General features: G+C 43.4%; 1 protein-coding gene and 1 long non-coding RNA gene across 2 annotated transcripts; both read left to right on the top strand.

Moving 5' to 3' along the window:
* Positions 1–2,862: 2,862 nt before the first annotated feature.
* Positions 2,863–23,239, top strand: LOC8024065 (ribosomal RNA small subunit methyltransferase NEP1). Its single transcript, XM_002404126.6, has 6 exons — positions 2,863–3,032; positions 3,285–3,386; positions 9,350–9,491; positions 12,474–12,532; positions 14,590–14,742; positions 23,056–23,239. The coding sequence occupies exons 1-6, from the start codon at positions 2,898–2,900 to the stop codon at positions 23,167–23,169; spliced, it is 705 nt and encodes a 234-aa protein (XP_002404170.3). The 5' UTR covers positions 2,863–2,897; the 3' UTR covers positions 23,170–23,239.
* A 12,199-nt stretch (positions 23,240–35,438) lies between these two features.
* On the top strand, positions 35,439–43,988 carry LOC115325295. The gene is made up of 5 exons (XR_003919449.4): positions 35,439–35,489; positions 36,214–36,249; positions 38,725–38,811; positions 42,591–42,650; positions 43,458–43,988. It is a non-coding gene; the product is annotated as an uncharacterized LOC115325295 (long non-coding RNA).
* The last annotated feature ends 16,960 nt before the right edge of the window (positions 43,989–60,948 follow it).

Genomic DNA, 60,948 nt, shown 5'->3' with positions numbered 1-60,948 from the left:
CTCGAGCGCCCTTTATCGAAATCGTTTAGTGCGCCACGCGCGACGACAGTATACTCGAAATATGCGTGTGTCGACCTCGCGTGCCGCTGCAGGAGCTATTGTTGTAAACTTTGCTTGCGTAATACGCGTCGAACACGAGGTCCCGGCCTATAGCGTCAACACCAGCTGTCACGCGGAGTCGTGCGGTGACGTTGTTGTGCAGTAAGGGCAGCTGCCCCCGGACCTTTGTCCAAATAAAAAAACGAAAAAGAACATCGCGCAATGCCTCCCCGCTGACTGTTTCTATAGAATCCGCCGTCTAAAAGAGCGGGGATGACGGCGCGAATCAAGGAAGCCGTTTTTGAGTGTCCAGCAACATTGCTTGAACGCTGCACAGAGGCAATTTATTCGGTGCAGTACGACTGCGAAATTCAAACCTGGGAGATTATCAAAGCAGTAACGACCGCGCGTCGGTACGATACTCAACCACATCGAAACGGGCATGGGCGGGAATCGAATTCAGAAATGATCCTAAGTTCCGTAGCGCTAACTTATCCCCTTTGCTCCGAGCTGTGGTGCGCCAAGAGGCTTGGCCGTCTGAATCGCAACTTTTGGCGAAATAAGAAGAAAAGAACGAACTGCCCTGCCGCGTCATTATTAGATGCACATTAATAACTCACAAACGAATGGGTTTGGCTTTTCCAAGCACGCTGATCGGTTTACAAGAGAATGTGCCATTGAGAAGAAACGGCTACGAGGGGGTTCTTAGGGACCCGGGCCTTTCCTGAAATTTTCCAAAAAAGAAAGAGGCCCTCCCTCTCTTGGTCAGATTGACGTCAGAGATTGCAAAAGACGTCCGAATTAGCTAAACATTTACCTAAAATTTAATCATTTACTATTTAGTCGGTAAGAATTAACATATCGTTTGAATTAGAAACCTGCTGGGTGTCATCAGTCAGTCCATTTTAGGTCAGCCAGTCACTTTTAGTGCGACTTAAAGCACCTGGGAAGCGCGGGGGCGGCGGCGAGCGTTGTGCAGCAGGCGCACAACACCGCGCAAGGCCGGCAATGTAAAAGCGCTAAAGAATATCATCCGCGTTTTCGCAGCGTTTTTTTCACCGCCCATACAAAACTAGGCATCGCTGAACACATGTTTCCGCCCAAAGTATGGCGGTCAGAGCAGTATACCAAGGTTTCAGCGCAAACAGATCGTATTCAAAGTTTATGTTGCTTTCTGAAACTTTCAATGGGTAAATGGGGCCCCTTGCTGGAAGTTTCCGCCATTCAATCCCATGCATTCCTGGGCTCCGTCGGTCACCATTTTCCCATTGAAAATTTTCAAAAATCTTATAAAATTTGAATCAGACAACGGTTTATCTTAGATTCTTAGAACTTTGGCATCTGTTCCGGACTGATAGCGGTACATTTCAGCGGAGACAGCGATCAGAAATGCGTAATTAAACTTATCAATTAAATAACAAAATTTGGCGGGGAGGGGGGGGGGGGCTTTCTGTATGTTGGAAAGGGGGGGGGGGGGGGCGCTCGCCCCCTCCAAAGCCACTTTGCTCATATTGAATGGGTTAAAACAGCGCAGAAAGACGAAGGACCAGTAAAAGAAACCACACAGACACAGCGCTGTGTCTGTGTGGTTTCTTTTACTGGTCCTTCGTCTTTCTGCGCTGTTTTAACCCATTCAATATGACCATCAACCAACTCGCCCAACTTTCCACCTTGTTCCACTTTGCTCGTTTTTTTTTCTCTTCTCCCCCTCGATCAAACCAATATCTGAAATTCGTCCCCCCCCCCCCCCCTAGAACCAATTATATTCATTAACATTTGTTTGAAACTTTGCATAATGAAATAAACAAACATAGTGCTGCGCTTCTTCAGTGCGCCAATCTTTCTGCTCGGCGATTTTAACTTTCCCGCTATATCATGGGCCAGTGACATTAAGTGAAAAAATGTGAACTCTGCGGAAAGTAATGCATTTGTTAACTTGTGTTTATATTTCAACTTTTCGCAAGTTCGGCGGGACCTAGCCCCCCCCCCCCCCCCCCCCCCCCCCTTTTTTTTTGGGGGGGGGGGGGGGGGAATTGAAAACTTTCCATCTATGCTCTGAACCGCAAAACACCCGAAACTCCCGAGCTCAAAATGACATGTTTGTTTATTCAAGCAGGAGTTCAACAGGTATATCCTGCAAAAGAGCGTGCGTAGTCTGTCATAGAGAGCTAAACATCCGGCCACGCACCAAATAAAGAAATAAAGGGTCAGGGATTTGGGTGGACATCCTTTCAGGTTAAGAATGAGATGACAAGCACCCCAAGAACAGGCTACGCCTGCGGAAAAGGGATTAAGAAAGGTCACAAGGGAAAAATACGAGGAATGAACGGAAGGACCACTAGAAAGTCACGAAACCAGGAAAAAAAAAAAGTTCTTCGACAGTTTATGGGGGTGAGTTTGGGGGTTTGAGAGTTCAAAGATAGCAACGGCGAATCTACGCTAAGAGTGTTTATAACCGGGACGTATATGACTAACCTTGAGAAAGTTAACGCATTGTGAACTGCATGTCACAGCTGGAACGAAACCATTAAACTCTGCATGAAACACATGGTTTTAAAATGAATGACCTTCCCGCCGGCCACAACGCCCGCAACTTGACGCTACAGACTTGAGCGGAGCACTTGAATTTGTTAGCAAATGAAGAGGAACGGAAAATAAATAAACTGCAGTTGAAGAGTTTGAAAATTTATGAAAAACCCTGGGTACAGTTCAAAGCGAGAATTATGGAAAACATAGGGACACAAATTTGTTCATGCTAGATGGCGCTACTTTCCGCCTAATACTTACACGAAACACCCTTCTTTTCTTGCTACATTTGGTGGGTTCTCAAGCGGCATTCGGCCACCTTGATTGTTGTCATGGCGGCCAAGAGAAAGCGTGATACAGTTGACGACGAAGGAGAAATTGCCAAATTTAATGTTCCTGCTCATATAAAAAGTCAAGAAAAACGTCTCATCGTAGTCCTAGAAAACGCAAACCTGGAATCGATCAAGGTAAGCCTGGTGGACGCCTTTAGAGAACTTTACGATCGGTATCGATCCGTGCGGCGTGTTTTGTCAGCGGCATGCGTGGTTTTCACGCCGGCTTCTATCCATGTGCGGATTTGATTCTTGTTTACTTTGACGCGAGAACACATAAAGTAGGTAGCATCATAAAAGTAGGTCCCGATTGTATCTATGAGTGCTTGCTGTCGGTTGTCTAACGGATGAACGACAAACGGTATGCGTTACCTCGTGTGTTTTCAGGTCGGCAAAGCGTTCGAACTTCTCAACTGCGATGATCACATTCAACAAATGCGGAAATTCAAGAAGGATCCAGCCTTCTGCAGACCAGACATAACACATCAGGTCAGCACCGCGACTGCACGTGTTGAAACCTTTCTAAGCTGCTAACGTTTGGGTTTTAATTTAAAAAAAAAATGCAAATAACCAGTTGCCGTAGGAAAAAAAAAAAACGCTTTGTTTTTTTATTTTAAAACTCAATTAAGGAAAAAGAAAATAACTGCACGTTTTATTTTAAATTTACGTGCTTGAGACGTTTTTCTTTTCCCATCTGTATATTGGATAACTAACTCGTAAATTGGATAACTAACGCAGACAGCATAGAAACTGCAAGTTTTAGCAATGTTCATCTGCTCCTTTCAATTAACAAATTATCCCACTTCTCTAATCCGCCAGTCTATAACTTCATGTCCCCCCCCCCCCCCCCCCCCCAAAAAAAAAAAAAAAAAGAAAGAAACTGGTGGGACTTTTATGTAGTTTGAGTCAACCTTTATTTCTGTGGTAAACATGAGGGTGAGTGAAGAGTTTTTCGGCATCACCTCGTACAGCCCACAAAAAGCAAACCAGCACAGAAACTTGTTACAAACACTTGTGAGTGCCCGGTTTTTTTTTTCCCCGGATGCTGAACGAAATGTTTGGTCTCGGTAGCACCGTAGCATGCTTTGTGAAGAGTATTTATTTACAAATGATACATGGTTCTATAGGCAGAAATTAGGACAATTTTTCCAGTATCATACTTATCGAAGCATAGCATTGTGCTGTGGCACCTTGAACTCACACTCCGAGGTCACTCTTTTGAGTGACCTTACTCGGCCCTTTTTTTAATGCGAAACCATTAACTGTCCCATAGAGTGGAGCTGGCGTTGTCCGTAACCGCGAAAAACGGCAGAGAAATTCCCTGCACGAAACAGCTCTTAAAATGGCTGCGACGTGGCTCGCGTGCCAGATAGTTCCAAGGAACGCCACCCCACAAAGAAGCCCTCTCCTGGCGCTTCTCCTGCATGCCGCAGGAGCAGCGCACACCCGCCGCTCCGCAAAGACTGCCCAGCTGGCGTCTACAGAGGATAGCGGGGCGTGCAGCTTTTAGGAATACGCTACGTATATGAATGCTTTTGCATTCCTACACGTAAGCAGTCTGAACTGTCCTCTGTAATTTTGTTTTATTTGAAACTGTAACTATCTTGTTTTCACAGTTGTCGAATACAGATTTCATTAGTAATTTCTAGATCCAAGTGTTCGCCATCAGGTGCGAGGTTGAACTACATAAATTCACCATTCTGTAACAATGAAAGAGCATAGTGAAGCAAGAGTTGCCTAAACAAACATTTTCCTATGCCATCGAAAATTGACATCACAAGATAAAACATTTTTTTTTGTCACTTAAAAAATTGACAATTCAGCTGGGAGCAGCGAGGAGCAAACCGAAACACCACGGAAGCACACTCGTGTATGCTCAAGCATGGTATTTAAGGGGTTACCTGCGAAACATGTTGTGAAACAGCCTCAGATAAACAGGGACGAAGAATGGGTAAAAAATACGACAGGACAACGGCTGTTGTCCTGTCGTATTCTATTCACCACCTTACTTGGGTTACCTGGGACCCATATCTGCGTTTTCGGAGTTTATTTTTTTTTTTTCTAGAAATTGGGGGTATTTGTTTTTCTGGGTTTAATTTTTTCGTACAGATTCTGTGTTTTTTGTGTAAATTGGTTATGGGACAAAACCAATTTACACAAAAAACACAGAATCTATAGGAGAAAATTAAACCCCCCCCCCCCCCCCCCCCAAAAAAAAATACCCCCAATTTCGAGAGAAAAAAAAATGAACTCCGAAAACACAGAACCCTAGCCATATCCAATTGAACGGCAGTATCGTTCCTGCAGTTACCCGTATGAAAGTGCTCTTAGATGCTGCCAGACAGGAGTGCGATACTCTGTTCATATTGTGGCACTCTAACATGGCTACCTAGACTATGCTCGAGAGCCGTTTCCAAGCTTAATACCGCAAGTGATTGTCACACCAGGTCGACGTACTTCTCATGTCGCATGCTGACATGCACACCAGGAAGAATGGCTACCTCATAGTTATTTGGATACAGCAGCAGTGTTTATGTTTATTAGTAGAGAAGTTCCAACGCCACCTCAGCCAGTTCTCATAAAAGATGCGTGCTTTCTGCCTCCTACCCTAGAGTGAGGTTTCATACAACAGTCAAGGCACATGACACTCCTTATGTTTTCAGCTGAAAGTCTGGTCTTGCTCGACATCGAGTGCCAGCTACGAGCCTCTGCTGAGTGAGGGACAGAAAGAACCTGGTACCTTCTCAGGAGGAATCCCCCTAAAGAAGAAGCGAGCGAGCCAAAATAGATCCGTACTTGTTCTTTCATCCTCACAAGGAGAATGCCATATACTAGCAACCGGGAAAACCGGGAATTGTCAATTGTCAGGGAAATTTAGTTACTGAGAAAAATCGGGGAATTGTCAGGGAAATCGTCAAAAAGTGAGCCCAGTCAGGGAAAATGGGCCGGAAAGGCCATCGAGTGCTCTGAGCAAAGACTGCAAGACATCGAGTGCTCTGAGCAAAGAGCAGAGGCAAGAAAAGTAAAATGAAAGAATGCAAGAAATTATACAGTAATACAAGCTACTTCCACCACAAAAGCAACAAAAAGCACCAAAAAAAGAATTGACAACAGTGACATTTGCCCACACTAAGACAGTGATTGGATGGCTGAACACAAAGCAAAACAAACAAATTTACAAAAATTATTTTAGCATATCTCAGCAGCACAAAAAAATAGCTTTCCCTGCTTTCGTACATTGCGCAAAGTTCAGTGTACCTGCATGTGTACATATCAAAATTGACAAGGTGACAGCTATTGAATAAAGATGGCGCTAAATGACAGTGGCATTCTTTTCCAGAGTTTCGTCGAGTTGTAGGTGCTGTCCAGTTTTCTTTATATCTTGTAGAATAGCTGAAGATTTTTATTTGCAATTGGGCCAGATGACGTACACTATTGCAATTATTTCATGTTTCTGATTTATAGCGGACACTCAAACAATATCTGTATAGGTTGTAGGCTTTGACCCTGCGGGAACGATGAAAGAAAATTGCACTTGGTGTTTCATACGGTGCGTTATAGATGTGCTGTATATATTTATTTTGCATTAAGTGACCATGCTGTAGGTTTGAAAATGTAGTTGTCCCCTACACCAGTGAGCAATAGTTAGATGTGAGTAAAAGAGTGAATTATGAGGAAGCAACTTAAATTGCGTGGAAAGAAGGTGTCTAATCCAACACCAACTATGCTTGTAATTTCCATGTCATGTCGGAGGAAATACAACACCGAGACACTTTAAATGTAATACGGCATAAAATATCAACATTTCGGAAAATCAAATCGTGGATAATCCGCACAGCACCAAATATCAACCTTTAGAAAAAACTCAGCACAATGCAAAATGTTAACTTTTAAATATGTATAGTCTGTGAACTATAGGGGGGAAAGACGGTAGTACCCACATTAAATCTTTCTCCTCGCTCTGGAAAAATGCTCACACATACTTCAACTCGCACGTGCATTAGAATTCTCATTAGAACCGCTGGTGTTTGTTTACTTCATCATTCACGGTTCTGCTCCTATGACCAGTGACAGGTTGAGAATTTGGTGGTAAATTCTCCTCTAAGGCGTTCATATCGCCCTTCTAGTCGCTTGCTACTTATCGTTTTCATGATATCATGGCCTTAAAAATGTTTTCTTTAAAATGGCAGCGTATCTAACACACAGGTCGTTGACGGCGCTGACAGATGCTGATTTCTCACATCAGTTTTTTTGCTGTTTACCTACTCTGGCTTGTGCCGCAGAAATGTTGGTATAAGTTTTTGTTTGCAGTAGTTCCTGTGAGGTGATGTGACGTTTGGGCGGTTGGGTCGCCATCCAAGTGTTCAGTATATGCACCGACTCCATCGAGCTGGGTTAGCTACCTCCGAGAGGCTTCGCCTGACACCGTCCTCTTTTCTTTGTTCGTTTTGCAGAAGTCCCTGCCTCAAGTTGTGTCACAGAGTTATGGCAGTCTCACCTTTCATTCCTGGTGGTTTCTGCAGGGCGATGTGAACATGGTGTGGCCATCACCATTCAAGTGGTTACATCACGTGAAGTGTGCTCGAGTGACTTGCTAATGCCGAACTGCTTCACCGTACGCTGTCTACTGTACTTCTATAACAGCAGGCTTTGTATATAACAAATGAAGGCTGCCTGTCACAGTGAAGCCTTCAAAGGGGTATTTATTTATCTGTGAAACATGGCATTTTTCTCAAGTTTTGGTGTTGCTGTTGGGCGCATAATAAGCCGTGATTGGAAGACCTCATTCCACCACACATGAAGGTGTCGAGGGACGAAGTTTTAACCTCGTCCACTTCCACCTACGAAACTGTGTGTCAACTTATCACTCTAGTGTTGTAGAGATAGAAAACATTTTGGCCGTCTTCTTTGTACTGTACAGCATTCACGCAAGTATCTTTGCTGCCACACAATGATGTCATCCTGCTTGGTCAGCAGTGAAACTCGCTGCTGATTGAGTGGAGCTGATGATGCACATCAGTGTTTCTATAGAACTGTTTTTTCAAGAGCAGAGGGATCTGAAGCGGCATGCATAACGCTTGGGGGCAGAGCTTCTGAATCTTTTACTTGTCACTTACTATAAGGTGGTCCACTTCATCACTATGGTTACTCAAGAGGCGAGTGCTTTTCTTTAACCAGGGACTGGAGCACGCATGATGCTCCCCGCCATGGGAGTTATGCACTCGTTTCAAATCTCTACTATCGAGAACATAGTGCATTGTTCGCTCCGCAACGTTGGCAACTCCAGTTTTAGGTGTGAGTAGAGGAAAGAAAGCGCGCTGTTGATCGAGCGGGATGACAGCATCGCAAGGCAACAAAGGTGCCTGTGTTACTTTGCATGAAACGGAGAAGAGGTCCCAATCATTTCCTACCCTGTGTGGTCGAAAGTGACGGCAAAACTTAGTTGTAATTTTGTCCCACGACACCTACGCGTGCGATAGTGGTAAGACTAGTCATTCATTGCTTACCTGACTTACCATCTGAATTATCGCAACGGCGACATGTGTCAAGGGTGCCAATTTTTACAACTGAGTACCTACCGTTTTGAAGGAGTAATTTCAGTAGGCATCCTTTATAAAATAATGCCAGCCGAGTAGCAGACTGAGTCTGGTGAGGCAGCACGGCAGTGGCATTGCTTGAGCACCTTGCCCAGTGTACCACATCGGTAGTGGTGACTGCAGCATTTTCACGTCACCCCACAGAACCACCGCGAAGAAAAGCTCCTACCGACTCGATTTCGTTATGCAAGTTATGTTGGGGGCAAGCAGAAAATGAACAGGGAGAAGCCATTGGCACCATTGAACTATGCCAACCATTATCTTTATGGTTGTAAGGGTTTGACCCAACGGGCACAGAAATTCAACGGCGACGCGACTGTTAAATTTTCACATGGTCACACAGTAACTACTGTAGACAAAAGCGAATACTGGTGCAACTTTGTGGCATGAACCAGTGTAGGCAAAAAAAAAAGCAGAAAGATGACTGCGAGAAGCCGGTGTCCCTTGGCGCCGCCACCAACGCACACTGCCACGTCGAAAAAGTTTCTTCATAAGGCTGTGATGTTAATGACTTCAAGGAAACAAGCGGAAGCAATTCACTGCTGAAGTGATGTGAATCTTTTTTGGAGACATTTGCTGGCTGCATTTTTATCTCGTCGCCAACCATGTCAACGCATAGATTTTGTCACAAACACAGTCTTTACAAATGTACCTCGTTGCCAGATTTCTGCTTTCCACTATCAGTGAGACTCATTTGAAGTGGGCTGAAAATGTGTTGCATCCAGATTAGACAACTCACTCAAGTGCACTAATCTTCTTAAAAATGAGTGGCAATAATATCCACAGATTTGTCCTTTAATTTTTGCTTGTTTTGTAACATTTCTAATGTTTGTCATGGTTGACCACCTGTTTCAGTGTCTCCTGATGCTGTTCGACAGCCCTCTAAACAGGGCAGGCCTCCTCCAAGTCTACATTCACACGGAAAAAAATGTGCTAATCGAGATCAACCCCCAGACGCGGATTCCAAGGACGTTCAAGAGGTTTTCAGGCCTAATGGGTGAGTGAACATTGGTAGAACATCTTGCACAAGCACTCCAATTGTGCAAACTATTATTTATGAGAAATTATTTTACTGGCATCATTGCACCATAACACCTGAAGCTCTGTAATTGTTTACCAACAAGTTTCTTCGTCTTTTTCTTTTCGTACGAGACACTTCTGTCTCACACTTGTGGAAAATGCGTATAGCAGCCGCCTTCAGCTAGCACCCTTGATTGCCAGAGAGGGTCTGATGCCGCATTTTTCATTCAAATCTTTGTTGGAGAGCAAATTTTACCAACGATGGAGGTGCTTGTTGTTGCCTCACACTGGTGTGCTTGCGTCTGCTGCCAGCCTCATCAAATGCTGCCTACAATCAATGCACTTGCTTCTCCGCAGAGTGATATTTTTGATCTCATGGATGGCCTCTGCAAATGAAGGGGCATAGATGAGTATGGTTCTGAGTGAACCATAAACTATTCTTCAGTTTCACACAATCTGTGTTTTGCCGTTCAGCAAAGGTAATAGGGCATAAAAATTCAAGTGTGTCTCGAGTTCTCATGCCTGTTCAGTCTGTGATGAGATGCTGTCAGAAGTGTTACTTCAGAAACTTTGAATGAGCACCCAACAGCGATGGCTGCATCGACGCCATCCCGATTTCCCGATTGCATTTGCTCTCCTTGTACTTGGGTAACACAATGCCAGTACTGTTACGAACAATAGGTATTACTTTGCCCAGTTCTTTTCTTTTGGTGAAAGGAAATTTCTTTAGTACGTCTAAATGATGAATATGCACAAGTGCCATAGCTTAAGAGTGTAGATTACTATGTGCCAAAAGGCAAAGCAACAGCCATATAGATTACTCATTGGGAGGACCGGTGGCTGAGTGGGCTAGCACACACCAGCTCGGAGCACATGGAGCGAAAGCTCGTGCTGCAGAACCCAGGGATCCTGGGCTCAATCCCCACCCCTGCCCGTTTCGATCTGGATGAGCATCATACCGGCGTGCGCTCGTGTAGCACTACTGCGTGGTGCTCGTTATAGACTCCAGCCTAGCGCTTGTACTGCACTGGCTAAATTTCTCATCTGCAGCGAGTGACTCGTCGCAACTTTGAAATGGCTGACCATTTACATGCTGTCTAAATATCCACACGACCCCAATTATTTAGATTACCCATCCTAGCTAATAGCTTAGAGTAAAAACGAGATTCTTATCAGACCTCCGAGCAAAATGGTCACTAAAACTTGAGCCGGTAAAGCGGTGTGTTAAAAGGCCCAACATTGTAAGTTGCACTCAGGCGATGCTATTACAGATATTTTCGCAGCTGTCAAGTTAAAACTCGACGTGGAAAAGGAATTGTACAAAGTAAAACCAAAGAGCCAGAAAATAACTTTTTTTAGCGTTTCCTCGCGTTGCAGTTCAGTTATCTCACAGGGGTTACAAGTAGGGTGTGTATTTTCCGGTTTTAACCGAAAAACGCCGATAAACACCCGTCGGTGACGAAAATACAAAATCGGTTAAAACCGAAAAACACCGGTGGTTGGATATTTTTACCCTGGTTAAAACCGAAAAACACCGGTCGCTGCACGTTTCCGACCTAGCGAAACCCTTTCCCCGTAGGGGTTCGTCAAACGTGTTATCCGTGGATCCTGCATTCTTCCAGTGTCTATACATGGCTTGCACGTCGCGTCAGTCCGGCCTCCTTTCTGGGGGTCAAAAGCGTCTAGTTAATGCAGTGGAAGCTAAGCTCTCACATGCCTTTCCCCCATTGTGTCGCCCATGGCCCCCTTTTGTGGGAAAATCAACGCAGTGGAAGTTACGCTCTCACGTGCCATTTCCCCATTGTGTCTGGCCAAGTAATGTCGGTGCAAGCCATGTATTTAGAGGTTGCTGTGGTTCCTGGAAGACACTGCCAACATCCGTGTCGTACAGGGCTACTGACCTTTCAGAAATGAGATGCGCTCCTTGTTATCTGTTTAGTTTCCATGGCTTCTGGGGAAATGGAAAAAGGGTTTTGTTGGCGGGGGAGTTTTACACTGTATATAAAAGGACCGTTCTATAAAAAAAATTGCAGACGTGTTTGAGAAGGCGCGTCCGTCCCGCGTCTGCGGGTTTTCTCAACGCGAGACTTGCTTCCCTTCGTCGTCACGCGGAGTAGAAGGCCACCAGGATAGGAAATAAGCGGAAAGCTCAGGATGACTACGCTACAGATTTCATGGATGAATCGTCGTTCTGGTTCCGCGTGCCCATTGTTAATCCGTGCATAAACGTGGAGCTGCCAGAGGGATTTGTGCTATATGAAAGTATCTATCGGCTGGTCCTCCGAGACGAGAGCTAGCTGAGTGACCTAGAATCAGATTTTCTTTGTTACCGCCAGTATGCTGTGACTAGCACCGTTGATCCAGTGTTATTTTGGAAACTTCATTTACCTGACTGGCCACTACTGTCCCAAGTTTCGCTGGACATTTTGGGATTTCCTGTGTCCAGCGCAAATGTGGAGCGTGTGTTTTCAAAATTACGGGTTGTGAACCGCAAGGAACGTGCTGCCATGACAGATGCAAGCCTCTCAAAGTATGCTTGCATCTACTATAATAACCAAGTATGAGAAATATATGCTTCCTCGAGAAGTGTATGAAATATGGGAATAAAATTGGAACTCTCTGTCTGTGATGAATCACTTTTTGTTTCCACCGATAATCACTGATTTTAGCCTCGTCGTGAGACGTTCCACCGAAATACACCGGAGTTTCGAAAATAAATAAACACCGAAAAACATCCGCAGATTTTTCTCACAAATAAACACCGGTAAGTACACACCCTAGTTATAAGCTCCAGACTGCAGTTGCATACTGTTATTCGCCGTATCATTCCATTAAAGAGTGGGTGAAACGTCGGGTGCACAAACTTCTGCTCTAAGCCTAAGGGCAGTCGCCTGTCATTCGGTGTTTACAGCGTTTTTGCTGGAAAATAATATGTTTTGTAATTCTATTTGTGTTGCAGTCCAGTTACTCCACAAGCTCTGCATCAGGGCTGGCTCTGGTTCAGTAAAACTTCTCAAGGTATTTGGACGTTCTGCTCTTTTAAAGGGTGCTGAGGTCGATTCAGAGATTGTCCTTTTGTGGTGACAACTCAATCTAGATGCTCTAAGCATCCCAACAAACCCGAAATCGAAAGCGTGGGTAGCTTATTTCCTCGTTAAAGCATTGAAAGATCGCAACATGCCCTTTTTGGGAAGAATTTTTTTTCCGAGTGAAGTGGTCGACGAAGGGCGCTTGTCGGTGAGTTGCGAGTGATGGCTTCGTCTGTGGAAAAAAGAGGAGTCTTATCCAAATGTGTACCTATCAGACTCTCTTAAAAACGAGTTATAATGAAATCATTCGAAGTCTGCGAATTGTAGGGGGGCTCCACACAATGTAGTCTGCAAGTAAAAAGAGTCCACACGTTTTTCTATTGCCCTGAGATGGAAGAGGCGGTTTTGTAGTTTAGGACTTTGTATATGTGGGAACTAACACATTTCAAACAATATAAGACCAAAACCACCTTTTTTTAAAATTGACTTTAGTGCCCCTTTAAGGCTGGCTGACACATTTGATTTTGACTGTGATTGACTGCGCCACAACTACATCTGGCAGCTAATGATGAGAGAACACGCTGGCTTCATCTATCGGGTGGCCCTGGATCCCTTTCGATTTACAGATACAGTAGTCCTTCATTATAACAAAATCTCTTATGTTCCCTCCCCCTCCTTCACCGGGGCGAACAGCAAACTGGGAAAAGGGAAAACAAGAAAACGGTGATGGAGGGCGGAGTGCACTGAGTGCTGCTTCCGACTCCGTTGCGCCGGTGCGGCCAGGGACCAGTTTCCACGTTCCGCAACTACCCACGGCCGACGTGCCCCAACTCCGATCGGAAATGGGTCAAGGAAGTGAAGGAGCCTGGAGTAAATCATCTCCTTGAGAGCCCCTGACGCATGCCTGCGTGGGCGCGTCTGTGGCGTACACGTGCGTCGAGTGGGACTAGGGAGTGTGGGAATGTTTACCGAAAGTTGCTTCGATTCGCGAGGTTAAGAAAAGTGGCCGGCCCAAGTCTGAAATCACCGAGGAATTCGACACTGTGCACCATTTCGCGGAACAAGCGAAACATACTGGACGGGTTCCAGAAAAGCTTCTCATGCAAGAATAAGTGCACCCTCTACTCGAAGATGAAAGATTGCCAGGTGCCTTGTGCGTGTTAAATTTTCTCTCGTACACACGCTTGCCAAGCTAGTGCACGATCCCAGAGCTGTAACAATCTCTGCAAGAGTGTGTGCAAACAAGTTGGTGAAGTCACCAAGGGTAACTTCGATTTGTTCGCGCTTGTCGACGCGGACATTCCCGTTGTTGTTCCTGCCACGGATGCTGCGATCGTAGACCTTGTGTGTGACAAAGGTAAACACAAAGCTGCGTCGGAGCTTCGTGTTTACCTCTGTGTTTCCGGAGGGTTTTCCTGTCCGGAAACACAGACGGCTACAGAGTTGCAAAAGTGGACTGCAGCAGCGGTGACAGTGGTCTTGCGATGCCTTAAGCGATTCGAAAACTGCTGCCCGGATGAAATTCCACTAATTATTTTCTTACTTCTCGGTTAAGCTGCCATGACTTGTTCATAGCCGAGGTTTGTTTGGTTAAATATACGATTGGAGTGTTCCACAGTCTCCCTATCCACCTTCAAGGCTGCTGTTTTTTTTTTTTGGCTCTCTCGCTTTTATCAAATTGCCACCTATATCGAAATCTTTTTTGCCGTTCCGTCGACTTTGATTTAAAGAGAAACAACTGTAAATGGATCGAAGGTTTTGCAGTATTTGCAACATCAAATCTATATACTATCTATCAGAGACGGTCTCTCATGACAGTGCCAAAACCATCTGAAGCTCACGGTGCAAGAAAGCTGCTTAAAATATGTGCAGATGTCAGGCGTCCCAGGGCTGCCCGGTAGGTGATGGAAATGTTTTTGTGCCACTTAAAAGAGGGTTTGGAGATCCTTGTCACCAGGTGTCTTTTGGACGGTTTCCTGATGTGAAGAGATTACTGGCGGAGGCAAAAACAAAAGCTCTTTTCCGTTTCCTGGGCGTGTCCCATAGGTGATCAAGAATCCCGTGACGGACTGGCTTCCTGTTGGCTGCAAGAAGGTCATGACGTCCCTGCGCGCGGAGAAGCTCGTCCGGCCGAGGGACCTGGTGCCCGAGACCAACGAACCCATCACCGTCGTCATCGGAGCCATGGCGCACGGATCGGTGGGTGGCTCCTTGTCAAGGAAATACTGTTACATGCAGATCGCCTGTGCGGCCGCCACGGTGCGGTGGCACTGATATTGAGGAAAGCCTCTGCATACGCAAAAGCTGCGGAACCACTTTTGCAGTGTGGACTCTCAATAGACCATTCCAGAAACGTGTGGTGCCAGTAGTAAACCTCTGGATACGCCCTGCGGCCCGAGGGATTCACTAATCCTTTTTTTTTTCCCCTTGTGGATCGTCTTTGGGAAGCTTGTGTCCATAATAATGTGACGAAAATGCGCATATATGCCCAATTCGTTCCAAAACTAGTTGTCCATTGTCCGGACGGAAGGTGTTAAAAATTAAGTTTTACTCATTTGTTTTAGAAAAAGCTGCGAAAGCTACACTAGTATGTTCTGTGCAGGTGAGTTATACGGTGTCACTGCTGTAGATGGCAAATGTAAGGAGTGAAGTACCACCACTAGCAGTGGCGAATGTGGTGTAGGCCGATGGGGCTTCTCTCTCTAGCTGGCCACATGAACCACCTGTCTTCCGTGTGGACAGTGAGTTTGATACGCCAATTTTGTTTGTTGTGATTGTGTTTGTGCTGTCGGTGCCAGGACAAAGGCATGCGTCTATCTTTTGACGCTGTGCCCCTTAGGCCTTAGTTCACGTAACCTTAGACTAGACAGCGGTCCGAATCAATAAAGAGATCACGGCGCCAGCTGTCATCAAAACAAGTGGGACAGACACGCAGTGCGCCGTTTAAAAGAGAAAGTTGTTCTTCATAGTAAACCACGTGTGTTCTTTTTTTGTCGAGGCGGTTAGTTTTACGGACAGGGCACAGTCCTGTTTTCTTCGCCTGCAAGCTGTGGGTACCATTCTAACCCCTCCGAAATTTGCCTCCTCCCAAATTCTGCCACCCAAGGCTTCAGGCTGTAAGTACTCCACTGAAGCTTCAATTGCAAACTGTGACTGCGAAGTGTGCAGGTGGCTGGAGTATTTCCACATGGAAGTTCTAGATTCTTGTGTCTACATATCTGTACAATTTCAAGAAGCATGCATATTGGAAGATATCGACAGCCTTGGCCATAATATGGCAACGAAAAGGACACTGCTAGACGTACGGTTGAAAGATCTTAAGGAGTGGCGTTTGAGAAGGGAGAGCCACTGGAAATCTCGGGAGTGCAGCAGTAGAGAATCTTGAGCAAGGAATTACCAAAAATCTGAGATATCTGGTAGGAGCTTATTTGTATAGTCTAAGCTCGTTATAACAGACCTTGATTTTGACCAAGATTTTGGTCTGTTGTAAAAGGAGTATGTATGTTGTATGCAGATATAAAGTTGAGTCAATGGTATGTAGAGGAAAACCAACTAAACTTCACAAATCAGTATGTTATATCCAAATGTCTCTTGTAACCAGGTCTGTTGTAATAAGCTTAGACTGTATATCGTGAAAGTGCCATCCCCACTTTTACTGAAAACTGGGTTAATCAAGACATGGACACTTGTTCCACAACATCGGGCGGTTAAAGTATAAGTTGCAGAATTCTCAAGTTTGGGAAACGTTAAAGTGGGCGCTTGGGGGGGGAACAAAGTGGACACTTCTGCCGTATTTAGTGGTATATATTTTGTGCCTGTTGGGAGGGTGGCGGCGGGGCAAGGGGGAGGGGGATGTTCGAGGGGGAGGGGGCATTCAAAATGGTTTAATATGTTTGTCTATGTGTACCAGTTCACATCACCTTGTTTACGTTTGGTAATGAGGGTTAAGAAATTCTGGAACAGTATCACGCCTTTTTTTTTTTGACAAATCGTTTTAAAGATTTGCCAACAGCGGATGTCTCGTTCTTGGCTTGTCTTTGTGACTTTTGTTCTCTTTCATCTCGTGTAAATAGAAAATCTTATCTCTTACAGTTTCTTCCGATTTAAGAGTATTTTATTATTTGAAACTATCAAATTTGACACTAATTTATATCGTGCATTACAGCACTTTCATCTCCTATTGAACCTTCAATTCCCTGTTATACAAAAATAACTGCTGCTGCTTCAGCTACTTTTGTCAATTTGCCTGAAGAGCAGTCGAACGGTCTGCTGCTTTTTGGCACTTTTGCATCCCGAAGTTTAATTTGTTTTTAAAGAGTGCTTTGGGGGGGGGGGGACAAAACCAGCGTGAAAAGGATAAATTATCATTAGAAAATTTTAACAAGAAAAAAATATTGGGTGCGGGGGGTGCCCAATATTTCGCCACCCCCGAAAGGAAGTCCTGCGTACGCTGCTGGCTGTTAGCCTGGGGTTTATAACGTGCATTACCTACTAGGCATGGTTACTCTCGAGCAAGGAGACAAAAAGGTACGGACAGAGACGAAACTCCGAACGCAGCTCAAGATTTATTTTTCAGACCACATCTTTAACTCTTTCCTGACCGCACCCATAGTCCATCGATCACCGGTGATTGATGGTTTCCAAGCGCCGTCAAGAAAATAAGTTTAGTGCGGAAAATTATGTTCCACATTCCCATGGATAGCCGAAGAACTGCAGTTTGAATTTCAGCATAGGTTTGAGCTTTACCGCAAGCTGGGGGGCTGTCAAAAATAGTCTTTGGGAACGGTGGTTGCACTTGTCTCGTGGCTAACTGCTTGGATCAGTCTTTGTAAGAACGATGGAATTACATTTACATAATTCAACTGTATTGTGGCATATGCTTAAGACCGCAAGAGCTCTGGGGACACTTTAACTGATGATATAGGTATTGCTTAAAGGGATACTTCAACGAAATTTGAAATATACCTGTCGTGTTCAAATATAGGTTGACTATGATCCACAATATCCGTAAATGACAATCGCACGTTTGTATTTTGAGTCTAATGGCTGTATTTTTCGTTATAAACGGCCCACTCTGGCAAGCGCTCGGAGAACAGCCAGGGGAGAGCACGTGACATCCAACGCAGTCGTGACGTAGTTCGTCTCGGGACGGGCAAAGCTACAGCGAGGCTGGCGTCGAGAGGATGGCCTAGTCGTTCCAGCCACCGAAGCGGCTGCTTTTGTACGAATTTTGAGTGACGGGTTAATCTTCTATAATCTTCTAGGGGGACAATAGCGACTTCTGCGACACACAAAAGGGATTCTCGGGAAGAGGGGAGTTCCTCCTTCCCCTCTTCTCTCGTCGTGGCCGGAGGCGAGGCAGTTACCGTCACTACCTCTCAAGGTTCCTAGACGGGCATTACAAACGAGACGTTAGCGACATCTACCAGGTGCTCTCTACTAATCGTTTAATTTGTTTTAAAATTCCTTTTCGTGACTTTTTAAACAAGATATTGGTGTGTTCAATGTGATGCTGCTCCTTTGAACACATATAGACCAAAAAATAAGCGCCGAAATTTCGTTGTAGTATCCCTTTAACAGATGGTTGTCGGTAAGCATCACTATAATTTCCAATGCTGCCCCGAGCCGGCGTGCACATTTTATGATTCCAACAAGTGGGACAAAATGCTTAATATGAAGGAACTGCAATCAAGGCTATGACAAAACCAAGTTAGAACACAAAGAGCATACTGCTGGCGATGTGAGGTGTACTATCTGTAGTAAGAAACATTGAGACCAGGAACAGAAAGGACAAGGACAACATCATCTCATAACCAGCACAGAAATGGCTTAATTAAGGACAAGCTTCTTTGTTGTTCTCTAAAACACATCTCCACACCACCTACAGCTCTACATCGTGAAAGTCTTAAAGGACACATGCAAAGGAAAAAAAACTTTTTTTTAAACAGGCTACATGGAAAAAGAATATTATAAAATGAATTTACAACGAAGAAAAAATATTTAGAGCTATATTTACGGCGCAAAACAAATTTGTAGTTGGCGCCCGCGGGAGCCGCCGCAAGTCACGTGGTAGGCCCGCGCGCCGCCGCGCTGCGTTGCCGCCGTTGCAAAGTCTCCACCGCCGCACGCTGAGCGTTGTGCGACGCTGCTTCAATGCGTTTCTCCACGCCGCCGTCGCTGCCACCGCCGTCATCTGACCGGCGCACAGGTGTATAACGTCTGCTTGCATTTTTTCAGGGGTTTCCTTTGGGCTCTAAAAGTTTCTTATTAATCTTAGTTTTTTGTTATACTTCAAACAAAGAAGAATAGGTTACTTTTAGGCGCCATAGGAAGCTTCCGAAAGAGCGCAACACTACGTGATAAATAAGGGCCAGTCACGTGATAAACAAGCGCCACTTATTCGCGGCACCCACGGGCGCCAACTACAAATTCGTATAGCGCCGTAAATATGGGTCTAACATTTTTTTTCTTCGTTGTAAAATCATTTTATGACATCCTTTTTCCACCTAACCTGTTTTAAAAAAATGTTTTTTTCCTTTGCATGTGTCCTTTAAAGGGGCACTGACACCCCAAAGTTCATATTTTCTTGTTGTTGTCTAAAACAGTGCAAGTTGTAGTCATAGACACAAAAAAAATACAATAAAAAAAAAAAATTTCTCCTACGCGCACGCATGTGCCTTTTTATTTTTGGTGCTTTTCTCTTCCTCGTCTCACCTCCTTGCTTCTTTTTATTTGTGACGTCAAAACTTATGAACTTTAGAACCTTTGTAAGTGACATTTTTATAATATTTAATAACGGCATTCGTGAAACGTGTTTTTTAATGCAATTGCAAATGCATTAAAAAGCACTTTTTGAAATACCGAAAGTCGGAGTCTGGAGTGATGGCGCCTCCTAGCTTTTCATCCTCCCTCGGAAAACATAGTGGCACTGGCGGCGCTCGGCACACATAGCACTGAGGAGAATCAGTGAATCGGGGAATCGGACGAAGTTCTCTTTTTTAGGTACTTGACGACCTCTGACTTCGAAAAGGAAATCGTCAAACGGTCAAAACAACTGGGTTTGGTGTCTGTGTACCGTAGTTTCAGTTGTGACTCGGCTGGGACAGCCTTTCACGCGGAAGCAGCGCGACGTGGCCCCTCACGTTGCTCATAAAAGTCCACTGCGTGTCCTCTTCGACTTCACTCCGTTTAAAATAATTTGAGATCGCTGAAAGGGCCCTAAAAGAACTTCAAACTCAAAAGGGAAGCGTCTTCAGCTCACAGCGATAGGCGGCAGGCACGTAGAAGAGTTTGTTTGCGGGACGCGTGCAAACACAACACTTCAGGTCTGGATGGCTCAGAGGCATGAGAGAAACTTGAGTTGCAGGACGCCTCAATCTTTGATGTCAGTGCACTGGCACGGATCGCAAAGGAACTTCGAATTCGGCTCTAGGAAATCGTTTTTATTAGTTCACAGATATTGAGTTTCCAAGTTCCGAATTTTGAGGGTAATGTCCAGGCATTGTTTTCAATCGTTTTGGATAATAAAAAAAATATGATTTTGACCTGCAATGTCAGTTGAATCTGTGGCATTCTACCACAGATTCAAATGCAGCCTGAAGTTTTTGGTGCGCACCAACAGTTATAAATGGTAAAACCATGACCCCAGAAGCAAAATTCCATGCTAGAAGCGACGGTGTGGGAAACTTCATTACAAAAAGAAGGCAAATGCCACACTGCCACAGGACACAGGGGGACTAGAAAGACAAAAACACCGGTGTCTTGGACAGACAAAAAGAAGAGGAAGATGTCGAGCACACACAAATACCAGATGACACAAAGTCAATGAGAATAAAAATGCACTCACTACCGCACGACGCAAAGAAACTAAACATACGAAAACACCCGAGTCTCATCGTGCGAAGTCAGTTACGTCATATTTATACAATTTGAAGCTTGCATAATCCTAATAGTTCCCTTCATTATCCTCTTACCATAGAATACCGTGCATCCTCTCATTCCACGTTAGGCGGCCACACCCAAATTTGTGAGATCTGAGGAAATACACGTTGTACTTTTATATGTAAAATTGATGACGAGACACGCGCCCATCCCCTATTTTTTCGCGATCATCTTTAAATTTTGAGTGTGCGCTTGCCCGGTATTTTACGGTATAAGGATCTTTTTCTTTGCTAAGGACAGTCGTTTGCTCCCAATCTGGGAAACCATCATTACAAATAAATGATTTGGTATTCAATATTCGGTTCGATATTCAACTTTTTGGCAACTACCTACTTGCGCTGTTTGATTCAAACTTTATTCGTTTGACACCAATCGATTCACTCTACTCCACCTGACATTTTACCAGTCTTGTACACGTTACTAAAAAAAAGTAATCGATTACAATTACTATTACTCTTGGTTAAAAAGTATTTGATTAGATTACTTGATTACTCGACGACAAAAGTAATTGGACATTACTTAAAGAAGTAATCGTTAGTTTCCCGATTACTTTATTGTGTGAAGACACGTCTTTAGCGCTCATAACCAATGAACTACTTCCAACCTATATTTCACATTTGCACAAGTATTGAAGAAGAAAAACGGGCTCCCTCTTCACAATGCGGACACAAGCATAGAATTTGTTTGAAGACGTTTAATGATTTGGGCGTTCGCCAGTGTGTGTGTGTGTGGTGTGTGTGTGTGGGGGGGGGGGGGGGGGGGGCCGAGGGGGTTCTAGATCTTGTTAAGCTTCAGCAAGGGTTGTCGCTCAAAGTTTGCGTCGCTCTTTTTATTATTCACATGCGGATGAGCTCGCATGTTATACAAAAGAGCAGCAGCTCCACAATTTGAAACGGATCATGTGTAGTATCCATTAGCGGAAGAGATCGCCCCGACCACTTCTCAACTAGAAACATTGCTTGTCACAAAGACCACGTAGGGGAAATGGGGAAATATTTCAACTGCCTTTGTTATATTTTGCATCCGCTTTAGGCATTCTTCGGTTCTGGTTCTCCTACGGGCTGCGAGTAGTTACCCTAAGCAGGATTTTTTTTGTTTTTTTTATTTCTGTGTGTGTGTGTGCGTGAGGGGGCTAGTTTGAACGAAGGACTCACAAAAGTGCATTCTGCTTCCTCAAACTTCGCCCTGAATGGCCTTTGTCACGCACTGTGACTTCTCTGGGGCTTCCCACTCCCAGTCCCAGCTCGAAAAAAAAAAAAAAAAAAAAAAAAAAACAAAGAAAAACGGACATTCCACAGAAACTGTACATAGAAAGAGATTGACCTCGTTTCCTACAGCTCCGCAAAACTCTTTATTTTTTCCGTTCGAAAAAAAAAATTATTTTTGACATTTCATAAAAAAAAAGGCGTGTGCCGGCGGGGGGGGGGGAGGTCCCGTGGACAAATTGTAACGGTTACAAGTAATTTTATTACTTCAAAAAGTAATCAGATTATTCTTGTGATTACTGCCTAATAAAAGTAATCAACTGATTACAAAATTACTCCAAAAAGTAATCGATTACAAGTAATTTGATTACTTGTAATGCGTACGGTACAAGTCTGCATTTTACCCTTCGTATACACCTAGTCTTCACACCTGCCTTGCTGTAGAATGTGAGAGGCACATTTGTATGGCATGTCTGCTAGGGAGTGCAGGTTTCAGTTTGTAAATAAAGGTAGAGTTCCCTTGATTTTCCTTCTGTGCAAATAGCTATTAGTAGTCATAAAATATTATATTTGTTGTGTTCTATTTATTGGGGTTAACCCGATTATCCGCCACCCTTTAATTGAATAATTAATCAATTAGTTGGTCTCATTTATTTTTATGCTTAATGTTAAAATTTCGAAATAATTTTTTCGTTTATGTTTTGCTGGATATGTGATAAGCAGTGCAATATAAGACTTGGATTATGAATCAGTCTCGATCTGTAGTTAAGAACAATTCGAAGAGACTTGCACTCGCAGATTTTTACTCAGTGCATGAGGCAAAGAGGTTCGTTAATATTCTCCGGCAAGGTCGACCTTATTTGTTTGCTCACAATAGTCTCTGCTGAACTAAAAGGACACTCGCACGACATTGAAGCGGCCGGGACACGTGTAACCTTCTGCACTTTTCTGGAGTTACAAACCTCGTCCACACACTTTAGTTTATTCTAAAATTGCACCCAAAGTTTGCCCTTCACATACAGGTGTGCTCATCCAAGTCTGTGTGGTGAAAGCATTGAATTTTCATTTTTTTTTTAGTTCGAAATTTTACTGATCAACCTTTTAAAATATTTAATTGCAATTCAAGCATTACTTGTTAATCGGTAGGTTATTCAATCAATTGCTCAGCCCTACCTTTTATGTAAGGTGCAAATTAGATATTTTATTTGCAAACAGATTTTGCAAGAAGGCAGATTCTGTGTTTATTTAATGATTGCCTATCATCGCTTTTAGCCATCTTCAAAAAAAAAAAAAAAAACAGAAATCTACTTTTCTTTTTTATTGGGGTTGGGAAATTGAGTTTTCAATCTGCAATGCTCCCTTTCAGGTGACCCCCGACTATGTGGAAGACTCGTTTTCCATCAGCCAATACCCACTCTCGGCTGCTCTCACATGCTCCAAGCTTTGTTCAGCCTTCGAGGAAGCCTGGGGCGTCCATTGATTCTCATTGTTTGTATAGGTGCTCCCATGGCTGCATTTTCAACGTGATTCATTAAAGACCTATCCCGGCAGCTTTTGTGTGATCGAGTTGTTCTTTGCGGAAAAGTTTTGCTCAATGTTCTGTTGCTTGATGGCTTTTTATTGAGTTCTCCCGGTTTCGACATTCACAGCCATTGTAATGTTGTTTAGGTTGTCTTTATTGGGATTTCTAATGTGGAAGAGCTGATCTGGTGCCTGGCTTCTCAATCAGAGTTAAGTGCTTTCTTTTGTAAAGGTTAACTGAGTATTGCGTGCTTCCGGTCCTTTGTGAATTACTCAAGGGCAGTTGCACTCAATTTGTAAGAATCTGGGATTACGACTTCACGCCTAATGCCCGTCGGGGTAATTCTGCAGAATTTGATTCACAAAACCAAGAGTAGTTTTTTTTTGCGTGTCAAATGTTGGTATTCGTACTAACATTTGATCAAAGCAAACTTTTGTTGAATTACTTTTAATCTCCTGCAAATAGCAAATTTTGTGGGTGAACATGTAGATTTAAGCCTAAATTAGAACAACTCTTCAGAATACGCCTATAGTACTTTGTCTCACCTTTACATGTGCTAACTGCCAAGGCTACTACAAGTGTGAGCTTTTCTTTGATCACATTTTTTCTGTACGACTGCTCTTGCAGCAGAGGCACCAGCCAAGGCTTTTAGTAGCACTTCTAGCCTTTGTAGTTCATGTTAATTAAGGTAAAATGAAGTGTACTAAATGAATGACATTATTCAAGAAGCAGTATGTATGTAAATTTTAATAAAAATGACAGTCATAAAAAAGTAACCCGTTTAGAAACCTGCTGTTGTGCGACAGCGACCGCTGCTCTTGTTTTCTTTTGGAATTCAGGGCTATCATTAAAATAGTGTCGTGATGTAGGCGAGTTGGTTCATGGTAAACGGAAATACGTTGACGATAATCTGGTGGTTACAAGAAGGTCTGAAGGTGCCTCTGAAAACAGGGCTGTAAGAGCAGTGTTGGATGGGGTCACTCAGCATTCTGGGGGGCTGAGGTTTACCCATGAACTACAGGATGGGGCACACCTCCAATTTTTAGACCTTAGACTAGATTTGGAAGAAAGTCACGTGTGTTGGCTTTCCAAACCACGTTCTAAGAAGGGTCTTCTCCCTTACGATTCCGCCCACTCAACTCGTAAAAAGGAGCATTGCGTCCTCTTGCCTCCAGACAGCCTTGGAAAAGTCCTGCTACCATTTAATGTAAGACGGGTACAGCGGCTGACAGATGAAGGCTTCCCAGCATCAGTTATTCTGGCAGTGGCGCAAGCATTGTTAAAAAAGATTAAGGGAGGGTTAAGTCAGAAAAAAGAGAGACCCACAACCAGACCCCAGGTACTCCATTATTGCACAAACTCTCGCACAATTTGAAAAAGGTAGCTGGGCGGTTTGACGTCCCTGTTGTTTTTTCGGAACCTCGAATGTTGGCGCAACTTTGCCCTAGAATTGCGGAAAAGGCTGGGGGCAAGAGCCAATGTGCCGTAAAGTACAGGAACAAGTATGTTGATTGTGTGGTTGGTGTGGTATACAAGATCCCACTAAGCTGCGAAAGAGTGTACATCGGCCAAACTGGCCGATGCATTAATGACAGGGCACGTGAACATGACTGGACACTCCGGTCGACCGCTGGGGGTCACTTGCCTCTGCATTGTGCTGCTTGTAAATGCCAGCCCAAATTCAACATCACCATCATCGGAAGGGGCACAGATAAAACTACCAGAGAATTATTGGAAGCATATGCAATAACAAAAGAGGGGCTAGATGTATGCGTCAGCCAAACATCGGTTTTAGAGCGCAGCCCTTAGGGGCCCGTTTCCGGCTTGAGCGGCGTCGGCGTAACCGCGAGCTCACGTGACCCCCACAGGTCACGTGACCCCCTGAGGTCACGTGACCCCCTCAGGTCACGTGACCCCCTGAGGTCACGTGACTCCCTCAGGTCACGTGTCCCCCCCTCAGGTCACTTGACCCGCCTCAGATCACGTAACCCCCTGAGACCACGTGACCCCACTGAGGCCACGTGACCCCCCTCAGGTCACGTGTCCCCCCTCAGGTCACTTGACCCGCCTCAGATCACGTAACCCCCTGATGCCACGTGACTCCCTCAGGCCACGTGACCCCCCCTGAGGTCACGTGACCCCCGAGTTCACGTGACCCCCTGAAGTCACGCGACCCCCGAGGTCACGCGAGCCCCCTTCGGTCACGTGACCTCAAGGAGTCACCTATCCCTCAGTACGCTTCCATCTTCCTCCTCAAGAGCTGCGCTCTAACCGGCGTTACAGGGAATTGTAAACGGCTTCCATTTTTTCTTCACAAAAAAGAGATTGCCTATCTTGAGACGTGCTGAAGCGATAGTGCGGTTTACTTCCTTGGTGTTTTTTCAATAAGTGTTGTGTGTTCAGCGTTTGTATCGTTCGCACCTTCCTTTCGTCCTTGTCTATCATTGCGCGCTGTTTATTTCCGTTTGCTATCATTAAAACTGCTAATCCGTAGGAATGTGCTCATTGGAGGCACTGAATCCCGGAGAAAAGCTCACCGCAGAAAAGCTCACCGGAGATAAGCTCACCGGAGAAAAGCTCACCGCAAAACCGGCGGATGCGGAGAAAAGCTCACCGATTTTTTTCTTATTTTTTACATGGAGGCTGTTGAACCATGCGTAACATATAACAATTTATTATCATCAAAATTCGTCAGCTTTGTAAAAAAGAAAATGTAGTTTTTTTGTATTATTTGTTCATCTTATTGGGCATATGGCCTCCAAATTAATAATTGTGGGCGAGTGTTTTCTGTGGCTTACTCTCTAGAGAGTAAGTCACAGAGAGTAAGCCAACGAAAGCCGAACTGAAAACTTTATGAACTTTAAGAACAGGAAAAAGTTCGAAAACTTAATAATGTCTGCCTAAAACCTAAAAAACCAAAACTGTAAATGCCGAAAATCCGAAAGCGCATGAGCAACAACGCGGTGCCTGAAAATCTCTTTGAAGCTTTTGTTAACCTTTGAAAACGGGATAAAACAGTCAGTAGGATATCGAGGCTTCTTTCTTCCACAGACATGCACTTTTTCCAGCCGTTCGTGCTGGTGTTTTCTCACGTTGTCTTTTTGTGATAGCTAGTGCCCTTCTACGGTGAGTCACCCATGATCTTCAGAGCTGCACACAGACACCTTTGTTCCTCGTGACCTATATAGGAACTAGTCTTCTGTAAGGTAGCGAAGAGAGCGAGTTGGTAAACGTTATACATGATGAAAACTGCTCAAACGACGACGAGGGAGTGAAAACCAACGCGAGAGGACGAAGCTGTTCTCGCAACTAAAGTTTTGTTAGTGAAATTAACAAAAAAAAAAAACAGTGTAGGCGACACTGACTACATCAACAAGTACCTACTTATATATTAGGCACAGCACCACTGGTCACCACACCGCTATTCATATTAGCTTGCAAAAAACAAACCTCTTTATCTGACAGCGCTACCGTCGGCGCACTGTCAGCTATCATAAATTGTTGCCTTTTTTTTTTTTTTTTTACCGGAGTAGGATGTTGTGATTTCATACTTATTAATATACAGAATGGGTGATTACTAATTTCTGAGGAATTAGTAAATATTTCCAATGAACTTCAAGAATATTACAAAAAAGAGAATATATTTTTAATGAAGTGACGAATGCGCCACGCTTCACGCAGAATCCGTTAAGTTAAAAAAAAAAAAAATCGGTGAGCTTTTTTTCGCATTTGCTTAAAGGCCGGTGAGCTTTTCTCCTCATCTGACGGTTTTTCGGTGTGCTTTTCTCCGGTGAGCTTATCTCCGGTGAGCTCTTCTCCAGTGAGCTTTTCCCCGGTGAGCTTTTCTCCGCCGCCCGGAGGCACTAACCTAAGCGTTAAGATTTGGTGTTTGCCAATACTTTTTTCAAAATTTCGTTTCTTGGATCGTTTCACCCTCTATCTCTTTCCAGCGATCTAGCCTCCCCTGATTTTAACCCTCTCTTTTGTTTTCATTCCTCCACCCACGTCGGCAAATTTAAATGCTCCCTCTGAACATTTTTTTTAATGTTGAATACATTATAACCTTGGAAGGCTAAGTAGGGAAACACCAACACAAAAAACTGACACGAAGAAGCGAAGAACAGTTACACACAGGGTTCAAACAATAAAATGAAACACGGTTTTCTGGCCGGCAAACATGAACTACGGATTGCAGAAAGCTGAAACCCTGTGAGAACGTGCCTGTTCACACTCTTGCGACCTCTTAAAATCGGGTGCCTTAGAACCTCTTAATATTTCTTACAACAAGAGGACACACTGGTGCCATTTATTGGGTAGAAGTGTAAACTTGGCGGTCCGGCATGTTTTCTATTTCTCTCGCACAATATCCGTTCTTTCATGGCTCGAAAAACTTTTGTCACGCACATTTGACCTTGGAAATCCCGCAAAACCTTCGCTCTCGTGAAACGCAGTTCCAGGGACATCGCATAGATGGCGCCAAAATGCCAGTGTGTTCACTCGTCCTAAGAAATTTTAAGAAGTTTCAACAGATCTCGTCTCTCTCTGTCGTACTCGGTCGCAAGAGTGTGAACGGGCCTGTAAAGGCTAAGAAAAGTCTTCGAGGGAAAGGAGGGCTGGCGAGGAGGAAACAAATGGAATGGTGAAGAGGAGAGATGGGAACCACCTCTTCTCTCCAGCGTTCCAACTGCTTCTTCCTCCTCAGGCTTCCTTTTCCTCGAAAACATTTTCTGAACCTGAAACTGACTGTAGCAGTGGTGACGAAATGTGAAAGTTTGAGAACATGACGTTACCTGGATCAAAAGTAGTCTTGTAAGCGTTACCGAAAAAAAAGTAACGAAGTACGTTACTCGTTACTTGCAAATAAAAGGAACGCGTTATTGACATACGTTACCTAAAAATAAAAAGACTCGTTACCATTATCGATAAAAAGTAACTCACGTTACTTTTGCGTTACTCTCTTTAAATAATGAATTAATATGTTTTACTGTTTTGACGGTACTGGTAGTCGGATTTGAAGAAACATTGTGTTGATGCAGAAACTGAACATAATTTTTTTATCTTTTTTACGGTTTCACCTAAATACTTACGAGAAAGAACGCAAAGAAAAACGCAAATACTCAGAAATTAGCATGGCTTGGTTCCTGAAAACACGAAACAAAATGAAGTGTAATTTTTTTAGGTCTTGGGAAGAGGAAGTAACGGGTAACATAAGTATGTACGTTACCCGTTACTGGTTTAAAAAGGTAAAGAGTGTGTCACTGCGTTACCGAAAAAAGTAACGCGTTACCGGTAACGCCGTTACCTGTAACGCGTTACCGCCAACACTTATCAAATATACGAGAAGAAAAAAAATTATCGATGAGCCAAGGTCATGTTAAGCCTAATATTCATCAGACAAAGAAATGACATTGTAGGCAAAAAACAATATTTCGTGAAAAAAAAGTCGCCAGAAAGAAAGCAAACAATAAAGTCTTTCTCGCGGTCATTTTTTTTTTCACTGAAATTAATGCTACAGACGCAACATCTGTTTTTCTTATTTATTAATTTTTTTAATGAGCTTTAGGCTTAGATGGACGTCGGCTCATAGAGAAATATTTCTCGTGGGTGACGTTATGTACTCGGAACAAACCGTGAGGGCGCGAGTGAGCTGGTGTATGTTCATCATTCTAGAAATTACCTGAGACTGCGGTGCATAAGCGGTCGCTCTTTTGGTCTATGCCATATGCAGTTTGAGATTGTACCCGAAAATTCTGTATTTTCTGTTCCGGGCTTGCTTTGTCCTTAACGTCTTTTCGGGATTCTTCCCTCCCTTTTTAGTTAAACTCAATATAAATGGATTTTGTGGCAGTGTTTGTCGGCAGTGTTTGAGACCCCATTCCTTTCGCTCATTTTTCGGTCGACACCGCAGTCTCGGTTAATTTCTACAGCAATGTTTTCAAGCTTTAGCATTTTGTCGTCACCACAGCTACCGTCACGTTTTCAGAGTTTCAGCTTTCCACAATGCCTGGTTTATTTTTTAGGAACGAAGAACCGTGTTTCATTTTCACGATCAGGCCGTGTGGATTACACTTTGCGCGAGCGATGATAGGGTAAAAGTGTTGTGCATGTAGTGACAACCTTCTGAAGAATTCTTGTTTTCAGATAGTAGGAAATTGAGAGTTTTGAAAGCATTTCTAAGTTAGTATCAACTGACACTAGTTTGCTTATTGCATTCGTTTGGGCACTAACTGAGGGAACTTGATAGTGATGACAGTGGTGAAGTTGTTTTAAAACTTTGCATCGATTTGAAACGACCATTAAAAATCAACAGCTTGCGCAACTGCACCGAGGACCCAATGGCGCTCTAGCCGTTAAAGAAACTGTCACTACAGAGGTGCCCTTGTTGGTGCATTTAATATTTGAAAGTAAGAAAATATCAAACCCGTGTCAAAAGATTAAAAGAAAGTCTACGTACGAACGTTCAGCTTGTGGGGAATACGTACCCTTTCGTCTGTGGGCCGATGATTAAAGGGAACCCAAAGCCCGTCCTACCCGATCAAGGGCGGTGCTGGTGCGGTCGCTACATGAGGCACGGTGCCATGTTTACGTCTCCACGAAATTCCCATATAGCACCGGCTCTTGCAACGTAGTTGTAGCAGTAGTAAACAAAGTATACACCAACACAGTGTTTACAAACAAGCCTGCTTTGCCCATACCAGGTGTTGGTACTACGCATGCGCAGTCCGACGCTACGAGCAGATGAGCCTATCCGACAGCGTCAAAATCGCACCATCATGGTGTTTCGTCATGCTTCCGTGCGTGTTCTATCATCGCTGAAGCAATTATAAGCAAAATAGGCCTAGTGACTTGTGCTTTTGGCGCTGCTTGATGGGTCGCATTAGCTGGTAGCGTCGACTACTTATGGACTTAATCTAAAGCAGTTTTTGATAGCAGTAGGAGTATGGGGGGCTTTTATTTTCATGAAAAGCACTCAAAGTAAGTTGCATTGTGTATGCATGCTTGTCTCCGTCGGAGGGGGAAGGGAATTGTGGAGAACGAAAAGATAGCAAGAAGGAGTAAATAAAAAATGGGGCGGCCGCCGAGGAGATCCTCTAGTGGGAAAAGCTGTCTGGGAGAGATGGGGCTAGACAAGCCGACGGTCGGTAGCCCCCTCTAAAGTCTCCACTAACCCGGTGGTGTTGAGGAATAAAAGCAATGCCTTGAGCACCTTTTCATCTGCCGGTCTTAAAAGATGTTCCGTGGTTTCATATTTCAGTAGAGAGGAGAAAACGGGGGGGTCAAGGGGTCAAAAACATAATTAAAAGTGAAAGTGCGTGATGTTATAAAGTTTTTGCGCCTCACCATCAGAAATTCATCGTCCACTTAATTTTCAGGTGCACGGTCCTAATGTCATGTCATGAAGACAAAAAACATGACGGAAATATAAAACGACAACGCCCGACCCCACACAGCCAACAGCACGCGTGTATTGTTGCGGCGCTTTTCAGGTGGGAGGTACTAGCTGGAGCATCCTCTCTACACCCCGACTTGCGCACCTTGGGGTTTCCATCTCTTCGGACCATTGAAGAAGCACCTGGGTGGTAGGCGATTCACGAGCGATACGGAAATTCAGGAAACCGTCATGACGTGGCTTAGGGCCTTGACGTGGATGATGCATTGGTGTACCGTTGGAACAAATGTTTGGTCAAGCATGATGACTACGCTTAAAAGTAATGCGTACCAGTGACACATACTACTGTGTATGAGTATATCTACATGTGGAATAAAGAATGGTTAATGAGAGCTAGCTTTTGTATACTTTACTTTTTGAATAACGCTGGAAGATGTGGGGTATATGCCACATTTAGAGCGCATGTATATCAACCAAAAGGACACTAAAAAAAATAAAAAAAATAAGAAAACAATCTTTGTTATATGACTTCAATAAAATAATGTGGTTGCATGCTATTTCTCCGACACGTACCTTGGCATTTCCAAGATATCGATGCGAAAGTATTTAAAATTGTCCTTCCAGCGTTCCGTATTTGCTCTGCCTGCCAGCTTGTGCACACTCCCAACAGGAACCGTCTGTCCGACGAACAAAAGAGGCGTGGGGTATCTTTTGTATTCACCAACGCAAGTGTAACCGTGGCCCCGACACAGAAAGATCCCCCGCCCTTGTGTCTGTCGGCGCTGTGGCCCTCACAAAGAGGACCGCGATCGCCAGTTGATCAAATAGGGGTATGTCTGTGACACGGATCCTGTCGCTTCTCTTTATAAGGGCCGGCTTCTGAATCCTGCGAGTCTCACTGTTCAATCCCTCCGTGAAGCTTTCGTCATGGGGATGCTGTTCGGCTTGGCGGTGCTTTTCTTCTTTATTTCGGCGACCACTGGGAGACCCGAACGAAGACAGCGTCCCCAGGAACAACGCGATAGACAGCAGCCAGCCATGGGTAGTAGCGAACAGGACGAACTTATGAAGAAAGGTGATTATCACGCTGACTACAAAGCAAAATTGATTTTTGTTCAAAACACCGCAATGCACGCTTCATCGATTTTTTTTTTTTTTTTTTTTTTATTGCTTTGCCCTCGAGAGCAAGCATCAGCTTCAGTACGCAATGTATTCTTCCTGTGATATTTTTGGGGTGGCGATGGTTTAGGGAAAAATGCGTGTTGTTTTATTTTATTATTATTCATCTCCCTTTCCCAATGAAGCAATTCATGTTGAGAAACGTGTAAAATTTTGTTTTACCGCATTGCTCAAAAAAAAAAAAGCGTCTCCCTTTCTTTTTTCGTTTTTTGTGCGCTATTTTTGCACTCCATACTACAACTTTTTCGCGTTTTTCTTTTTTTAGAAATATATTATTGTAGTTTTCTGAAGTTTTATTTGGTGTCAAAGAAGCCGTTTTAATTGAAAACGAGGAGCACCAGTTCACTAAGGCAGGAGCGTTCACTAAAACATACGGCAGATTTTCTAAACAAAAAGCGCCGAAAAAATACAGGGACACAGACGAAGGGAAACAGGACACAGACGAAGGGAAACAGCGCCTTGTCCTGTTTCCCTTCGTCCGTGTCCCTGTATTTTTTCGGCGCTTTTTGCTTGCAATGAACCAACTGGCCCAAATCTCCACTTTACGGCAGATTTTCTGTTTAAAAAATCTAGTTTGTCATTTTATGTTGTCCACGTTAGTAACGTCTGTCTTACAAAGGACATGGGGATGATTCGTGCGTCTGCGGGTGGCGCAAATGTATGTTTTGGATAGATGGATGGATAATAACGACTATACCAGGGGTGGCCAGGCTGAGCCGGCCTAAGAGCCGCCAACAAAACCACGAAACTTCCAAGAGCCGCGGGAAGAGGGGTGGGTAACATTTTTGTTTAGAGCAATAAACGAAACTCGACCTACTTACAATCTATCCGAGTCAAAAGCAGTCCAACCGTACGTAAGGTAGCAGTAGCACAAGACTAGCAAACCGCAACCTGTCTTTTAATTTAAAACGCGTTCCTTTACTCTTTTTGGTGAAGTGCTCGTGTGACCGGGAGGGAGGCGGGAAAGCGGGGAGTGGAGGGGGAAAGGGGAGGGAGCCGCGAGCCGCACTTTAAAGGGGCCCTGCAATCATATTTAAGCGTCTACCTTTTTTGCGGTTTCTACGTCTCTTGGCGTTCGGGCAAGCCAGCGGGCACGGAGAGAGTAACTAAATATCAGTGCGTCATATTTTAACCGGACGACGCGGAAACCTCCTCCACCGACGAGGGCGACCCGCGGCACGGAAAGCGCGCAAAATGTGACGTCTTAGGTCCTGGGCTGACTACTGGTCAGAGCCGCTAAAAGCTTCGTTTTAGTCGAGACGCAAAATATAAGTGTCGTGAACCGTTTCAATTACGTATGAAAGTACTTTTTGTTCACTATTTTATATCAGAAAAAACAAAAAAAACAAATGCAGTTTAGAAAGTACGGAAACAAGAAATGACCCGTCGACATACCCTCCACCAAGCGGCGGAAAAAACGGCGCATACTAGAAAGCACTAGGGGTGTCGCGAACTTTTGTCGAACCGGATTTTTAGGTCGAACTTTTGGGGTTCGGCTGGGTCGAACCGGTTCGACGAACCTTCGAACTTTTCACCAGATTCGACCGGTTCGACTTTATGGACAGTGTGGTCAGACCTTGATACAAGCATGTCTAGGTTTGGAGAATTTTTTTTACGCAAAGGGTTATTTCAGTTTATGAACAGTTGCAATTAAAAGAAACCAACTCTAATTACTGAAAAAGTTAATAACTTAATTTTTTTTTTGTCCTGTATTAACTGCAATAACCGATCAGCGGTGCCCTTAATTCATCCCTTAGCCATCACCATCCAATCCGAAGCCAACTGGTCAGCCTGTCGCGCATGCGCACACGAGTCGAACCTCAATACAAGGTTCGTCGAAATTTCCACTAAAAGTTCGAAAAAGTCGAACCTGGTCGAACTCGAACCTCGGCCGGTTCGCGACACCCCTAGAAAGCACTAGTGGGATGAGGCTACGACAAACGAGGAGCCTAGAAAGGTCCCGGATGTAAGCGGCGGCGCTGCGGTCGTATACCGGCTCGAGAATCCGACCGGTTCCGAGCGTTCCGAAGGCCTTCGGCGCGGGCCCTGCTGGCGATTTGACCATCAGCGCCGAAGTGGCTCCCGTTCTAAACTGATCTTTACCCCGTGTTTGCTGTCGTTTGTGGCCAATAAAGTGTTACGCCGAATTAGTGTTCAGTCGCGCAGCAATTGCAATGCGAGCTGCCCTGGCCGCCCGCTTCATACAGCCTATCCAACACGTGCTTTAGCGGCGCCCTCTCGAGCAGTCGACACGGAGTGCGGCAGCGGTGAGCGCTCGGTAAGCTCTAGTTCATGGCCACTCAAGCCAGGACCTACGACGTCATGAAGGATGTTATTTTTTGCTTGTTTTTGTAATTCTAATTTGCCTATAACTTTTAAAACAAAGCGAAATTTGAGAAAATAAAATTTTGATTAAGTTACTACGTTCAGTACGCTCAGGTTCAGTGCAAATTAAAAACCAGTCAAAAAGTCATTGCAGGGCCCCTTTAACACGCGAAGAGCCGCAGCCTGGCCACACAACAGCTTGGCCACCCCTGGGTGGCCAAGCTGCGGCTTGTAACGGGCAGCAGCTTGCGCCACCTAGTCTAACATTTTGTCATCCCTTCTTTTTTAACTTTTGTTCCAACCCAGCTCCCCCCTCCTCCCCCCCCCCTTTTTAAAGTGTTCCCATTGCTTATTTTTATCTGTATTTTCACCCCTCCCTAGATCTTTTCCACCAATCTTCCAATCCCTTCTTGGTTACCACAATTCTTTATCCTCGAATGCCCAGCGTTGCCCAGGGACAACACCTCAAGAAAGGTTTCTTTCCCCCGTGTTTCGAGCGCCTCAATAAATTTAGCATCTCTGTTGCGAGGACACTTGCGCTTAGCAACAGAGAGCTGATATGCATCTTCGAAACAAATCATTCGTTCATTAAAAAAAAAGAAAAGCAGTGGACGTGATTTATTATGGCGTGCACTAGTGGCCTCAAAACCGCGAGAAGAAAAAGCAGGCGCAAATATTGTAAATCCGGTTACAACTTTCTCTACTGTGCGAAATTCGAAATGCACCTGTGCCTGCTTTCAGTCGTTTAACTTAATGTAATGCTGCAAATTCCGAATGCTGCTCAGAAGCAACATTAAAAAAAAAAAAAAAAGCATTTACAGAAAAAAAAAAAGTATTTTTTTCTGGGATTAAATTTTTGTTATTCTGTGTTCTAAAACCACGTCAGGGTTTGTATGTCTCCAGTAGTCAAGTACAGTTTTATGAAAGGGTTAAGAAAGAAAAGTCAGAAGCTACTTTTTGAGATTTTTTTTAAATTAATTATTTGTAACGTGTTTTTTTTTTTTTTTTTTTTTTTTGCAGGGCGCAGCAAAATATACTAATTGGATTCGAGAGACCTATCGTTATAGTCAGCGTGTGCTGCACTTTCTGCTATGAAATGACGATGCGTGTGTTAGCTTAATATTGAGAGAATTTGCCGAAGTACTGCTTTTTAGAATATTTTGGAGAAACAAAATTGTTCGCTCGACCGTTTATTTGTCCTTTAGAACAAGGAATATCAGCGTAAACAATTCTTGGATTAATCCTTTTTGATTCGCGAAGTTCGTAGGGCCAAGGAGACTGCATCGCAGAGCACATCTATAATATAACTCTAACTTGATGTTTCCGTATTTCAGGAGATGAATGCACGGCTCAACAAGAGTTTTCCAATGAGGAGATCGCTGCGGTAAGTTCACATTATAAACAATTTTTGCTCGGTATGGACGTAGCAGTAAACACGTTTTTTTTGTAGATTGAAGACCTTTCGAAAAAAAAGGGGGGGGGGGGGACGACCATCAATAAACGAGTATATTAAGAAAAAAAATCGTATTGAGCTTTCGACTAAAACACCAAATGCCAAGGAAAATAAACATACACGCACGCACGCACGCACGCACGCACGCACGCACGCACGCACGCACGCATAAAACCACTCGGGTTTTTGCTTTTGTCCTTTTTGCAATTCTTGCGCCTAATATGTTAGATACCCCTATCAGCTGGCCCACGTATACTCACTATTTCTCCGGTTATTGTCGCCCGTAAATCAGACGCGTTTAACATGGGGCTGATAAGGCAATGTTCGGTTGTACTTTATGATAGTCCGAACGATTCGCATCACGGCCACCCTAGTTTTGTGTACCGTGTATTTGTTTTGTAAAGAAGGGTCATCTGCTGCGGTATGAGTGGGGGGTTTCATACGTTCAGAGGAGACGGGTCATGAGCGTACGATGATATGACGCCCGTAAAGTGCTTCTTCCTTGGATTTTCTCAGTCCCAATACGTGGAACGTCGGAAGCAAGATGATTATCATAGGAGGCACTTCTGGTTTAAGACATATTCATACATGTAATGGTTGGCTCTCGGGGCTTTTTTTTATTCATGTAATAATGGTTTACAATTTTCTGTTCCAGATTCAGAAAGTAGAATCAAGTGTAATGGCAGACCAGGTAGGCATTCATTCTCTTTTTTGTGCATGACTTATAACTATAGCAGCTAAAATGTGTTATAATATTTCATGACCCTGTCCAGTAACCGGATTTTGTATCCGATTTGTACAGAGTTTTAGCCTCATTAAGGCATCTAACTTAATATTGAAGGAAAGTGAGTGATGGACTAAATTATCTGAGGGATCGCGCGCCGTTCACAACACCTGCACATATTGTGGGCGACAACTGCACATATTGTGGGCGACAATATGTGCAGTTGAACACCGCACGCTCTTCATTTGTTCATGTCTCTTCGGGTGTCCCACAGGGGTCAGTGCTAGGGCCATTATTGTTTTTAATATTCATTAATGATATTCAGACCGGAGTCCCTGCCAAGTTGCGACTGTTTGCAGACGATTGTATTCTTTTTCATGAAATTATAGTTCCACTGACTATGAAATACTACGTTCTTCTTTAGAAAAAAATCATATGTGGTGCAAAGATTGGCAAATATCACTTAATCTTACTAAAACTGTGTGCATGTCCGTCACTCAAAAAAAGAATGCTATTTACTTTGACTATGCAGTCGGCAGTGAAAATCTACCTAGAGTGTCCTCTTATAAGTACCTCTGTGTCACTATAACGTCTGACTTGAGTTGGAATATGCATATTGGCCAAATGATCGCAAGGGCGATAAATAAACTTGGATTTTTTCGCAGGAATTTTAAACATGGGTCAAGTGATACTAAGTTGTTGTTATATAAAACGTTTATTAGGCCAATTCTAGAGTACGCTAGCAGTGTCTGGGACCCGCACACGACTTGTAACATAGTTAATTTAGAAAGGGTTCAGAGACTTGCAGTGCGATTTGTTTTTAGTATGTATTCTTCTTATGTGTCCTCCACAAACTTGTGTGCTAGAGCAGGACTCCAAACGTTACAGGAAAGAAGGAAACAAAATCGTCTGAAATTGCTTTATTTAATTGTTAGCAATGAGCTGGCAAGAGACAAGAATCAGTACATTGAAATTTTTTTGCCCTAGAGTATCCAGATATTCCCATCAGAAGACACTTAAACAATATAATTATAAAAATGATCCATTTAAATATTCCTCCTTTCCTAGAACAGTAATCGACTGGAACAACCTGCCACCCGATGTCCTTAATGCAGCCACCTATTCTGATTTTTGCAACGTTTTGTGTAAATGAGTGCACCGTGAAATATTTGTATCTATGTGTTTTCCACTCCTGCTACGACCTCGAAAGAGGTTAGCAGTATGAATAAACAAACAAAAACCCTCATCTTTTCGGTGCGCAGTAGAGACGGGAGCTCTACTGTGAATTTTTATAAGTTTCCAGGGGCCCCCCAGGTGGCGCAGCATGTATTGAAAGTCGTGGGCTCAGCCGTTTGCATTTCATTAAAGGACCGGTGCAACGTTTGTTTTAGTTAATTGCGGGAAAGGTTTTATGTCAGCGATAGAATGAAGAGTAGAAAAAACATTTTTTTTTTTCTCTCTTCTGTCTTCGGGGCCCTTAGCCCATCCTCTGCGATTCCAGGTCTGATGAGGCTACAATAGAGCACTGCGGTCGCATAGCATCGTTGAAAGTCGCGGCGAACGATCGAGACAAAAGGCGGGACGCACTGGAAGGTGGGGAGGATGGCGACGGAGAGGAAATTGTTCTCGTGACTTCCCATAGCTGGCGCCGCGAAAACTCCGAATGACGTCACACCGTAGTTCCGATGACCGCCACACGTGGTTGCAGATCGGGAAAAGATTCGTTTTTTCCTTTGCGATTACGCGGAAGCAAAATCGCAGTATTTAGAGAGAAAATGGCACATTTTCTCTCACTTAAGTCAAGATAAACAGCATTTTAAAAAATACAAGCTGCAGGTTCCTTGAACGTTAAAATCTAGTATATAGACCGGGCACTTTAATGACCCGGTCTATAAAAGAGTGGAGATTTCAATCGGGTTCAACATTTGTGTTGAGCATGCGTATAAAAAGGCAGTAAAAAATGTATATAAATTTCCGTGGAGATATTTTGTTGAAAAAAAGAAAAAAAAAACATAAAACGACTTTACATGTAGCAGATGGGGCAAAGCAACAGAGCTAACGTTGCACAAGTGTGGGTATGCCCAAGCGATTTCTGGAAATCTTCAATTAGAAAATTTAGGCCCGTTCCCGGAAGCAGATGTCATTTATCTTCATGTATTCGTCGGTTCCGCAAACTGCCGTTTTCCGGACTTAAAAAAAATTGCTTTCGATTTTTGAATAAGATAGTGGTTAGTTCCGATGACATCTGGTGTCAACCGCTAGCGCTACATTTGAGCAGATTCTATTAGTCAATGCACAATTTACGTTTGCAAGCACGAGAAATTGTGAACAGCAATTTCGCAAATATGCTGCAAACTTACGAAATAACACTTCCAGGCGGGTGTTTTTTAACCTTCAACACAATAGCCGTGAGCATGCACAGAGTGTCGTGCCTTTCTTCAGCAGGGTCAAACACGCAACGACAGAAATCGTCCGGAAAGTGACCGACAGCAGGACCAATACGTGCTGCAGAAATTTTTCAGCACCATCGTAAGTTGCATATTAAGCGGACTTCATTTGCATATTAAGCGGATGCCAAATCGGAGTGGCACCTAATTTAAAAGACGCGTGAGCACAGACTGCCATGTAATTCCGAAGATTGTTCAAGTTAGACGTCGCCCAAGAAAAAAAAAAAAAAAAAACGCCCCTTATTGCTACGCTCTAATTAAACATTGAATAGACACTTTTGGGAACTCCATAAAGCAGCCTTTCTCGGATCGCCATTTCTTGGGCACAAAGCGTGCGTTTGGATCCGGGTCTTTGCCAAACCCTGACGTCACATTCGTGTCCAATAAGAGTTGAACCGAGTTCACGCCGAACGCTGACGAGGTACTCGTGTCCAGTCCACATGCTCGGAGTGCGTGCTCGAACAATGGCGAACTGGGATAATTGGCGCTGCAGCCGCCAGATGACGAGTACTTTTGAAAAGGGTCTTGATAGGGAATTTCGTTGAATATTAACTCGCTCTCAAGCCGAGCGTGATTTCATGGTTCGCTTTCACGCCAAGACAGTGCATCCGTAAACTTCCATTCTCAGCGACGGCACGTCACTACACATTCGAACCTTTGGCCGTACTGACCAAATCATCGGTTTAGTTTTTCAGTGCAACGTCCGCCAGCAACATGGAGGTACTTATACAGCAAAAACGGAGACTGGTATTGGCTACGTTTAGGCGTTTTGGAGGCGTGAATACTCAGGCATTCAAGTACTGCTTGAGAGGAGTCAGTTTCTGAAGGATTTTGTTTCGCAATAGCAGGTCTTGTGGCCGTCTTGAAAGAGTAATTGCTTCATGTAATATTGGCGTGGTCGTAGAATTGCGTGACCTGTTAGAAGGCTATGAAGGCCGCCTCTGAAATTGAGCCGCACTTTCTGGTTGCTAAAAGCGTATTGATGTTTTTTTCTTTCTTTTTTTCTGTAATGCGATGCACGATCAATATGTGGTTTTGTTCAAGATTAGTAAATAGTTTGGGGAGGGGGGGGGGGGGGGGCAAACTGTATAAGGTGCCTGTACTGGCATTTACATAAGACTGAATTTGAATGTGTTTTGGCTGATAATGTTAAATATAAGCATAATATTATTTAGTGGAGGCGGAGCACGTCAAATGTACTATTTACTTCAATTATAATTGAAGTAGATAGTATATATTTGACGTGCTGCATTTGACGACATTATGTGCGTAGATCAAACTGAAAATGACTGAATATCAGGCGGCACTGCTTACATTGGTGACAGTGACCTTTACTAGACGGTCGACGGTTGTAAACCAATGCTCATAGCTGCAAACAAGTTTTATTTCGACAGGAGTAAGAAATGTTTCCTTTCGCGAAAGGCTATAATAAACTACAAGTTTTCCCGCTTATAATAATCCAAGTGCCAGCGTTTTTAATCCGAGTGTCCCTGAACTTCATTCAGCTGTACACCAATTTCATCCAAGCGTCAATGAATTTAATCCAAATTGTCCACAATTTAATCCCAACGCCATTAATTTTAATTGAGGAGTCATTCAATTTGATCCGTTCATATCTGCGCATTAGCTATGACCACTATGTTACAACCGTTTTAGAGGTCTAAGTTGCTTGCAGACTGGAGATGCGCGTTGCGTGACTCTTTCTCTCGTGAATTTACAATCGGCCGCCGTCTGCACCCATGGGGGGATGCCAGGTTATCGTCTGCAACCGCGGCACGGCGCAAGCATACCGCGAAGTGTTTGCAGACGACACAAGAAGCGCTGCCCTATGGTTTCATTACAGTGCTTTAAGCCACTGTAGTTTCATCAACGGACGTCGTCTGCTATTCCACGGCGACCATCTGCGAAGACTTTGCGGTATGTTTGAGCCGGGCCGCTGCTTCATTAACTTGCTTTTTGTGCTACTTTAAATCGTCTGCAAACACTTCGCGGTATGCTTGCGCCGTGCCGCAGTTGCAGACGATAACCTGGGATCTCCCGCTTGGTTGCAGACGGCGCCGATTCTCAACTCTTTGAGGCAGATAAAAACGATTGGAGCGGTTCGACGATTTCCACTCACGTCACCCGCATTGGTGAACGCTCTTGACAATGAGCTAGTTTGTCTAATGCAAGGTGTCGAGTTCAAGGTGTCGAGGTCGGCCTCGGAACGATCCAAACCTATCTAGACAGTCCCAAAAAGTATCCGATTAAGATTGAGCGGGGCTGCTTGACTGCTGGCGACGAGGCACTAACATCAAGCAACTTGCTGAAACACTAGGAATTAACGTGAAAACTGCACGGTCAATTACGAAGCCTGACAGAGATGAGTCGAAACCCAGAGGAGGCTCAAAGAAGATATTCGACTCCGATGTTGTGCAGGATCTGACAGCTATGGTGGATGAACACCCGCTGAAGCAACTCAAACAAGAGTTTGATGCAACTGGATCAGGTATCCAAATCAGCCTATCTACAATTAACAGACTTTTGGATGGACACGGTTACAAAACAAAGCAACTTTCTCTGCAGCCCGTTGACCGAAATCGCGATGACGCAAAAAGTGCAAGAAAATAATACGCTTCGTGCCTGCAGGGGGACGGCCCGCTTCAACTTCGATATTACGTGGACGAGACAAACATTAATATTTGGTGTTGTCGAAGGTTCGGGAGGTTAAAACGGGGGAAGGACGCCGTCGTGAGAACTACAGGTACCAGAGGCCCAATATCAACATGCTTGCGTCCATGTCTGCTAACGGGAACCTCTTGCGGATAAGTGTGGAAAAAGTGTCCCGGTTGACTTCCAACGAATTCCTGAGGGAAGTTTCGAGGGAGATCATGGCAACAGCTCCTGGCCAGTATGCATGCGGTCATTATTGTTGATAATGCTTCCGCACACCGACGAACCGCAGACGCCGCCTTGTCTCAGGCGCACTTTTTGAAGCACTCACCGCCATACAGTTTGTTCTTCAACCCATTTGAAGAGATGTTTTCCAAGTTTAAGTACGGTGTGAAAGCTTACCTCAGTGAGCATAGCGCAGCCGTCCTTGCGCGGCCTGAAGCTACCACCTTAAAGGAAGACCGATAGCAGAGGCAGAAAATTCAATGCGTTGATTGCACGGCCTCTGCAATCATTTTGAGTACATTGTACCGGTCTTTCAAACCGAGGACACGTAACTTACATATTTGAGTGTGGAATACACGCAATCGAAAATCAGCATCTTGATTTGCGTTGAAAATGTTCATGCCATTGAAAGCATACACCTAATTGAAATACAAATTTTTTAAGCACGGTTCCACTGTCAAGCCTCTTGAAATATTTTGTTACTATTCTACAACCGACAAAAAAAAATCATTCAGTCTGGCGCTTAAGTATTCGGTGTAAGAAATCCCTCAAAATTCACAAGAAAACCAGTCACGCAAGTGCATGTATGGTGAAAAGTCATTCATGACTTGCAAGCAACTTAGAACTCTAAAACTGTTGTAACATATGAGTTAGTACAAAGTGGTCATAGTTAATTCAGAGATATGGACGGATTAAATGGAGTGACTAGAATTAAAATTAATTGCATTGGGATTGAATTGTTGACAACTTGGATTAAATTCAGGGACACTCAGATTAAAGAAGCTGGCACTTGGATTATTATGAGCGGAAAAACTCGTAGATCGCATAGTATTTTATACTTCGAGGGAGTGGGAGTTTTTTTTTTTTTAAAACGTCTTAGTCTTAGCGAAATGTTTGTTTCTGTTAAAATTGATAATGAAAACACTGTATTTTATCTCTTGTTGGCGTTCTCGGCGATGTCAATAGCTGCCATGTAACTTTCAGGATACCATGTTTGATCAAGAGATGTCTCAGCGACTGAAGCAGAAACTGCAAAAACTTGCTGTAAGTTGTTTTGAATGTTCAGGCCAAAGATACGAATAACTTAACAGGATCAGAGAACGTGTGCCCGAAATGAACATCGTGGTATCTATTTATTTCAGCAGAGAACCAATCATCGTGTCGTAAATGAGGGGTATAAGAAATGGAAAGGGCATAGGGCAATGCGACATTATAGATCAAAGAGTAGGTCACGTTTTTAGGGCAAATATATGATCATAGTTTAGTTATTTGCAAGATCCATGTAGATACCTTTGCAATCAGTTTTTCGCGCGTTTTCCATAGAAAGCCTATATTTTAAAGTGCGTACTGAATTGCTGTGTTTGTGTCTTTATCCTTAAAACTGTTTGTTCAGTTGGCTGAGTTTCATTTGTATCTAGAAGGTGAAATTCGGTTACAAATACGAGTTGGGATTTTGGCTTCATTTAATGTACAGCATTTCGGCTGAGTAATGAAGCGCTTACTTCACTAATTATCAGCGGGCAAAGAGCGTTGAAATTACGGCACTAAACATTTGGAATGCATTTACTCTGGTTGCTTGAAACCTGATCGCATGCTGCCGCAACGGTAGCGATTCGATAATATAGTCTCTTAATCGATCATAATTAACTCGGTAATGGTTCTCGCGAACAAACTATCCTATAATAAACTATTCTGAATGTTGAAGTATTGACAATACTTGTATAAATTTTGCCATCGGTTTTGTAAAAATTACATTTGGATTTTATCGTGAGTTTTCAGTAAATACAGGAGCCTACATTTTATAATCAAAGCTACAACACTATTTCAACGTGTTCTTTTGTTTTGTTTTAGGACTGCATTCAAGGAACTGGCCGCTCCGGATAGGCATGACAGAAGGCGGGACGCCAGCTGTATCGATTATTTATGGAGACACACTATAGAGGCCTCACAGGTTTCGGTCCAAATAATTCCTTCAAGCAGTCTCGTTAACGCTCTTTCTACGCAGGCTTTACAAGTGCCCTTACATACAACGGAAGGACTGCCCCGACCACAAAACATGATCACGTTGTATACTCGTGCAAAAGAGAACTCTGGATCAATGCTTATTTATTCCGAAGATATATGTGACTGCGCGGGCCTTTCAAAAGTTGTAGCGTTGCATGAACATTGGCGATAATTAAAGTACCTTTTTTATGTTATACGCGGGGAACACCGTGAACTTCAATCCCGTTAGCACTGAAATATTTTCTTGGTAAGTCATATATACTTGCGTCGAATACACGAATTATTAAATAAATGAATGAATGATACTAAATGAAGTTTCATGATTGTCCATGTGAATCCTCCGAGACAACGGAATAAAAAAATGACTTTTGCTTTTGTTATTTGGTTCAAGAAACTGGTTTTATGTCACAAACACGTCACACCAGTCTGAGTAAAATACCTATGACATTCAAGGAAGGTATCATAAGCACGTAATTATTATTATTCCCAGTCTCGTTATCCGATCTTTCCGAGTTGTAATAACATACTCGGAGCCTCACTGCGTTTCCTAAGTTGTCAGCGACAATAGGACATCGATTATCTATTAAATACTCATTTATTTTATCTACCTCATAGATAGTGGGAGTCCTCGTGTAGTGCTTTAAGGTTTACTTATTACAAAATAAAAATAAAAGAAACCGCTTCAAGGAGAATAACCATAATTAATATTCTATCAATCTAGATGCTAGCAAACACGTACTTTATTTGAATGCTCTAAATTGAACAAAAGAGCTCTTATCCGGTAAAAAACGGAAAAGTTTACTTGCTTAGTGTTATTGTTGTTTGTTTGTTGTTGTTTTTTCCCAAGGAAGGGCCATCGGTCCGTAAATAACGTTTTGTTGGAAAAATACGACAGACCTTTAGACAAACAGGAATCTCGTGGTACAATATGGTCCAGTGTTTCTAAGTTTTAAATAAAGCACGGTTTAACATATTTATGAGATTACATTTTAACGGAAATTCGACAAAGCATTTAAGAAAGTCCCAATTTCTCTCGTTTTCCTACTTTTCTTGAAAAGCCATCTTTCCTTTTCAGTCAACACCACTAGAAGTATACAATTGACTTTCTTAACTTCCTGGAAGTACGCGTTGTAGTACGCCTCAATTGTGAAGAAATATCGCGCCCACATTTTCTTCCGCTTTTACTATTTTTTGTTTTGCTTTAGTTTTAACGTTTTTCAGGAGTCTTTCTAATTTCGCCGAAAGTCTCCCGGTTGCGTAGTAGCAAATAATGGCCCGCACTTGCCGTGTTCCCTCCGACCGAACTCGCGGCGCGCCTTTCAACAGTCTGGCGTAGAAGCAGCTATAGCCCGTCGAGCGATAGGCGAGGTGTTTGACGTCTCTCTTACAAGTAGGTCATGTCTTCACTGAGGACTTCACTGCTTCCAGTTTTACTCAATATCGTCGCCGCACAGATCGATACTAATAATGATGTCCCTTTTGGAGTGGGTAAGCATTTCCCCGATCATGATTTCAATACCGAGTCCATATTTTGTCACAATTCTCGGATGCGGTCGGCAGCGTTAAATATCCGCTTACGGGATCACCAGTGAAAGAGTACAAACAGACTGCAGTCACATGCCAGTATTTTTTTTTTTACTGTGAGAAGACTTATGCACTGAAACGTTTTCTATGTCGCCCAGAAATGACAATTATTTTTTAATAGTACAAGTGCGGACAAGACAGCCGACCAAAACAACAAAAACGCAAAGGATATTTTGTTTCATTCGACATTGCCAATTTTATAGTTAGAGTACAATCTTAAGTTTCGCTTAGAGGAATGAACATTTCACGCGGGAAGTGCTCCAAATATTTTAAAAATAAATTTTTAGCCGCCTGGTGCATCATGGAAGTTTACGCTACAGAATATTCGTTACCAGGTTAATTAAACAAATAAGTATAGGGTTGTTTTTCATCTGGTTCATTCTGTTTTCCATAACATCTTCGTGGGGTACAATTTGAATACTTTTTGAAGTCGAATCTATCTTCTAATCGTTACCATGATGGTAGTCACTGTCTTTAATCAACATAATTAGTGTTGGTCTTTAAGATGATCGAGACTGACCACGCCCTGCGTTTCTTATATTCACGCGACAGTGCTTTTCTCCGAGGAGGGGATTGAACGTAATCGAAGGTCGCGAACACGCTGAGAAAAAGAAAGAACCCGCGGACTTAGCTCCGTTCAGCCCTACGCTGACAATGCGGTGGGTAGAAGGTGCCTGTTGGACCAGTCGTGGGTCTATCTTTTTCCTCACGTGATCACGTTTCTTCCCACATCTACGTGCAGAGAGCGGGGTTGGGAGATGAAAGGAAGGTTGTCGATTGGTTCGGTGAACGCGTAGCTCCCATCACTCTGTCAGCTTAGGATATCGCGACTTCAGCGAACTATACGGGGCGCGCTGGTGAGGCAAAATGGCGGACGAAAGGAGGTCGTCTTCGTCGTTCAGCACGCGGACCACCATAAATTCCTTGCACTGCAGCGTAAAATCGGTGTTACATATGAAAGCAAAGCGATTTTTCGACGGTAGAAACCTAGTCAGCGCGTAGGAATGACATGGCGGAAGCATAAAAATAATTACTGGAAACGATCTTTGTTTCTATGCTGCCTACGAGAACCAAGCAGCGGTAACAGACGACAGAGTTGAAACGACCCCCTCTCGAGCTTCTCGGCGTTGCCGCTACGCGGCGTTGTATTCGCTGGAGTCACCAATAGATGCGACTCCGTCGTTCGAAAGCTCGCCCGGATTTTCTGCACCACTTCTTCCTTCTCGATGCCTTTCCTTCTTGCAGCTTCTATGACGCACTTGGTTTTCTCCGGAGGTAAAGGTCTGCCGTGCGAATACACAATGATTATCACATAACACAGAGTCCTCTGACAGCGCCACCGCTGATCTGTTCTTTTTTCTTAATCTTTTTATTGTACTATAGTTTGCTTTCATCGGTTTTATAAACTACGCCCTTTCTTGTAGAGCTGAGTACATTGAACATTAGCCCGTGCAAAAACACCATCAAGTGACAAGCCCACAACATTACATGTATGTATATGGGTGGTTTCATTAGGATTCAGGCAACGAGGTGGAGTAGTATTTTTTATTTTGCTTTAAATTTTTATATTTCGTGGTGCATGGTCAAAGAAGAACAATCCTTTTTTATTTTAATGTCCTGACATGTTTCGTTTCTAAAAAAACGTCCCAAAGAAGCGGGAAAGAACGACGAGGTTTTGATGATTGTCGTGTGTGGTGTTTTTGAATCACTCTCAATCTCAAAGTATTCAAAAAAGAGCGTCTATATTTTTATTGTGATATATATGCAAGTAGGTAAAATGACATTATAACTACTATTTATTATTTGTTTATCCAAGTTTTGGAAAAATTCCCAAACATGCCTCCGCGAACAACTGTGACCTAAACTGCGGATTTTGCTTTGAGTCGACTACGTTTAGTATCGCTGAAGATAATACTACGTGTAGAACCTTTCACTGCCTTCCAAATTAAGCAAAGTTTGTGTCTTTATCATGTACGAGTACTGAGAAATAAATTATGAAACATAAGGTTTTGACTTTCTGTTAAATTGCAGCACGCTGTATATCAAAAAAAAAAAAAGTGTTTTTTCTCGTGTTGCGTTTTTTTTTTACTCCTTTCTTTTAGCCAGCATACATTTTGTTATAGGTATATCCACTATTTTTGAGTTTTAAGCCTCTAAATATGCTACAAAAGAGCAAATGCCGATGGTGGGTTTATGGATTATAGCTGTATATTTTATTCTTTATTATAAGAATCTAAGGGACATTTAATAAATAATCATATAAAATACATTGATGTCGTTAGGCGTATATTAACAAGTTTGCAATTCCAAACGTCTAAAAAATCTATAAAATCGCAACTGCCGAAAGCGTGTTTTCAGACAATTTCCGACGGTGCCATGATTGGAGAGGTCTCAAGCCTCTCCAATCATGGCACCCTATGCGCTACATAATCAGTACTATGCTAGAAATGTCAAAGTATAATATTCTAAAACATTAGAGTAAAATACACTTCCTATTTGAAGCCTTAATTTTGAAATGCGAAATTTATATGTTTAATGCGGAATTCATGTTGATAACACAACAGGATAATTTTTATTTATTTTTGCCACTCTTTATTTTTTTAGTTTTTATTTTACTTTGCAATCAACTGGTAAAAAAAATCAAAGGTGTTTCTTTTCATACAGCTGCTGAAACTGAAGAAAGGGAAAACCTCTTTTTCATAATGTATTTATCAGTACTCGCGCATAATTAAGACACAAAATTTGCATAATGTGGAAGGCAATGAAAGGTTTTACCCGTGGTATTATTTTAAAAGCAATACTAAACATATTCGACTCAAAACAAAATCCGCAGTTTAGGTCACAGTTGTTCGCGGAGGCATGTTTGGGGATTTTCACAAAGATTAGAGCGACGAATAATAAACAGTAGTTGGAATTTAGTTTTACCTACTTGCATATATATCACAATAAAAAGATATAGACGCTCTCTGTTAGATAATTTAAGATTGAGAGTGATTAAAAAACGCCACACACTAGAATCGCCAATATAACCCATAAACCCACCATCTGCATTTGCTCTTTTTTAGCATAATTAGAGGCTAACTCAAGACCAGTGCATATATCTCTAACGGAATATACTCTGGATAAAAGAAGGGTGTGGTGAGAACGCAACGTGAGAAAAATATATATTTTTTTTATATATAGAGCGTGCTGAAATTGAACAGAAAGTGAAAACCTTCACTGTTTCATAATTTATTTCTCAGTACTCGTACATAATAAAGACACAATTTTCGCTTAATTTGGAAGGAAATGAAAGGTTCTACACGTGGTATTATTTTAAAAACGATACTAAACATCATCGACTAAAAAAAATCCGCAGTTTAGGTCACAGTTGTTCGCGGAGGCATGTTTGGGGATTTTTACAAAAATTGCAGCGACGGATAATAAATAGTGGTTATAATATAGTTTTGCGTACTTGCATATATATCGCAATAAAAAAATATAGACGCTCTCTTTTGAATACTTTGAGATTGACAGTGATTCCAAAAAACGCCACACACGACAATCGTCAAAACCTTGACGTTCTTCCCCGTTTCTTTAAAAAAAGTTTATCAGAAACTAAATGTGTCAGGACATTAAAATCAAAAGATTGTTCTTCTTAGAACATGCGCTACGTAATATAAAAATTTGAAGGAAAATAAAAAAATACAACTGCTTTCGTTGCCTTAATCCAAATGAACCCGCCCATATATATAATAAAACTTCAGTATAAAGAAAATACTGTAAATAGGGAAAGGAAGACCTTCCTTATGCTTGTCCTATTTGCGCTATCTTATTTGTATTTAAATGCACGAACTTGTGTATTATTTGTCTGTGTTGGCTGTTCCGTCATATTGCAGTGATTTCAGGGTTTCGAAGAGGAGCGCCAAATAATTGAGAGGAGTGTTTATTCTTTATTTTGATCCCTATAGTCTTTCCTATTTTTTTCGCACCGGAGATCAATTGTCCGACCATGTCTCCTGTCCTTTTTTTCAGCTGTTGATCTTTTATCGATGTTTTAAAGATATGAACAGAAAGTCAGGGCGTTAACGAGCCGGTGCATATTGACAACGCCGAGACTGCAGGAAGCCAAAAGAACACCTCTGTTGAGACTGCATGCGTGTGTGTCGTTTTTGCCTCCTGCAGCCTTGGGGTTGTGATATGTCTAGTTATAAAAATATTCTTAAGATGCGGCCCATTGAAACTTGGCAACTTAACATTAGTGGACTAAAACAACAATAAAAAAATATTCGGTGTTCAAGCTCAAAGTGAACCACGTTTCCATCCACTTACAGATCTTTTCCGCCGACACTCCAAAGCATTTGGTAAGCGGCCGTCTTTATGATACTATAGACTACGGGTGGCATCCAATAACACAGTATGCTTGTCGGACATGCGCCCATTCTCTACGAAAGTGCCGGCTTAATTCATTCTTCACGGTGTGTGCGAAGAACCAATCACTGAATTCACAGCAATCCACGAACCACGCAACTGAGAATAACGAGAAAGAACGAAAACGTTTGTCTCGAAAACGCAATGGGCTTGCGCACGTCATATTTTTGAGCCAAACTGTTTTTCCGCGTTGCCATTCGCTAGGCGAGCAGTGTATACATTTCAGGGATTGCAATACTTGCTGCTCTTAAAGGGATGGTGAACCGAATTTAGATTTCAGAAAACAATGCAGGAGATGTAGACGGGACGCTACAATTCCTACAGCACTACTCGTAAGGCGATATCTCGAATGGGCGGCCGTATTTTTGGAAAAAGAGGTCGAGATTGAACGAGGCCGACGAGGCGCCTGACGTCAAGATATCTCGTTTCCCCCTCCCTTCGCTTCGCCCCCTCAAGGCGGCGAGGCGGAGAAGACGCGAGGCCGTTCCCTTTCCTTCTCGGAAAAACAAGACGTCAACATATCTGACAAATGCTCTTCCTTCTTTTAGAAAATAGGGTCATCTGTTTGAGATATCGCTGTATGAGTGATGGTTTTGGGTTTGTAGCATCCCGTTGCACGCTTTGGCCACCGTGTTTTGTGGAATCCAGATTTCGGTTCAGCATATCTTTAAAGGAACATGACTCCCAATGTAGTTTTGTTTTAAAACGGCTGGTTACAATACGTATTTAACGAATATACCGTCCCCTCACGAATAAAAAATAAAAATAAAAAAGCGCTGTATCCAGGCCATGAGATGCAGTTCTACTGTCGCACTTTGTACTTTTCTTACCGGATAACGTGCTAAAAAAAAAAAAGAAAAAAAAAAAGAAAGGAACAAGCGCGTCTCGGGATCATTTGTAACTCAAAATGAGTCTCACCGCGCATATAATAAGCTACTTTTTTTTTTTTTTTTTTTTTTTTTTTTTAAAGGGGGGGGGGGGGGGTATTTTGTAATAGGTAGCTGCTGTCCAGAAACTTAAAACATAATTTTGGAGCGCTCGTTGTCTCTGGGAGGGATTACGGAATATGCTCCCAGTTTAGATCAACGTGCCGAAACATCGATCAAGATCGTTCCCAACACAAAATGTTTCGCGACGTAAATATTATGTTACAACTATTCTTTTCCAGGGAAAGTTTATTTTGTGACAAACACTTCACAAATAGTTGTACTGTTACTACAAAAAAAAAGTACTGATCGGCTTTTTGATAATAGTGTCACGCTATGTACATATTCCTTGTGTCAAGATATCATAGTCTGATGTTTCTTGTTTAATGTAAAAAGCCACGTTTTCCTGAATGTGAATGCTGATGGCCGACCTTCGTAGCTACCCGGGCCTTGCCCAGTGTTATATTCTTTTACACCCATTGGAATAAATTATGGAACTAATTGCTGTAAAGTGCCAGTTTTGACAATTTAACAGCAATGAGGATTCTTAAACATCCTCTCATGTGTTCCACTCCTTTTTTATTTAATTTTTACGTTCATGTTACACGTGTGTTATCTCATGCCACTGATGACTTATCACAGTGTTCAATTCATTATCTGTCGTTCTTTTGGCTCTACTGCATTATGTTACTGTGCACTTATGAATCCGTTCAACTCACGATGTTTCGTTTTTGTTGTACTACCAATACTCGAGTGTTGCCTTTGCCTCTGTACAGGCGGCCGGAAAGTTCTGAAATAAATAAATAAATAAATACATAAATAACTAACTAAATAAATAAAGGCACTACAATTAAAATCTGGTCGGCTTCCAAAACACCAAAAAGTCTGCAAAGCTTTTGCAGGTTCTCTCATTGTCACGTTCACCTGGAACGGCAAAGAAAATCAGCGGAGGCGAGACAAACGGTTATAGCACGGTAGAAACAGAAAGCAACTACAATAAATTAAATTTGAAAAGTAAAGAAAAACAAATTTTTGTAAGTTATTCTCCCGAAAGTCAAGTTCTAAGTCTATCCTATTCAATCACAACTGACATTCGACACGACGTCGACACCGGCAGCAATCCGGGAAGAGTGATGGATGTCCCAGCTGTGCTGGAGTGAGGCCAGTCGCTGGTGCACTCGCCACTGAGCGATGCCGAGGACCGATCCTTCTTCAGCATGACCGCCAGCCGATCACCGCCGCTCGCGTTCCTGTTGACCTACTAGGGGATTGGTGACCGGGTGGTCTAGCGCACACTAGCTCGGATCGAGTACGTGGAGCGAAAGCTCGCGCTGCAGAACCCAGAGATCCTGGGTTCAACCCCCACCCCTCCCTGCCCGTTTGGATCTGGATGAGCATCGTACCGGCGTGCGGTCGCGTATAACTACTGCGTGGAGCTCGTTAAAGACCCCAGGCTAGCAGTTTGTACTGCACTGACTAAATGGCGCATCTACAGCTGAGAAGCAAGTCGCCAGTGAGGCAGACTAACTTCAGCCTGTATAAACATACACACAAAAACAATTTTTCCTGTTGTCCCTTTATTTTGCTTCTTCCTATTTTACAATTTTGACACTTCTTACTTATTAGGGAAGGCAAATCTTCTCAGCAGATAGAGGCGCTCATTTAAACAAAAATAAATTGTTATTTGGGGAATAAACATGACAATAGTAACCAAAATAATCTTCACTTTTCCCTAGAATTTTGTTGTGTTTTGTTCGTTTTCTTTTATTTTGATCGTTGACTACAGTCAATGACAGAATTAGAACGACAAGGAGATCCTTCAGTTAATTGTCCCACCGCCTACGATAACGCTTTGGTGCCTCGTGAGCTTCGAGCGTGCTTGTGCGGCAAAAGCACGGTGGAAGGCAAGGAGAGCTTGCTGGTACTCAAAATTTCTCTGTCGGTGACTATGCAGGCATAATCATCCCGATATTGAGTTAAAAGCTTTTTGTAATACAAAAAATTTCAAAATTTTGAGTTTTATATTTTATCAATCAATATACCATTAAAGTGCGACCTCATACGGTTCCGTTAACATATACAAGGGTCGATCAAGATATACCCGAACCTTTGTTTATAAAGAAAAAAAAATCGCTGCACAAGTGTAGCAGGATTAAATGTGCGGAGGACGTCAGCACGGTCCTTCATCAATATCCGGCGCCCCGGATGACGTATTTGACGTATGCGCGGCAGTTCCACAGGAGCAGGGCTGCAAACAGTGTGTCTGCAACATTGGAGCAGCGTTGCAGAATAAAATTCCTGGTGGAGGAGAGAGTCAAAAGAGCTAAAATTCTGAAGATTTCAAGTTCAATATGGAAAAATTCCGAGGACACCTAAGCACTTCTTATGAGTTGAGAATGCGAAAACATGAATGTCGGCCGAACGCGCGCATTCGTGAAGTGGCCGCGCCGCGCTGAGCTTGGCCGTGCAGCCATTCCGGAGTCTACCCGTGCGGCTCTGCTGGCTCGGCGGCCGGCCACTCCCTCCTACCGGCGGCCGGGCCGCTGCGCCGCCATGGATAAGGCTTCTCTCGTGGCGTTCTTTGGAACTACGCCGCGCGAGAGCCAATGGGAGCCTCGTTCCTTGAAACTATGACGCGCGCCAGACAATAGGAGCCTATCCATCAGATCGCTGCTACGGACGACAGGGGAGTTAAGGTGCCGCGGGGGAACTGAATTTATGTTCACGTCACGTGATGTCAACTTTCCGGCTTAATCTAGCGGGGAAACGGAACTTGCGTATCGGTCACGTGAACTTGTCACATGACGTAAATTTTTCCGCTAAATTTACATAGGAAACTAAGTTTGTGTTTAGGACACGTGACATGAAGGCATGCGACGTCATTTTTCCCACTAAATTTAGCGGGGAAATTCGCGGTTACGCTTTTTGAGGCTTTACTTTACCTGAAAACCTAACCTATAAATGTTTCACGTAAAATAAAAGAAGAAAAGAAAAGATGTTACGTACAACAGTGTACGAAGGATGCCAAGGGTATGGCGAAGGGCTACAGATTAACCACAGGGACACCTTCGTCCGTCTGTAGTTACGCACGGCTTGGAGCCAACACATCTATCGTGCCATTACATCCATCGAGCATTTACGTCCAACTGCCTGTCATTAGATCCATCGTGCCAGTACACCCATAATGCCAGCACACCCGTCGTGCCATCACATACGTTTTTGGCCAGTTCATTCAACGTGCCCCATTACGTCCATTCATGCCATTACGTCCCCCGCGCCATCCCATCCATCGAGCAACTTCGTCCAAGAGCGTGCCATTACGTCCATCGTATAAAGGCTATGCTTGAGGAAGGTTGGCCACCAGAAAGGAGGACCAAATTACGCCAGTGCGAGCTATCTAAAAGTATGAACCACTAGGGCGTGCAATTTACATTTTAGTCAATTGTTTTAAGTATTATAGTCTTTTCGGGCCGTTGAAGATATATTATTTCTGTATAACTCAGTGATTAGCACCAACAGTGGCGAGAAATACTGGTGTGGAGAGCGGTAGCGGCTTAACCTAGGAAAACTTGGCTTATCATGAATGTGTTTGGCGTTTTCTACGCTCAAGCATAGAATGTTTTTCTCCTATCGGTACGCGGGGAGAAGTGGCACTCACGACGCAATTTCACCATATTAGGTTGACAAAGAGAAATATCAAAGAGCGAACCCAGTAGACTTTAATTGAAAGGATAGTGGGTAGACCTCAATGCTAGATGCCTTAAGGTCTACCCACTATTTTTTTTTTTTTTATCAGCCAATAAGAGCTTGGCGTTCTGACATTATCGCACGCAACCTCTGTGCAAGAAGCAGATGAACGTGCGCTCCGCATTGGTTTGGGAGCCCCTGGGAGCAAACGGTAAGCCCCAGAACGTTAGTGTATCACAATTGAATTCTAAAAGGCCTGCGGACTTTTTTTCCCCTCAAAGCGAAATAAAAATATGATTGTGCGTCCATTAAAGTCTACATTAAAGCCGTTCATATTTAGTTAATTATGATGGTGAAAAAGGCAGTAACTGAAGTTTGATCAGTGTGGAAACAACAAACAACGAACCGACGATAGGCTGTTCGACTTTGGAAACGCCGAGGGCCACAGAAAATGCATGACGCACAAAGGGTGCTTTTACTGCTTTTGTACGTTTAATTTCGCGTAGAACTCCTCAAAACAATGTGAACTATTGAAAAATAGATGTCTTGTGTGCTTCTGCGTTCACTGAAGTTTAGTCAAGGGGCGCGCATTCGATCGGGCGAATGGCCGCGAGGTTCGGCATTCAGGTTCGATTTCTTTGCCGAACTTTTCTTTTTCTTTCTGTAATCTGCAGACGAGACCAACAACAAGATCGAAGAAATGATGTCACACATTTATAAGATTGTTAAACCCCTCCCGCCTCCCCCCGGTGCCTCCGAAAAAAAACCGAGTGCATCACGTCAAGTAGAAGGTAAGAAAACAACACTTTGTTCTTAAATATAACATTTCGCCGGTAATGCCTGCAGTGTTCGTACTACCAAACATTTACCCCCAATTTCTTTTATAGCGACGGACTAAAAAACGCTCTAAAGAAAGTCGTATTTTTCGCCCGCATTGTGCGAAGAAGCGAAAGCGATAGATGTAGCACGCTCGCGTAATGCGGGTGGAATGGTGCCGTCACCTGAGGACGGAGGTGCGACGTGGTTAATTCTCCTAGCCATCGTGGCTGGCGTCGTGGATGCCACTGACGGCCGCCAACAGTGCTCGGTGACCCGTAAGTAAGCGTGTAAGCACGGGGGAAGTTTCTAAAACCATTAACATTACGTGTAGTAATTGGATACTCCCAAAATGGGATTTCGCATAACGCGAGTAATGTTTGAAAACAAGTCTTTCAAGCAGACGACACGGAAGACTCTTCTTTCGTCGCGTCGTTACTGGTGGGAAGTGATAACCCGACTTCCCTGGCCTCGCGCCAAGAGCAGAAAGAAAGGTTTTTCCGTAGCGGCGACGACATGGGGCGAGGCCGAAACATCTGCAAAATGTCACCCGTAAAACTGTCGCTTCAAAAGTGACGGTACTCGCCACCTGGATTTATTTTTTTATTTATTTACATACCTCTAAAGGCTCCAAAGGAGCATTACATAGAGGGGGGTGTCGTATAAACTTTTACATAATCATAGAACATTTCGCAAGAAAAAATAAAAAAAATAGAAGGCATCGTGTCACGCTAAACAGAACCATGAAGGGAAGACACTACACAACAAAAAGGCCACACACGCACTCACATCATTGAAGGCAGTCGACGTGCTAGAAAAAACAAAGCAATAGACTGCCAGCGAGCGATCGAGTAACAAACATACAGGGCAACATATGATTCATTCACCCTAAAGATTCACGCAATAACAACATAAATGTATCATGATTAGTGACCGTCGCAATTTCGCTTGTAATGTAAAATGATCGAGAGGCCGTGGCTATGTAAAACCACGGCCTCTCGATCTGAAACGTAGAAGTGCGGCCCGCCAGATGCGCAGTAAACGGCGGGACGCGCCAATAGTACACCCGTGCGACCACCGCGGCGCTACCAGTCGATGACGGCCTGACGACGGCTACGGCGCTGGTTGATTTGTTCCGTGATCTCTCCACTGATCATCATATCTCCTCTGCTGCTCAGCAGCACGCGCCCCCGGAATAGAGATGCTGCAATACGTACAGAGCCACGACGGCAGGGGATTTTGAGAACCCTTGGTACAGGTCACGCGCTTTCTCGTTGCATCTCCACCACTGCGCGTGAATCGCGCAGCTACCACCAGCAGCCATAGTTGTAATTCTGAGCCTAAACCAGAACGATACCTGTGGCAGCGTAAATGCATTGCGACAGGTGAAGCTGCTCACTTGGAATACGCAATGCGTCGTAACTTACCTTCACGTCTTGCAGTATCACCGAAGCTTATTTTGCACCGCAACGGTGACAGGGTTTGACTAAAGTCACTAATCCATTGACTATTAATCAGCCCCGAGAAGTTTGCGCAGCTGCCCCTTTACGGCGAACTGGCGTGATGTCACGCCGAGGACAGAATTTTTCCCCGACTCATCCTGCTCGCCTTGAGGAGGCCGTGACGACGTTTGCTGTCGGCGCGCCCGTTTCTGTTTGCCCTTTCTTGTGCGCGTTTTCCGTAGGAAGTGTGAATTTTTATAAGTGGTTTTATTGAGGTATGGCCAGTACCCTGCAGGCGAAACTTCAGCCAATATTTCAGGCATGGTTGACAGGGCAGGCAGCGGATAAATCACAGCTGGTATATGAAAATGAAGAAATCTGGCCTCACTTGTAGGAGCATCACGATAGATTTACATCTCACGATCAATGCTACTGATGGTCTGAATGAGTTGACAAGTTATGCATACTAGTTTTTTTTAATTTATATCTCTGCTTCCAAACGAAAAACGCCAAAGCAGACAAGCTGCATGCTGCTCGAGCAACTTGCTAAATATGTAGTCTGAGCCATGGAGAGAAAATCACAAGTGAGACAGCCAAACTACAGGGGAAAAGTAAAGAAAGGAGCAACACAGGCACAGGATACCAGTTATTTATTTATATGTGTTTACATTGCTCGCATTTTACCTTTGGTGGATTCAGATAGTATTTCAATGAACTCCACTGGTGGTATCTGTGGACTTGTTTATAATATCCCTCAAGTAATGCACAACAAATGTAAGTGAAGGTGTCTAGCTTGTTATTAGGCCCCTCTCGACAATTTAATATTCTTCGCCAGCATTTTTACGCACGAAATCTTTCCACTCCCCCCATACTGCCCACCTTATCATGAGTCGTTGATGGCTCCAATTATTTTCACTCCTGAAGGAATCCTTAAAGCTTTCTCAAACTTGTCCTCCAATAGCTAGGGCTCCTGAAAACGATGGGATATCGGCCAAATTTCTTAAACTAATCCATCATCCAGCATCCAACATACTCAGCATACCCTTTCAACAAAGTCTGAGTTCTGGTGAGGTACCATACGATTGGCGTTTCTCCCAAGTTAGACCAATCTTCAAATCGGAGAGCAAATCAAATCCATCTAACTACCGTCCCATCTCGTTGACTCGTGTGCCCAGCTAGCTCATGGAACATGTACTTTACACTCACATCATTTTGTCCGTGGACCATCGCGACTTTTTATCCCTAACCAGCATCGTTTTAGGAAACATCATTCATGTATCAGCCAACTATTTGAATCTTCACTTTAATAATCATTCCTCAGCAGAAACCGACGTTATTTTTCATGGTTTTGCGAAAGCCTCGATACCGTTCCGCACCAATGACTACTTCTTAAACTTTCTCTCCTTCACATCCATCCTTCAGTCATCTGTTGGATAGCTTCATTTCTAACAGACAGACAGCAGTCAGTTTCAGTCAACAGTTCTTCATCCAGCATCAGTCCCAGTAACTTCCGGTGTTCCCCAAGGCAGCGTCCTCGGCCTCCTTCTTTTCATTATCTATATTAATGATCTTTATTCCTCAATTAACTCGACTATTCGGCTATTTGCCGATGACTGTGTTGTATAAAGAAAAATTATGGACCCAATCGATCATTACATTCTTCAAAACGATCTCGAGACGATAAGCTCCTGGTGCACCCATTGGCAGATGAATATTAACCCCGGAAAATGCAAACAAATGACCGTTACCACCAACTCGATCAAATCATCTCGCGAATATTCATTACTGTCACAACAATTAGAAAGTGTCCCATTATACAAATACTTGGGTGTCCATATTTCTGAAACATTAGCGTGGAATGAACATATCGACAACATAATCGCCAGCTCAACGAGATCATTAGCTTTTTTGAGGCGGAACCTCTATCTGGCCCCTGCTGCGACAAAATTACTCGCCTATAAAACAATAATTCGACCCAAAATTTAATACGCAAGCTTTGTGTGGAATCCACATCAAAATTATCTAATATCTAACTTAGAATCAATTCAAAACAAAGCCACCCGGTTCATCCTAAACGATTATTCTCCAGAAAGTAGTGTCTCCGCCTTAAAATCAAGACTTGGTCTCGCTTCATTAGCCAAACGACGCAACATTCACCGCATGTGTTTCTTCCATCAAGTTTACCATAGTAATTCACAGTTTATAAATATTTATTTTCAAAAAGCCCGTTATATTTCTTCTCGAAACGACAACACATGTAAACTCCTTCAATACGGCTCCCATAATAACTCATTCATGTTTTCTCCCTTAATATTGTGTATTACAGAATGGAGTAACTTGCCAGATCATTTTGTAACCAACTTAGATATTACAGCGTTTCAAAAAATGTGCGTGCTTTTGTTCAATGAGTAAAAAATGTCTGTTTGTGTATATATATATATCTTGTTTTATTTGTGGTTAGACGAGATGTGGTTGTGTTAGTGTTCTTACGTTCCTTTTTATATTGTATTCCCATTTATTGCCACCCCCCTCATGTAATGCGTCCTCAAAAGACGCCCTTGAAGTAAATTAATGAAATGAAATGAAACAGGCTCTAAAATTGAGATATTAGCTAAATCAAATTGTCCTAAAGCTAAAATATCTGAAGCTTTTCTCACGCAGACTGTCAACCTCCACAGGTTTCACATTTTCTGGTACTAGGGCAGTATCTTCCACTGGACAACCGTTCAAATGCTTGCTCTTCCTCCTGTCTTCCTCGGTTGATAGAGAGTCCCCAAAACCTCAGTCGCAGGTCGCCAAAACCTTCCTCAGCCTCTAAACTCTTGGGAGTTTGGTGGCTGAGGAAGGGTTTGGGGACCCGCAGCCGTGCTTCTTTACCTAAAATGACAATCCAAGCTAAAAGGTATTTTTTTCCGAATACACGAGGCTGGAATAAAGAAAGAATGTCAGGAAAAGCTATAAACATTCCAAATCACGCTACTATATTGCTGTGCATATTTTGGGCAGTTCAATACAACATCTCATAAAGACAACTGGAAGCATTTCGGCCGTTTTTTCTGGTTTCATAAAAACCAAATTTACAGTAATTCTGCATGTTCTGAAAAAAATATAACATGCCTGCCATGCATGTACCAACTATATAATTAATTCACGAAGAAGCTACGTTTATGTAAACCTTGTTCCAAGAGCATTTCAAAGACCTTCAGACCCCGGGCCTGCATACGAAAACCAGCGCATGCAGAGAGGCACGCGCAGAGTCGGGACCGCGAGCTAATTTGCCGACCGCACGAAAGTCATAGAAATGCCATTTGAAATTCCCACAAAGCGGGTGTAATATTCTCCTAACTCATGAACGTGCAAGAAACAGAATTTCAGCGTCTGAAACACTTCCGCCGCCGCTTCACCGACCCCCCGCACGATCACCTTGTGTCGTGCGGACGGACGGGAAGGTTCATCAGCGGAATTGCCTACTTGTAACCTACTTATAAAGATGAAAGTTACAAACGCGCTTAGACAAGGTACGGAAGCACGTCGCTATCGGTCTTATTCAGCGTCTTTTACATCGGGTAAACGAAGCCCCGCTCCTCGAAGTGCTTGCGGCACACAACGGCCGACGTTGTCGGTGCCTTTCCCATCTCTTGTTTGATTGTCCGTGCTTTCTTTAACCTCGACGTCTTCGAGTGGTGCTAGCTGATATCGGCCTCTTTTCGTGATTTTGTATTGCGGCACTGAACAGTACGTAAGCAATCGGGGGCAGGGAAGCGAGCCGGATGCAAGGCCGCGAAGCGGAGTCCTTTCCCTGACGTCACGGTACATATCGCCCAATCAGGACGCGGCGACAGCAGCGACGCTTGTGTTCCACTAGGTTTGACAGAGCGTTGGTGGAGCAGACGACGGAGCCGGTACAAAGGAGAGGAAACGTTGGGAGAGGGATGAAGTAGGGGCAGCCTCGCAAGCGAGCCAACGTGATACCCTCTCTTCCATTTCCGTGCGTTGCTGTCTAAAAGTTGCGCCTGCTACGTGGTAGCGGAAGGAAAGACGATGGGAGTGGCGCCTTAAGGACTTCTGTAATTCGTCGCGTGGTGCGCGCGAGCTTTTGGGATTTTTGTAAAGGGTCTATTGCCCGGAGCGTACATGACTACTAGCGCCAACGCGGCCAGTAGTGTAAACTTACCAATCTCGCCTTCGACTACGCACGGCTGCGTGACATGGCGGGCCGTACCTTGTCAAGAGGACCAAAACTGCACGGGTGTGAAACCTCGCCACCCAACCTTTATTTTCGATTATGAAATAAGACAAAAAAGATTGTATGTAAATAAAACCATTCGATACTGTTTTTGTACTCCGCATTCTCCATGTTTGGCATAAAATATATCTAGTCGTTCAAAATCTGTTCAAAATTATTACTTTTTCGCTTAGCATAGCGTTCACCAGCCTACGTTTTATAAAAAAAACTTTTATCTGAAACATTGC

The sequence above is a fragment of the Ixodes scapularis genome, unplaced genomic scaffold (assembly GCF_016920785.2).
Source record: "Ixodes scapularis isolate PalLabHiFi unplaced genomic scaffold, ASM1692078v2 PGA_scaffold1__304_contigs__length_218370807, whole genome shotgun sequence".
Classification (NCBI taxonomy): Eukaryota; Metazoa; Arthropoda; class Arachnida; order Ixodida; family Ixodidae; genus Ixodes; species Ixodes scapularis.
The sequence above is the reverse complement of the archived record's forward strand: the minus strand, read 5'-3'. Positions and strand labels throughout refer to the sequence as shown.

Bases quoted from the DNA above. Each gene is read 5' to 3' on its own strand.
- LOC8024065 (XM_002404126.6), top strand. From the start codon at position 2,898: ATGGCGGCCAAGAGAAAGCGTGATACAGTTGACGACGAAGGAGAAATT. The intron at 3,033-3,284 runs GTAAGCCTGGTG...GTGTGTTTTCAG, and splicing joins CAAACCTGGAATCGATCAAG to GTCGGCAAAGCGTTCGAACT. The intron at 12,533-14,589 runs GTATTTGGACGT...CGTGTCCCATAG, and splicing joins GTTCAGTAAAACTTCTCAAG to GTGATCAAGAATCCCGTGAC.